Source organism: Rhipicephalus microplus, chromosome X, assembly GCF_043290135.1.
Source record: "Rhipicephalus microplus isolate Deutch F79 chromosome X, USDA_Rmic, whole genome shotgun sequence".
NCBI lineage: Eukaryota > Metazoa > Arthropoda > Arachnida > Ixodida > Ixodidae > Rhipicephalus > Rhipicephalus microplus.
The window spans coordinates 268,586,430-268,658,518 of NC_134710.1; the positions used below are offsets into that span (position 1 = coordinate 268,586,430).

At 42.3% G+C, this 72,089-nt stretch overlaps 2 protein-coding genes and 2 pseudogenes across 2 annotated transcripts; 2 read left to right on the forward strand and 2 right to left on the reverse strand.

Moving 5' to 3' along the window:
- Positions 1 to 1,458: 1,458 nt before the first annotated feature.
- On the forward strand, positions 1,459 to 5,306 carry LOC142775250 (kinesin-like protein KLP2; annotated as a pseudogene).
- A 5,567-nt stretch (positions 5,307 to 10,873) lies between these two features.
- On the reverse strand, positions 10,874 to 15,167 carry LOC142776110 (uncharacterized). Its single transcript, XM_075879090.1, has one exon. The coding sequence runs from the start codon at positions 13,716 to 13,718 to the stop codon at positions 10,956 to 10,958; it is 2,763 nt and encodes a 920-aa protein (XP_075735205.1). The 5' UTR covers positions 13,719 to 15,167; the 3' UTR covers positions 10,874 to 10,955.
- On the reverse strand, positions 13,867 to 14,580 carry LOC142775251 (uncharacterized). Its single transcript, XM_075876599.1, has one exon. The coding sequence runs from the start codon at positions 14,578 to 14,580 to the stop codon at positions 13,867 to 13,869; it is 714 nt and encodes a 237-aa protein (XP_075732714.1).
- An 8,305-nt stretch (positions 15,168 to 23,472) lies between the features above and the next one.
- Positions 23,473 to 33,413, forward strand: LOC142775252 (kinesin-like protein KIF11; annotated as a pseudogene).
- The last annotated feature ends 38,676 nt before the right edge of the window (positions 33,414 to 72,089 follow it).

Genomic DNA, 72,089 nt, shown 5'->3' on the forward strand with positions numbered 1-72,089 from the left:
AGGACAAAAGCAGCGAAGACCACTCGAAAACGCGTGGGAACACGTCTCCAGTGTGATTCACGTGCACTAAAAGCTACGCAGAACGGACACCAGGATCGCGTTAGGGCGAAAGGTGGGAAAGTTAGCCGAAGAAATGCGTGATAAAAGGTCTGCAGGAAGCTTCACGCGCTCGACACAGCCGCCAAGGACGGCCGGAAAAGCCAGTTTTTTGGGGGGATTTTTTGATGAAAGTATTTTCGATTGTAGTGTCGTTGACGTCGTTACGTCGCAGCCGAGTTACAGGGTACTAGAAGAATTCTAGTACACTGTACCGTTGTATTTCCATCGGTTGCCATCAACATCGCCTTATCACGTGTTAAAGTTATGGCCAATGGCAGTTTGATACTGGTAAAGTGTGGTGCGTTCAAAAAAAGGCATCAGCTGTCATAATAACAGATTCCCTATCTCTGTGTGCGGCACTTTCTGTTGGTGCTGATAATCACGTAACAAAGGCGTTCCGTGTACTTGTACCTGCGCATTTGAGAAAATTACGATTAGTTTGGTTGCCTGGACATAAAGGTTTGTTTCTAAATGAAATAGCCTACTCCTTAGCTAAGTCGTCAATCAGCGAACCAACTCTACCGCTCTGTCCATCATCCGCTTATGTGACTGCTGCTCGATTCCGATGACGCACGCTTATGGAAGTCTTTAAAGGTTCAGCATTAACAAACTCTACAGAATATCGCCATTTAATATATCCCTGGCGAAGAGACTTTTGCCGCACTCGAAAACAAGAAGTAGCTATCACAAAGCTGCGTCGCCGGGTACCAAGTCTAAATTTCTTTAAACACAGGTCTACTCAGGCAACTTCGCCACTGTGCGCATTCTGTGATGAACTGAAAACAATAGATCATTTCTTTTTGACCTGCAGGCGGTTTAACTCATTACGAAAAACCCTTTTGAATTACCTTTACGTGGTATTGCTATGGACTTATCTGTGCCTGTGATTTTGTCTTTCGGAGCTTCCATTTCTGGTTTCACTAATGCGACAGTATGCGCGGCCGTCCGGGACTATACTGAAGAAACTAATAGGTTGACTGAGTAACCAGTTTCATTATCCTAGCATGTCCACATTGTTATATTAGTAATAAATCAGATTATTGCTCTATTCTATAAATAAATTTGTTTATGTCAATTTTTTATGCATTACATTAAGCACCACACTTTCCTAGGCTATCGGTAATCATTCCATTATACCTCAATTATTCCAAATCTGATCAGTAACTTTTAGAATCACTCGATTCTTGGCCAATCCCCATAGTGGGTATGGGCCACTAACAATAGGTGAACAACAACAACAAAAAAAGAAGGCTCACGGCAGTGGCCTCTGTGGCTGCTTGTAGTTCAGTTTTGTGGCTGTGCGTGCTGCAAGGAGCTCATTTTCGCAGTTTCGCCTCCTGGGCTTTTTTTCACACTGCCATGGCTACCAAGAAGCTGGGTAACCAGAACATCCAAGTTTTCGTCTGGTGCCGGTAAGCTTATGACCGTTTCTGTTGTTCGTAGCACGTCAAAATCCGTTATCATGATGTAGGGAACAGCAAATCTAAGATTTATTATAACGTTACGTTAGTTGTCTTCAGCGACTCTTCAGCCCTTATTATTGAAGTCGCTTGGGGAAGGTGCAAGGGCACGTGGTGTTTTTTATGGTGTTATGTTAATGATGACCCGTGCGTTTCTTCTAGGCCTCCAACTGCAACGGAGAAAGGGAGCGGCTCCGCCAGAGCTATCGAAAACATAGAGGAAAGGAAGGAGATCCTTGTAAATGACCGAGTAAGGCCGGAACGGACCCCTCGCAAATCGTTCGCGTTCGATAAAATATTTGGGCCTGATGCAAAGCAGGTAAGCATGAGCGCTCTTCCAGACCCGTAATGCTAGTTCTCGGCACTAGTGCCCTTCACGTAACAATTTTTTGTTTATTTGTGTTATGCAGATCGACGTGTACCGGGCAGTCATGGCGCCCACCATAACCGAGGTCATCATGGGCTACAATTGCACAGTCTTTGCGTGAGTTTTCTTGCTGTGGTTGTCTTTTTCCACGTCTTCTTTGACCCATTTTCTTTGTAGGATTTGCAAAGGAACTGCCTTCTGCACCGGCAGCCGCTAGAGCAGGCTGCGCAGTATGCTTCCGGCACTTCGTCACCATCGGCTGGCTAGAGTATCGTGACCAAACTGCCGGTATATTTGCTTTAGTGGGGTAGTGCCGGCAGCCGGCACAGTAGACCACGGCGAAGTTTACCGGCAGCTGGGATTGTAGACCGCATGAAAACTTGCCGGCCACTTTTGTGAACATGTGTTCTCAGAAGTGGTTTCTGAGACCACTTCTGATTCATACAGCTAAAACTCTAAAGCCGATATTTTACAGCTGAAGAATGACTTTTTTCAATACAGCATGAAGCGACTCATCATTTAAAGTTCGCACAGAAAGAATGTAAACAACCTCGCAAAAACAGCTTAACATACTTTGAACCATGAACACATGGGCAGTGTTCAGTGCTGCCCAACTGTGTTCACTGCTACCCCCGCAGTCTTCCCTTCTTTGTAGTCCATGTAATGTTTAATGTCAATTTCGTCTACCATTAAAGTGACGGCAGTCTCATGCGACTTCAGTTTCTTATATCCCTGGCCAATGTATTTATGAAATTTCTGATCACCTGATTTATTCTGAGGTGATAGCTTGAAGGACGAGCATACATTTCTGATAATACTCGGATGTGGCAAAATCGAAGACCCTGATCTCCTAAAAAACTTATGAGCATGGGGAGATATATTGTGCAATATGCAGGCAAATGCCATTATTTGTGTCGAGTATTGTATTCTCTCTCAACCAACAACACTTGCCGCCTCAAAAATTTGAGTGTCCTTTCTATTCTCAGGGACATTTTCCTCAATCTTTTTTAAGAGATTTGCTATAAAATAAGCAGCTCCATCAGGGGAAGCTTTGTCGCCAGAAATCGGCTGCAACTTATTCAGTTTGTCAAGTAAATGGTTAATATTACTGATGTTATCTGGCACAACACAGTCACCTATGCGTTTTACGAAGTTACTGTGTACACACACAGTAATACGAAGCTCTCCGAACACAGTTGTAGTGACGTGAGGGCCACCGCGCACCCTGTGGTCATAAAAACCTGCGGAGCACCATTCCAAACAATGTGCTGCTCTCCTCTCTGTTTCTACTTTGTCTCTTTCACTCTTGCCCCTTCCGGTGCACCTGCTCTATTTTCGACTATCTGGTTGCAGAATAAAGCATACGCTGTTACTGAAAAAATGTGTTCGTCTCGTACAAGCTGGCTCTACATAGTAACAGAGGACTGAAAAACAGGCAAGCACTCATTTACAATGTGCAGGAACGTGGCGCAGTTTGGGGGACAAATAACGATCCACTCATCTAAAATGCATTTCCCTTTTAGGCGCTCCATCAATTCAGGAAAAGACACAAATTTGGCGGCTTTTGTTTCTCACGCTGGAAGGCGGCGGAGTCATCAATAGCATGAGCAAGACTGTCTGCCTCGAGGCGCGCTTTCTTGGCATCTGAAGATTTCTTTGTTGGGAGGGCATCTTGCTTCGACAGATACGAAGGGCAGCCAAGAAATGTAGATGGCACTGATCCAAGGCGCAGACGGGACACCTTTAGGGGAAGTTCAAGCATTTTTCCTGCCCGGAGATTTGTATACGATGATGTACACTCGATACATGACGAGTGTAAGTTTAAGACATATACCTGCATTACAGTAGCAAGGGTGCAGAGCGCAGGATTACCCTTGCGATATAATCAAAAAACATAGCGCTTGTCATGGCTCCCTTATAAACCGCCAATTCATGGTAACAGTAGTGAGAATAAACTTCGTACCTTGTTGTTAGCAGTAGGCACAAAATCCCGTCTAGAAGTCGAGCTTATCCATTTCTTGAAGATCATTTCATCGTTCGGGAACGAAAACGCTTGCACCTTGTTTTCTGTCTTGTAGTTGCTCGCACAAATAGGCACACAATCCTTATTTAGCATGTCGAGACCTGCATTCCGCAGAAGTAGCAGTAGAAAAACAGGACAGAAGCGACTGGTTCGACGAACTGGCCACAAGCAGCAAGAGAGGAAAAGTGCCGTTGGGAACTTGGAAGAAGAAGGGACGGGAGGGTCGGTTTGAGGAGCCGACTCGTAGAACGGCGATCACTAGCGTCACCTGGGAGGGCGTAGGCTTTGAAAATATTTAGCAGGTGTTGGCTTAACTAACTTTGAGGTTTGTCTGTTTTTTATTTCACACAACGACACAAATGGTCTGCTAGCTTAGACAAGCCTTTCCGTCTCCTTTGCTTTGACCTTTAGCATCGGCGTTATCTGGGGGGGGGGGGGGGGCGCGTGTAAATATCCCCCCCACACTTAAGTTCCGCTGTAACAGCTGCATTGTCTCTTTACATCTTGCCATGCCGCTTTTTTTATTTTTGTAAGCAAAGTTAGGACGGATTGAACAATGATGCTTCATATATTTATCTTCCCAGTTTCTTTGCAGCACACGTACGCATTTCAGATGACTATGTGTTTATAAGTGACACTTTCTTGAATAAGCCTGCTGTACAACCATGCAATGTGAAGCCTCTTAAACATCCTCAATATTCTTGCTTGTGCTTTTGGCTTTCTTGCTGGTCTATGCTTCGACAGAATTATTGCAATCATGCCGGGCACCCTGGCTTTAAGAAAAATGCCATCATCAGCGTAGTTCACAAATTTTCTCATAGGTTTGTCCCATTCGATTATAAACATGGCCTGAGTAGGGCAATAACTTCTGCCTGACTCAAGCCCCCCCCCCCTCCCCCCCCGTTCCCGCTTTCCCCTTCTTTACTGCCCACACGCATGCAGAGCTGTTCGGTTTCCAGCAAAGCTCAAACACACTGCCTTATTGCTTTGTTCCCACTTGTCCCTAGGTGTTTTTTTTTCTCTTTTAAGTGTGAATTATCTCGTCAAAATTGCCTTTTTTATCTGTACCACAACTAGTCTGCAGTGCCTCTGTAGCTTGCTTGTCACCGCTCTAATTTAAAATTTCAGATACGGTCAAACAGGTACAGGCAAGACCTTCACCATGGAAGGCGACAAATCGAGTGTGAACTTGGGCTGGGCTGACGACCCCTTGGGTGGCATCATTCCACGCACGCTACAGCAGCTGTTTGAAAAGCTGCAGTCGCAAGATCTTGAGTTCACCATCAAGGTGTCCTTCCTTGAGTTGTAGAATGAGGAGCTTGAGTTGTATAATGAGGCGTCGCAATGGAAATATTGAAAGTGAAATTTTCTGGTGCTTCAAGCAAGTGTGTTAAACTGTCAAATTAGAATATTATTGGCAGACGTGCCTCTGGTGCTGCTTGGTTGCAAACTCTCAGACCAACTATGGACTGGCCAGCGTGCACTTGACGCTGTGCAAGAGCGAGAGCTCTCAGTGAACAGTAAGAAGCCTAATTTAAGCAAATGGGCCTTCCCATCCACACAAAAAAAAAATATTTTATTGTTATGAATGGTAGTGGCTGAAAAAGCCTGCTAGAAACTTGAAATATCGTACAAAGGCTGTGATAAGTTGTAAGTATATTGTACTAAGTTGGTACGGTTTCATAAGTGTTGTAAGTGTCTACTTCTTGTGCTCTAGTTAGGATTACTTTGATTATTATGCTATAAACTTATTATTATCAGGCTAAGTATTGCTGCAAAGCAGTGACCGTTTGCATAGCGTCCGTGCATCTACTCTAACGACACTCTCCTATTTTAAACGTGCACTGGAACCAGCCGGCTCCATGCTGCTAAGCTAACTTTAAACAGCCCCCCCCCCCCCCCCTGCTCGTGTAGAGTTTGGGTATTTTTGGACTTTGGCTAGTAAGCACCCATTTTTCTGGATTGTGACTGTCCTATGTAAAGAGAGTTGACTCCATTCATTCAAAAAATTTCACTCCATGCCAACCTCTCCTATGTGCTTATTGCAGGAAGTTCTTTCCGGTGCAGTTAGGTTTATTAATCTTTTGTAAGCACCAGGCTTTGCGGTGCGTATACTCTAATTTCAGTAAGCCTGAGTTAGAGGGACACTAAAGACAAATCTCAAATCGGATTTGATTGTTCAAAGAGTGGTCTAGAGACCTCATAGTGCCAGTTTTGTGCAAAGAAAGTACCTATTTTGAAATAAAATCTTGTTTGAGCGGTTCGCATGGTGTTATCGCACTTCAAATCACTCGCCTGAAAGTGGTCTTTCTGACGTGGCTGTTGCCGTGCCCAACAGTGCTCGCCTTTACTGCATGGATGCCAACACTATTAGCAGCAGAACGAAAGTAGCGGACGCCAAGGCAGCAGCAAAGGCCATTGAACCATTTCCTGCTAGCTTGGTTGAATTGAATCCCGCTAGATGGCACCATCTATCCAGCCTAACCAAGCAAAAACGGAACTATCGAACCACTCACGCCTGTTCTTATAGTAACGCCAAGCGGTTCTTTCTATAAATCAAGCAGGAACGAACAAGCAGCACTTTATTAAGTCTCTTGATGCTCAGAAATTTTTTTATTGCAGCAGTTTGATTACTAGTGAACAATTGTAGTCGGATGCTCTCACATCATCCAGATGATTTTCGAAATTTCCCACTTGCGGGGCACGTCGTGTGATATATTTCGCTTGAATTCTCGTTAAGTAGGGCACTGCTGTTGATAATATTGCCGTTTTAGATGTTGTCATACATTGAGTTTTCTCTCTGACATAAATTATTTTCCTTTAGTGGTCCCTCTAAGGCAAATGGAGATGTCGTTTCTTTTGCACTTGATCACCACTGGAATAGCCTGGCTTCCTATTGCCTTCTTATTCTCAACTCATTTTTTTAACCCGTGTGCACATAGCATTTTATTGTTTTTGTTTTGCTTTTTTTCTACTAATGTTTGGCTGTATCTTGGAACGGGAATAAGGGAAATGAATAATCGCTGATATCTCTATTGCACTGCTTATCTGGAAAATCCATTTAGGAAGAACGAATAGGAAAGAAGAATAAAAGAGTGAGCTGACGGAAGTCATCCAGGCTGGGCGTATCGCTAGTCCAAGGTTTATGGGCTCCTAGCGAACCATTTGACCCTGTTAACGAGAAATTTCTGGTCTCCAAGGCTTGATCCTGCAAGCTGGGCCTCCCACCTCTGGACGTTAGGCCCTATTATAGGCAGCACCAACGGGTGGTGCCCATACTCAACCTCCCTGTCCTTCCTTCCTCTTCCTCCTCTTATACCATACGGTGGTGGTTACTGGTTGCTGAGTGTAAGTTAGCTTATGGATACATGCAAATACATCATGTCCTGGTGAAGGAATTTTCTTCTCCTTAAACATCAAGCTGGCAGACTGCATCTAATAAAAACAAATTTAGGTTTTTTTTGGGCTTTGTGGTTCATGATATTTTCAGCTGAGCTTTGAACAAGTTTTGCTGCATTATGTAAGCAGATGAGTCGCTGCAGTGGCATAGTCGTTATTGCACTTGGCTGCTCGCCTGAAAGATGGCCAGTTTGATTCCAATCACGGTGCTCTAGTTTCAATAGTGGCAAAGTAATAATTACTATTAATTGTTGGGGCATTATCTGAAGGACTCTAGAGAAATTTTGGACTACCTGGGTTTCCCTAAAATTGCATCTGAATTTAATCACATGGACTCCCAGCATTTTGCCTCCATTGAATGGGGGCGCAAGTGCTAGAGGCCAGTGCCCTGTGCCCATTACAGTAGACATCAAAGATCCACATGTGGTTGAAATCACTCCCCTACAACGTGTCATAGCTTGAGTGAATTTAGTGGATTGAATCCCACAAACCCGCCAACAATCTGAAATAATCGTGTGAGACCATCTGTATTTACATCTAAATATATTCTTGCAACCGGGATGTCATTAGAATAATTTAGGGTGGTGTGATATTCTACTTCCAGCACGGGAACGTCTTGTCTGGGAGCTCACTTTTTCTGCTGTATTTTTTTACGGCTCGGTGATATTCCCGGGGCTCGAGGAGATCATGGTGCCCAACCGCGAAGAGGCGTTCTTCATCCTCCAAAAAGGTGCAGCAAAACGTCAAATTGCAGCTACACTTCTCAATGCAACGTCTTCGCGAAGCCACACAGTAGTCTCGGTCACAGTTCACATCCACGAGACAACGGACGATGGCGAGGAGCTAGTAAAAACTGAAAACTCAACCTCGTGAGTAATGGTGTCACTGACTCTAACACCCGAAAAGCATTCTCGCATGTGCTGTTAACTTAATTCCTTTGTTTCCTATGCAATGTTGCCTCTAAATATTCTCAATTTGTCCCCTAAGATCTCTGCATTTAACTCTCCACTTTAATTGGCTGAAGTTGTCTGTGCAGCTATTGCATTTTTCTTGTCCATTTGATCACCTCAGTATAACAGAAACATAGTTTCTTCTTGCCTGTTTTTCGTATCGGTTTATTTCTGCTCAAGCCTGCATTGATTCGTATTTCATCCCATTTCACACCAAGGTTGATCTTGCGGGGAGTGAGTACATTGGCCTATCAGGTTCCATTGAGAGGAGAGCGCGTGAAACAGGTAATTTTCTTGTTCTTCGGAGACTATTAGAGTACGTACCTCTGGTAATCGAAACGGCACATTTCGTTGTATTCTGTATGCTTAAAAAACATTTGATCCGTTTTCGTCAGTTTTGATAGTATTATTATGCTATGGGTTAAAATTTGAGTGTATTTCTCAACCTCATTTTGATGAGGGCTCAAAAGAATTTTGTCTACTCTATGATATGTTCCTCCAACTGCGTTGTGGTTCTGGCACGTAACATACTTGAATTTATTTTCAGAGTTTATATAAGTTTAAAGTTTAAAATTTTAGTTGTAATTAGTAGACAAAAGGTGCTGATAGCACTGCTTATTTTTTAGGAACGCAATCAGAATTTTTCTGTGTATAAATGCTTAAATAATTATACTAAATTATTTCTCGCAGTACCGGTGTCTCAGTTTTCTATGCGTTTACTCTGCACTGTCCCGGTTTACTTGTTGCACCTTAAGCCCTTGCATGCACTTTGTCACTTGTCAAGTATGCATGTTTTGATGTTCAAGGTATGGTGTCTCATTGCCATTTGCATGACTCTCGCAGGCATTATCGACCAGTCTCTCCTGACTCTGGGTCGTGTCATACCTGCTCTAGTTGACAAAGCACCGCATGTTCCCTACAGGTATTTGTGGTCCATCATATTTCAATTTACACAGCCTTTGTTTGTGCATGATACCGCCCACAACGTTGTGGGATTTTCCAACTTGGGGTTTTTGTAAAATTTTGACGTGATTGTATAAGCGTTATACACCAAGTATTTTAAAAACCAGTTTTATTATCACAATTCCTGCTGTTTGAAAACTGAGTAAAATCTGAAACAGCAGGTGCCGATATAGAAAACAGTGTTGGCTATAAAATCTGCACTGAGCTTCATTAGGTGCAGACATATGTCATATGGTATCTGCAATCGCCAAAACTTCAACTTGGTTGAGATGTAAACTATGCGTCATTACTTTTTAGCTATTGAACCAGTCCTAGTAGAGGAAATGAATGTGAAAGTTTTAATGTTCAAATTCAGAGAGAGCTCTGCACTATGTACGCTGCCATTTTTTAAAAAAATATTTTTAGATTTTGATCGTAAGCTGATTGCCTTGTGTTTGACAAGGGCTGTTTAAAATGACACCTCAAGTATGTTAGGCAAAAAAGTGCAGTTAATCGCAGTTTAATTATTCATATTGCACAAAATATGCCCATCATGCAAATAGTGATCAATAGTAAAACTGATCAAATAGTGAAAGCCACACGTTTGTGCTTGTAGATTGATCGTGGCAATAGCTGGTGTGTAATCATCAGAAGATTTAGTTATTCTTTAGCATGCAGTATCACGTATTAGTGTCTGAAAAGTAGGAAAACAAGAAGCAAACATTCTGAATGTACTACAATGTAGAGCGTCAGTTCCTTATTCGCATTAAAATTTTTTCTCTAGACGGTCATTAAGAAAACCAGAGAAAACTTTCTTTTCATGTCAATAATTTCTGAAATCTTGCATTTCTTTTTATAAAATGAAAGTTTATGCTAAAAAATTGTATAGCTCACGTCTTTTATTGCATCGCAAACAAGCTTCAGAAATAGAAGATTGAGCAACTGGCAGTAGTGGTATCATTTCATCTTCCTGGCAAAAATATATAGGAACCTTGTGTGTACAAACTAAGTTGTCATGATTACTGATCAAGCAACCGCACTGATAAAGTAATATAAAAACACTCGTTAATGTTGTTGTGCCCAGTTTTTTATGCATAACAGGCTTGTGGCAATGAGTAGCGATGGCATTTATTTTAGTCTGATAAGCGCCGTGCAAACGCTAGAAGAAAAGGTCAGTGCCTGTGTTTACCAGAGTGGAGTACGATTTATTTTGATGAATCATCAATTATATGCATAGTGTGTCTTCCGCAAGTCGTGTAGTTTCCATGTATTCTTGGGATTGTGAAATGCTATTGTAAATGCAGTGTCGTAATTTTTTACTTACACATACATTATTGCAAACCTTGGCTGGTTGACCCAGTGCAATGCACCAATTCCAACAGCTTTGCTTATCAATCAAAATCAAAATCTTTATTTCAGTTTGCACATACAAACATACAAACTAGGGATGGCGAGAAAAAAGCAGCGAATTTTACGCCGCTTGACGAGCCTGGCCATCCCCACATGTCAGCAGTAGGGCACTAAGCAGAAACAACCACTGTTCCAGGTCTTGTAAGTAAAACAACCAGGTCTTGTAGGTAGCGAAAAAAAAAAAAAAAAAAAAAAGTGACAAAAAAAAAAAAAAGACCTATGTATCATAATTGACAACAGTAATTTCACTATAAAGCAATAACATAGAATTGGTACAACATATGAAGACATAAGTACATTTGATATTACAATGATACATATTGCCGAATAATGCTCTTGCGAATGGCAGAAAGAGACATAGTATTCAGGCAGTCATAAAATGATGTGTTCAAGAAATTTGGCACAATATAACTCAACATAGAAAAACCATAATTTGTTCTACACTTTGGTAATACATAACTACTTTGGGCTCTAGTATCATATGATGAGTGGCGAAACGTAAGTGGAGCAATTTTAGATAAAAAGGGGTCATTTTTCCTTATTATTCTTTTATAAAAACATGCAAATCTGTAGTCGAATAATTTGTTGACTGGTACAATATTATATTGTAGGAAGATATGTTTAGTGGGCGAATCGTAGGAGCCATTCACAATTGCGCGGAGCATTTTCTTTTGTAGGGCTTGTAGTTTTATTATATTTGACACCGTTGTATTGCCCCAGACTAGTAGGCAATAGCTTATATGGGAATAGAAAAATGCATAGTACAAAGTAAGTTTTGTTTTGGTTGGAAAAATATATCTGTTACGAGAAGTGATTCCAATTATTCTAGAGAGTGTTGTGGAAAGATTATTAACATGTGCGTCCCATGACATTGTATTACTGAATGTTATTCCTAATGATTTAAAGGTGTCCACGCACTCGATCACAGTATCACCTAGGTATAAGCAGGGAGGTAGAAACACTTGTTTTCTTTTAGGTAGGAAAAGTACTGCTTTCGTTTTCTGTTTGTTTATTTTCAAAGAGTTAACTGAAGACCACATAGCAAGTGATGAGAGCGCATCGTTTGCAATTTTTTCTAAGTGTCCTATGTCATTAGAGGAAAAAAATAGGCTGGTGTCATCTGCATATATAATGTATTTCGCATGAGTGCTGATATTAGGAATATCATTTATATATACATTAAATAGCAGCGGCCCCAAAATGCTACCCTGAGGGACGCCATTTGAAATACTTAGAGTCTGTGAAGCGCAATTGTTAATGACTACGTATTGAGACCGTGAGCCCAGGTATGACTTCAATAGGTTAAGGGCGTGTCCACGTACACCGTAGTGCTCTAATTTTGCAAAAAGAATATCATGATTTAAGCAGTCGAAGGCTTTGCTGAAATCAACAAAAATACCAAGAGTTAAGAGCTGTGTCTCAAAATTTTTTAATATATATTCTTTTTGAACAAGTAGCGCATGTTCCGTAGATCTGTTTTGCGTAAAGCCATATTGACAGTCAGTTATTACGGAATGTTTAAGAAGAAAGCCGTTGAGTCGAACGCGGATTAGTTGTTCTAACCCCTTAGAGAAATACGGAAGAATAGACACTGGCCTGTAGTTTCCCAAAACGTTGGCGTCTCCTTTCTTATAAATCACGGTCACCCTGGCTAGTTGCATATCAGCAGGAAAATGAGCTGTTGTAAGCGCGGTGTTATAAATGTGTGTTAGACAAGGCGTAATTATATCAAGAACATACTTCACTGGCCGACTTTGAATATTGTGCGTATCAAGACTAGAGGTATCTTTTAACTTTCTGCATATAGAAAAAACTTCCGTTTCATCTGTTGGTGCAAAAAATAAGGATGGTCCTAGTTTGTCGCCTAGAAAACTAGAGATTCCAGCATTGAAATCACTGTGACCTACCTCAGAGAAAAATTTATTAAAAGTGTTAGCGAGATGCGAGCCGGACGTTTCGTTGCCTTCAATTACTAAACTTGTTATATTTCTGCCGATCGTGTTTCTATTTAAAAGCATGTTTAAGCATCTCCATTTTTCTTTTGGCTTTTTAGAAAGATTTTTGTCGAATAAGTTATTGTAATAAGCAGTTCTTGCTACTCTAATTTCTCTATTCAAGCGGTTGCGCAGTGATTTGTACTGTGCTAGTACGTCGGTGTCTCTCGTTTTAATGAACACCGCAAACATCTTGTGTTTCTTTTTAACTTGTCGTGTAAGCTGACTGGTCATCCAGGGTTTACGGGCATTCTTAGGTGCATTTATAGTAACAATGGGAAAACACGCGTTGTATAACAAAAGAAACATTTCTAGGAATTTGCTGTAAGCACCGTCAGCTGTATTTTCTTTGTATACTGGAGCCCAATCCACTAAAGCAATGCGGCTCCTGAATTGTTCGAGCCTCTCTTGAGACAAAAGTTGCCGCTGAGTTTTTGTATTTGCTTTTGAATCGATTTGCTTTTGCAGAAACAAGAAAATAGGCAAGTGGTCACTTATATCGACTGCTATGCGGCCGGAAAGGAACGCACTATTGCTATTAGTAATTATAAGGTCCAGCAGTGAAGAGCAAGTAGCAGTGATTCGTGTAGGACTACTAATTACACTGTGAAAACCGGCAGCCTGGATGATTGATGACAACTGTTGCTGCGCGGGGCTGGGAGTGCTCATATCTATGTTGAAGTCTCCAGCTATACAAGAAGAGAATTTTTCTGAATTGAAAAAGAATATCTCGCGTTCAAAGTAATAAAAAAATGTGGATAAATTTCCCTGAGGGCGGCGATAAAGGACTGAGAATGTTTGACAGGCCGACTTCACAGTTAGCATTTCTATGTCCTCGTTACAAAAGCAGTGTTCAGATAGCAGTTCACAGACATAGGTGTTTTTCACTAGTAGCGCAACACCTCCCCCACGCTTCGCTGTACGGTTAACATAAAAAGAATTATAGCCGGGCATGCGCAAAACATCCGTTTCATGACGGTACCACGTTTCAGTTAAACAGATGACGTCAAACGAGTTTGTTAAGCCTGCCAAAAAATGGGTCAGTTGATCAGCTTTGTTCACAGCAGATTGCATGTTGAAATGTATTATTTTCAACTTGTTTTTGTCTGTGGCAGCATGTGTATAAAGCTGTGAAGGCGTGAAAAGAGGTGTGGTACCCGGGCAATTTTCCAGAGGCGAGAAAAGAGCAAACAGGTCATGTATGAGTAGTTATGGCATCGAACTAAGTCATTCTCGACAAATCAGCTTGGCAGTTGATCCGAATGACATCGGAGGTCTCCGTTTTGCGTGCTAGTATGCTGCCGTTCTTTGTCCACACGTATTTCCAAGACATTTCCCTTTTCTTCCCGATAGCTGCGCCAAGAAGGCGTTTGTTGTGTGGTGTCAAATGTTCATTGACGTAGATCCGCTGTTTGGGCCCCGTGAAGTCAATATCAGAAGTTGACAGGTTTGCTTTCTTTGCTGCCTCAAGAAAATGGTTTCGTTTGGTTCGGGTCGTGAATCTGATAATAAGATTAGCATCGTTACTATTTTTGGTCTTGACGCTATGGGCAATGTCAATGTCTGCTAGGTCGAGAGGAATCTTGATAGTTTGCGCAATCCTCAAGGCCATCTCCGCGGCTCTGTCTTTAACCGTGAGTGGCAAGCCCTTTATTTCTACATTATTGAGCCTGCTGTATTGCTCTAGTTCTAGGATTTTGCTTTCAGCTTTATCTAGCCTTTCGGTTAGGTCCTTGTTTTCTTGCCTTAAAATGGCACAATCCTCTCTTGTCCTCTTGACCTCAGCAGTCAGAGTTTTCAGTTCCGCTAGAGCACTTTTGAAATCATCAGCTGTGCTAGAACAAAATGTTATGCTCTGATTCATCGTTCGGATTTCAGCGCGCATTTCGCGCTTGAAGTCTTCAATAGCCTTTACAACATCAATCGCGGGAGGCATGGTGAAACTAAATTGCAATACAAACACTCAGTCGGCAGTGGCAAAAAAAAAAAAAAAAAAAAAAAAAAAGGTGGTGTACACCTATGTACTGGTGCACTCACCTATGCAGCACAAATCAATAGCATGGAACAGTTAGTCGCTTGCTCAGCGTGCCACCGCCGACTGGACGGCCGATCCGATGAAGGGGTCTTTTTGTAGCTTCGGTAGCAGGTGACGTCACGATGCTGCTGGTGCTGACCTCTCTCGTAGGCGTAGATGACACAGTGTGCTTGCGCACGCGTCCACGGCCACAGCTTCCTGGTGTGATGTCAGCAGCCCTATGCAGCACAAATCAATAGCATGGAACAGTTAGTCGCTTGCTCAGCGTGCCACCGCCGACTGGACGGCCGATCCGATGAAGGGGTCTTTTTGTAGCTTCGGTAGCAGGTGACGTCACGATGCTGCTGGTGCTGACCTCTCTCGTAGGCGTAGATGACACAGTGTGCTTGCGCACGCGTCCACGGCCACAGCTTCCTGGTGTGATGTCAGCAGCCCTATGCAGCACAAATCAATAGCATGGAACAGTTAGTCGCTTGCTCAGCGTGCCACCGCCGACTGGCGGTGGCACGCTTGCTCTTATACACTATTTGTCGCTCTTATACACTATTTACCAAGTGGTATTCACTGTCAATGCGTCATGTTGGCAAAACATATCTTCTGGTGCGGGTTGTTGTAGGCAACAGCCCTGACAGCTTCTGGCATCTCAAAAACTTGGTAGGATTAGCATTGTAAGTGGCACAGCATAGCAATGGTGCCTGTGTTATGGCAGAAAACTGGAAACTATAAGCATTGTTGTTTGGTTTCCTGTGAAATATCTGAAAGCGTTCATACCCACACACATGTTCCCACATACGTTGTTACAAACACAGTGAACTTGTGGATTAGCACAAGCGGACTGTGCATATAAAAGAATCCCAATTCAGCAGAAATAGAACTGGTATTTTCCAGATGAGAGCTTCTCATATCATGCAGGTTGTTTTCGGTATGTGATCCTACTTACGTTTAAATTTGGCACACATTTTCATGCAGTGTTAACAGCCAAATTCCAGCAATCGAAGCCAAGCTCCATGCCATGGAGAGAGACAAAGACAAGGATCTAGGTCAGTGCTTGCTTGCTACACCTCCTGCCCCATCATGGCCTGCATCAGTGGAGCAGCCTGAGAACCTGCACTAACCAAGACCATACCGTCACCTCCAGAAGGCATCAAAATGACGTAATACGACTGTGCTACATGTATAGTTCAGTTGAACATAACATTATTCTTGTCACCTCACCCGAGACTGCCATCTTCAACCCAATTTTCAGCACTCGTTTGTACAAATTCTGTGCTACATTTTGCAGTGTGATCAGTCATGAACCTTTCCTGAATGTGTTCTTGTACTGGACTCGCTTTACATTGTCATTTCAGAACCCTTGAATAGATTACACTGAAGACAAGTGTAAATTGAAAAGATGAAATATATTTCTTATTGCCAAAAGTGGGCTGGAGAGCCCTGATGTTTTGTTCACTGTCAAAAAAAATGTTGGCTTGGGGCAGATTCAACGGCTCCAATTAGTTTACAGCTCAATTTTGGTATGGCGATCTAAAAGCTTATATAAGGGTTTACAAACTATTTAGTAACACTGACTTGCTATGGAACATAAAACTTAATATTCTTATGTGGCGACACATTCCCACAGTAGTATCACTTTTTATCTATGGTGCACGAGTAAGTTTTGCCACAAGAGAGATTCCTTTCACATGCAAAATAGTAATATGTTTATTGTTGTAGTGCTACAGTACGCATACTCAAATAAAGCCTTTTAACAGGAATACCGAGCAAAATAGAGGGTGGAAGTGCTGCGCCAAACCGCTTTTGCTTCACCATACTGCTCCAAATTGCATTATTTCACCGAAACTGCTAGCGCACTTTCTTTGGTGCCTTTATGTACCATCATCCGCGACAAGGCAAGCCCAAGCGAGTGTCTATCATCATCATCATCATCATCATCATCATCATCATCATCATCATCATCATCATCATCATCATCATCATCATCATCACCTGATTCGCCCTCCGTAACGCTGGTGATGGCGCGAAACAGCAATCTCGCCTGAAGGACGAAGCAATGAATGCTATGACAATTATTTGGAACGTTATGCAAAGTAGGGCTTTCAGCTAACTTTTTTGCATCCGATTCGTCTTATGTGTTTTCCGGCGCACCCATTTTTTTCTGTACTTTAGTGTTTGTCTTAAGAGTGTATCAGTACCTGCCATTTCATAATATTTTTATTTTATGTTTTTATATTCACAGAGTATTACTATTATTCCTGCTGGTGCAAATCTCACTTGGAGGCAAGTGCAGAAAATAGTGGCCGTCCCATCGAAGCTCTATAAAACCTCTGGAGTGGCAGTCCCACCTCCGTCAATGGGAGCATGTGAAGCCACCAGCAGCCGTATTGCTATAATCGCGGACCTTTTTTTTTTCGTGACAAAGCAGCCAATGCTACAGAGCCAAATCGTGCATATCCTACCACTAATGAATGTAGTCCTAAATTGGTGTCTTTGTTTTCGACGCAACATATGAAAATTTTGCCTTCTTTTTTTCCATATTGCTCCTTGACACAGGACATAGCTCACACCGGTAAGATATTTATATTTGTTTTAATTTATTTGTTGTGACAGCATGTTTCTGAACGCGTAAAGAATTTGCACCTTTTACACCTGGAATGCCAAGGGTGTCTTTATTGATATGAAATGCTGGCCGCGCACAGCCATCACTTTTCACGGCGGTACGGGACGCTTTACATACCGGAATACTTCGCGGAGAGGTACATGTGCAGAAGGTTTGCCCCAGGAGCTTTCCCTTCATTGCCAAGACAAATTGTCCGCGAGTACAGAGTGAAAACGAACAAGACCGCCATAGACTGCAATGGAATATGCGCGGCGTCGCGTTGGTTTGCAGTCCCAACATAAAAATTGACATTTAAGCCACTTTGAGGTCAAATGTACAAACACTTGCCTTTTCTCGATTATAAAACAAATTATTTCATGCACGAATTGTCAGCTGGAGGCTTTCAGAATAAACAGTTGTCATAGGGACGCTTCGCATATCGTGGTTGCTGGTGCAACGTATTCCCACTTGTGTTTATGGGAACGAGGTTTTTTTGTGATATAACGGTGTCAGTTCTCAAGGAGAAAACAAAAGCTAATTGGAAATAGACTATTCACTCTAGATAAGCACAGATCCATCACACAACATTTCACTAACAGAAGGATGAAAGTTTGGGCAATTGATGATCATGTCATTTCTGTTAGGCACAGCGCACAATTTTAAACAAAAAAAACAACAAAGAGAACAAAACGAGGCAGCTCTTATCTTGTGTTTTCCCTCTCCTATTTGACCTCATCTTCGCTAAATATGCTAGAGGGCCTTGACAAAATGACATTTCATCAGCTCCATGCCAGTCGTTAACTGGGTTGAGGGGTTCAGCTCCACCGCGCACTTTTCTTCAAGAATTTCTCACTTGCACACATCTGTGTGTGTATATATATATATATATATATATATATATATATATATATATATATATATATCCTCCTGAGTTCCAGCTATGGGGATTTGTCCAAAATATTGGACATGAAATACCCCATCACTACAAAGATCTCAGCATGTTTTCTTCCTCAAAAACCACTTGTCCAATATTTTGGACATCTACTGGCGCCCTCCATGAAGTTTTGTCGAAATTGCGCCAGGAGATCGCGAAACAAAGAAGAAAACATGGTGGCGTTCAACAGGGCAATCTTCTAGAAGTTAAACGGCGAAAGTTAAGGTTCACCTCTCTGTTGGTTTTTTTATTATTTGTTAATTTTTGAATAATAGCTTGCAGTTATTCCGGAATTTGTCACAATTTTCTTCAGTAACCTTGCTTTGTGTTGCTTCAGGCCCACTACTTAACGCTTTAATTAAGTTTCAGCATCCAATTAGTTGGACATCACGCCATACCAAAAGCACAAACATCACGGAAATAATAAGCTTCACTTTTTATCTTCGTCATCTACACACCCAGTTGTGAAAGTTTCAGGAAATTCCGTGGACCAAAATCCAACCCGGAAGTCAGGAGGATATATATATGAATTCTAACAAAGAAAAATGCTAAGGAAAGTATAGGGGAGGTGATTAGACCGAATTTTAAGGTAAATGTGAAGAACTTGCCACTATCCTACCAGCCACTTTATTGGGTATATATGTGAATTTAAACCGATTGTCAGTCAGCGACATCTGTAGCCATGGCAGCGAGTGTGGCATACTCTTTTATAAGCCTATGTGGTGTCACATAGCACATGAACTTATTACGAGCTGGCAGCTGACCAGTAGTCCCTCGTATACAATCTAAGGCACCAAGTCTGCCAGTACGAGACCCTCGTTAATGAATACGGGAAAAAAGTGGATACTTAAGGGCTCGTTTTCCGGTGTTTTGACACAATAATAATGAAATCTAACAGACAATAATGGCAAGAAAAGTATTTGGGAGATAATTAAACCAATTTGTAAGGTAAATGGGAAAACGAAAAGTGGGTGAAAAGATGACTTGCCGTGGGCAGGAACCGGAAGGTCGGAGGTTTTTTCCTGTCCACGACAAGTTATCTTTTCACGCACTTTTCTTTCTTCATAATTGGCTTACAATTCGGTCTAATAACCTCCCCTATACTTTCCTTGGCATTATTGTCTGTTAGATTTTATTATCATTGTGTCAAAACACAGGAAAACGAGCCCTTAGGTATCCACTTCTTTCCCTTATATATTTATTGTCAGAGGTAATGGGTAGGAGCCATCAACTGTAGCGTGAAATCGCTTGGAAGTAGAGAAAAAGAGAACATTGCTTCGTGATCTGGGGGCGAGCAAGACGTCGATTCGTAACTTTCTGTTATTTCGTTCGTGGCACTGGTGGAGGTGCTTGGTGGAGGTGCTCCAGATTTTCAGTTGACACACCGAGCTACTTGGAGACAGCTACAGCTCCCACGGCAAGAAGCAGTCGCCGCCTGCGAGGAATATATACCGGACACGGTCCTCTCTCTCAAGACAAGACGGTGACCTCGACTACCTACCAGGTGAGCGAGCGAGTCCTGAGTCAAACCAACGACGCCTATTCTTTTCTGCCGCTTGTTTTTTCATGCACCGCAAACACCACGCCCATTTCATGGAGACATTTTTGAGGATGTTCATGACTGGCCTGACCACTTCGATCGAGTTGCCAACATCAACGAATGGGATGAAGCTCGCAAGCTGCGGAAAGTTTGCGTTGGAAGACTCTGCCAAACGTGGTACGAGAATCACGAGGGTTCCTTTGCGACGTGGCAAGAGTTCAGCCGACAGTTTCGCGATGCGTACCGCAGCGCCGAAAAAAAGAGAGCGGAGCAAGCCATCTCGTCTCGGAACCAACGACCTAACGAGAGAGTTTTAACGATTGTCGAGGACATGCTTCGACTCTTAAAGCGTGCCGACCCTGCAATGTCCGAGGAAAAGAAGGTGCGGCATTTAATGCGTGGTGTAAAAGAGCAGCTCTTCGCCGGTTTCGCGCGCAATCCACCTACGACTGCGGGTTGAGTTCATAAATGAGGCAACCACAATGGAGCCTACTCTCCAGCATCGGTCGTCACAGTATGAACGCCATGACGTCACCATTTCTGCATGTTCTATCGGAGCTCAAAGCGAGAGGCATGCTCTCGCAGAGTTCATAAGAAGCGTCGTGTGGGACGACCTGCGCCAACTCCAAGAAGCGGGATCCCAACCACCCGTAAATCCTCTCGCAGACTTAACCCGAAATGAGATCCGACAGGTGGTCACTTCACTCGCGCCAACAAGGCCTGAGACCCCTGTGCTGACTCATGAGGCCGCCCTGCGATCTCCAGCACCACATGCTTCTGATCCCGCTATGCGGACAATTGATCAGGCTAGCCATCGATTACAGGGCACCTCTTCAACTCCGCCACCCACCTCAAGGTTTCCGAGTGCACCCACTTATTAACGACGCGTCGTCCACCACGTATTTTGCGAGTGTGTGTGTGATGAACAAACGGAAGCAACCGCACGTTGCAGAAGCCGGAGCTTGTTCTCTTGCTGTGTGCGCAGCCGTGCAATTAGAATTAGAGATCGCGTCTCAGTATTAGGGACGACGGGGAAACTGAGTCGCCGCAGGCGGTGCGTTGCCCCCCACCCTTTATGTTTTCACAGCTGATCATGCCGCGTCGATGACGCCCCACGACGGGGACGCTAGGCTTATCCTAGCTGTGTCAGCAATCGTGTACATATGAACAATAAACGTGTCAAGGCTGGATAATTGGAGTACGTCGGATATACACACTCGCGAGCAAGTTCATCGCACACGCACTCGCGAAATGCACGGCGGACGACACGATCTCTTAATTGCACAGCAGCGCACACAGCAAAAGAACGCGCCCCGACTTATGCAACGCGCGTTTTACGTTCATTCCGTTAATTAAAACGTAGCTCACGCACTCGCGAAATGCCCCGCGGACGACACCAAACTAACATAAAAAGCCACTACTACAAAACAATTTTTTCGCCAAATTTGGCAGCAATCTGGCAGCAGTTATTCCCAAAGTCTGGCAACTAAAGTATAAGACACATAACGCATAGAGTTTCTCAATATACACTAGAGGGAACTCTGGCGCTAGTGTCTAAGGGAGCTGCAACACACGGCGCTACAGCGAGAATGGATTGATGGGTAGTCACAGAGGAAGGAAATGTAAGGAAAGGCCCTGACGTCACTCGTTGTGAACCCGCGACGAAGCCGGAAGTTGGCTATATTGACTGGGCAAATTCTCCTCTGTTGTTTACATATGAATGCGAAGGAGAAGGCACGACTCCCTCTCTGTCTCAAAAAGCACGTGGCCTGCGCGCCGCGTGCGCCGGTGCTATTCGAAACCAACGGAACGGATTTCAACACTCTGTCTTGCCGCGATACGCTTGATGAAATCTCAGCGTATGGCTGTTGTACTCTTGCACTGTCGGCGTTTACGATAAACACGGCAAGTTGCACGCTAAGCTTTTTCTTTATTTGATGTGTTCTATGTGAAAATAAAAATGATATTTCGGACATTGCCGCGCGACGAACCAGGCACCGAAATTTGTACAGCTTCTTTCAGATCACTTTTTCCCCCTTTTCCGCTTCTCTTTAGTCTTTTTGAAATTTTCGGTAAGGCTGTGGGCGAGACACAATGATAAAAAATTGTCTTCCATGCAATAAACCCGGAAGTCCGTAATTGTGCCCGTAAAGGCGGCGTCGGTGGAGCTTGTGTGCGTGGCAGCCGGTTGAGTTAGCGATGGCCTCTTTGTTTTCGCCCCTCTTTTGCCCGACGCGCACTGGTTTCTACGGATTTTTGAAAGGCCATGATCTCATTAGGACAAAAGCAGCGAAGACCACTCGAAAACGCGTGGGAACACGTCTCCAGTGTGATTCACGTGCACTAAAAGCTACGCAGAACGGACACCAGGATCGCGTTAGGGCGAAAGGTGGGAAAGTTAGCCGAAGAAATGCGTGATAAAAGGTCTGCAGGAAGCTTCACGCGCTCGACACAGCCGCCAAGGACGGCCGGAAAAGCCAGTTTTTTGGGGGGATTTTTTGATGAAAGTATTTTCGATGGTAGTGTCGTTGACGTCGTTACGTCGCAGCCGAGTTACAGGGTACTAGAAGAATTCTAGTACACTGTACCGTTGTATTTCCATCGGTTGCCATCAACATCGCCTTATCACGTGTTAAAGTTATGGCCAATGGCAGTTTGATACTGGTAAAGTGTGGTGCGTTCAAAAAAAGGCATCAGCTGTCATAATAACAGATTCCCTATCTCTGTGTGCGGCACTTTCTGTTGGTGCTGATAATCACGTAACAAAGGCGTTCCGTGTACTTGTACCTGCGCATTTGAGAAAATTACGATTAGTTTGGTTGCCTGGACATAAAGGTTTGTTTCTAAATGAAATAGCCTACTCCTTAGCTAAGTCGTCAATCAGCGAACCAACTCTACCGCTCTGTCCATCATCCGCTTATGTGACTGCTGCTCGATTCCGATGACGCACGCTTATGGAAGTCTTTAAAGGTTCAGCATTAACAAACTCTACAGAATATCGCCATTTAATATATCCCTTGCGAAGAGACTTTTGCCACTCGAAAACAAGGAGTAGCTATCACAAGGCTGCGTTGCCGGGTACGAAATCTAAATTTCTGTAAACAGAGGTCTGCTCAGACACCTTCGCCACTGTGCGAACTGAAAACAATAGATCATTCCTTTTTGACCTGCAGGCGGTTTAACACATTAAGAAAAACCCTTTTAGAAATACCTTTACGTGGTATTGCTATGGACTTATCTGTGCCTGTCATTTTGTCTTTTGGAGCTTCCAATTCTGATTTCTCTAATGCGACAGTATGCGCTTCCGTCTGGGACTATATTTAGGAAACTAATAGATTGACTGAGTAACCAGTTTTAATATCCTAACATGTCCACATAGTTATATACGTATTAAATCAGATCATTGCTCTATTCTATAAATAAATTCGTTTATGTCACTTTTTTATGCATTACATTAAGCACCACACTTTCCTAGACTATCGGTAATCATTCTAATATACCTCAATTATTCAAATCTGAACAGTAATTTTTAAAATCACTCGATTCTTGGCCGATCCCCCATAGTGGGTATGCGCCACTAACAATAGGTGAACAACAACAACACCAAAAAAAGGCTCACGGCAGCGGCCTCTGTGGCTTCTTGTAGTTCAGTTCTGTGCCTGTGCGAGCTGCATGGAGCTCATTTTCGCAGTTTCGCCTCCTGGGCTTTTTTTTCACACTGCCATGGCTACCAAGAAGCTGGGAAACCAGCACATCCAAGTTTTCGTCTGGTGCCGGTAAGCTTACGACCATTTCGCTTGTTCGTAGCACGTCAAAACCTGTTATCGTGATGTAGGGAACAGCAAAACTAACATTTATTTTAACGTTACGTTAGTTGTCAACAGCGACTCTTGTGCCCTTATTATTGAAGTCGCTTGGGGAAGGTGCAAGGGCACGTGGTGTTTTTTATGGTGTTTTGTTAATTATGACCCGTGCGTTTCTTCTAGGCCTCCAACTGCAACGGAGAGAGGGAACGGCTCCGCCAGAGCTATCGAAGTCATAGAGGAAAGGAAGGAGATCCTTGTAAATGACCGAGTAATGCCGGAACGGACCCTTCGCAAATCTTTCGCGTTCGATAAAATATTTGGGCCTGATTCAAAGCAGGAAAGCATGGGCGCTCTTCCAGACCCGTACTGCTAGTTCTCGGCACTAGTGCCCTTCACGTAAGATTTTTTTTTGTTTATTTGTGTTGTGCAGATCGACGTGTACCGGGCAGTCATGGCGCCCACCATAGCCGAGGTCATTATGGGCTAAAATTGCACAGTTTTTGCGTGAGTGTTCTTGCTGTGGCTGTCTTTTTCCACGTCTTCCTTGACCCATTTTCTTTGTTGGATTTGCAAAGGAACTGCCTACTGCACCGGCAGCCGCTAGAGCAGGCTGCGCAGTATACTTCCGGCACTTCGTCACTTTCGGCTGGCTAGAGTATCGTGACCAAACTGCCGGTATATTTGCTTTAGTGGGGTAGTGCCGGCAGCCGGCACAGTAGACCACGGGGAAGTTTACCGGCACCTGGGATTGTAGACCGCATGAGACCTTGCCGGCCACTTTTGTGAACATGTGTTCTCAAAAGTGGTTACTGAGACCAATTCTGATTCATACAGCTAAAACTCTAAAGCCGATATTTTACAGCTGAAGAATGACTTTTTTCAATATACATGAAGCGACTCAGCATTTAATGTTCGCACAGAAATAATGTGAACAACCTCGCAAAAACAGCTTAACATTCTTTGAACCATGAACACATGGGCAGTGTTCAGTGCTGCCCAACTGTGTTCACTGCTGCCCCCGCAGTCTTCCCTTCTTTGTAGTCCATGTAATGTTGAATGTCAATTTCGTCTACCATTAAAGTGACGGCAGTCTCATGCGACTTCAGTTTCTTATATCCCTGGCCAATGTATTTATGAAATTTCTGATCACCTGATTTATTCTGAGGTGATAGCTTGAAGGACGAGCATACCTTTCTGATAATAATCGGATGTGGCAGAATCGAAGAACCTGATCTCCTCAACAACTTATGAGCGTGGGGAGATATATTGTGCAATATGCAGGCAAGTACCATTGTTTGTGAAGAGTATTGTAATCTCTCTCAACCAACAACACTTGCTGCCTCAAACATTTGAGTGACCTTTCTATTCTCGGAGACATTTTGCTCAATCTTTTTAAAGAGATTTGCTATAAAATCAGCAGCTCCATCAGGGGAAGCTTTGTTGCCAGAAATCGGCTGCAACTTATTCAGTTTGTCAAGTAAATAATTAATATAACTGATGTTATCTGGCACAACACAGTCACCTATGCGTTTTACGAAGTTACTGTGTACACACACAGTGATACGAAGCTCTTCGAACACAGTTGTAGTGACGTGAGGGCCACCGCGCACACCGTCGTCATAAAAACCTGCGGAGCAGCATTCCAAACAATGTGCTGCTCTCCTCTCTGTTTCTACTTTGTCTCTTTCACTCTTGCCCCTTCCGGTGCACCTGCTCTATTTTCGACTATCTAGTTGCAGAATAAAGCATACGCTGTTACTGAAAAAATGTGTTCGTCTCGTACAACCTGGCTCTACATAGTAACAGAGGACTGAAAAACAGGCAAGCACTCATTTACAACGTGCAGGAACGTGGCGCAGTTTGGGGGATAAATAACGATCCACTCATCTAAAATGCATTTTCCTTTTAGGCGTTCCATCATTTCAGGAAAAGACACAAATTTGCGCGGCTTTTGTTTCTCACGCTGGAAGGCTGCGGAGTCTTCAGTAGCATGAGCAAGACTGGGTGCCTCAAGGCGCGCTTTCTTGGCATCTGAAGATTTCCTTGTTAGGAGGGCATCTTGCTTCGACAGATACGAAGGGCAGCCAGGAAATGTAGATGGCACTGATCCAAGGCGCAGACGGGACACCTTTAGGGGAAGTTCAAGCATTTTTCCTGCCCGGTGATTTGTATACAATGATGTACACTCGATACATGACGAGTGGAAGTTTAAGACATATACCTACATTACAGTAGCAAGGATGCGGAGCACAGGATTACCCTTGCGATATAATCAAATAACACAGCGCTTGTCATGGCTCGCTCCCTTATAAACCGCCAATTTATAGTAACAGTAGTGAGAATTAACTTCGTACCTTGTTGTTAACAGTAGGCACAAAATTCCGTCTAGAAGTCGAGCTTATCCATTTCTTGGCGATCATTTCATCGTTCGGGAACGAAAACAATTGCACCTTGTTTTCTGTCTTCTAGTTGCTCGAACACATAGGCACACAATTCTTCTAGTTGCTTGAACACATAGGCACACAATCCTTATTTAGCATGTCGAGACCTGCATGCCGCAGAAGTAGCAGTAGAAAAACAGGACAGGAGCTACTGGTTCAACGAACTGGCCACAAGCAGCAAGAGAGGAAAAGTGCCGTTGGGAACTTGGAAGAAGAAGGGACGGGAGGGTCGGTTTGAGGAGCCGACTCGTAGAACGGCGATCACTAGCGTCACCTGGGAGGGCGTAGGCTTTGAAAATATTTAGCAGGCGTTGGCTTAACTAACTTTGAGGTTTGTCTGTTTTTTATTTCACACAACGACAGAAATGGTCTGCTAGCTTAGACAAGCCTTTCCGTCTCCTTTGCTTTGACCTTTAGCATCGGCGTTATCTGGGGGGGGGGGGGGGCGCGTGTAAATATCCCCCCCACACTTAAGTTCCGCTGTAACAGCTGCATTGTCTCTTTACATCTTGCCATGCCGCTTTTTTTATTTTTGTAAGCAAAGTTAGGACGGATTGAACAATGGTGCTGCATATATTTATCTTCCCAGTTTCTTTGCAGCACACGTACGCATTTCAGATGACTATGTGTTTATAAGTGACACTTTCTTGAATAAGCCTGTTGTACAACCATGCAACGTGAAGCCTTTTAAACATCCTCAATATTATTGTTTGTGCTTTTCGCTTTCTTGCTGGTTTTTGCTTGGACAAAATTATTGCAATCATGCCGGGCACCCTGGCCTACAGAAAAATGCCATCATGAGGGTAGTCCACAAATTTTCTCATAGGTTTGTCCCATTCGATTATAAACATGGCCTCAGTAGGGCAATAACTTCTGCCTGACCCAAGCCCCTCCCCCTTCCCGGTTTCCCCTTCTTTACTGCCCACACGCATGCAGAGCAGTTTTTTTTTTCAGCAAAGCTCAAACACTCTGCCTTATTGCTTTGTTCCCACTTGTCCCTAGGTGTTTGTTTTTCTTCTTTAAGCGTGAATTATCTCGTCAAAATTACCTGTTTTATCTGTACCACCACTAGTCTGCAGTGCTTCTGTAGCTTGCTTGTCACCGCTCTATTTAAAAATTTCAGATACGGTCAAACAAGTACAGGCAAGACCTTCACCATGGAAGGCGACAAATCGAATGTGAACTTGGGCTGGGCTGACGACCCCTTGGCTGGCATCATTCGACGCACGCTACAGCAGCTGTTTGAAGAGCTGCAGTCGCAAGATCTTGAGTTCACCATCAAGGTGTCCTTACTTGAGTTGTACAATGAGGAGATTGAGTTGTAAAATGAGGCGTCGCAATGGAAATATTGAAAATGAAATTTTCTGGTTCTTCAAGCAAGTGCGTTAAACTGTCAAATTAGAATATTAATGGCAGAAGTGCCTTTGGTGCTGCTTGGTTGCAAACTCTCAGACCAACTATGGACTGGCCAGCGTGCACTTGACGCTGTGCAAGAGCGAGAGCTCTCAGTGAACAGTAAGAAGCCTAATTTAAGCAAATGGGCCTTCCCATCCACACAAAAAAAATATTTTATTCTTATCAATGGCAGTGGCTGAAAAAGCCTGCTAGAAACTTGAAGTATCGTACTAAGGCTGTAATAGGTTGTAAGTATATTGTAATAAGATGGTACGGTTTCATAAGTGTTGTGTCTACTTCTTGTGCTCTAGTTAGGATTACTTTGATTATTATGCTATAAACCTATTATTATCAGGCTAAGCATTGCTGCAAAGCAGTGACCATTTGCATAGCGACCGTGCATCTACTCTAACGGCACTCTCCAATTTTAAACGTGCACTGGAACCAGCCGGCCCCATGCTGCTAAGCAAACTTTAAACGCCCCCCCCCCCCCCCTCTCGTGCAGAGTGTGGGTATTTTCGGACTTTGGCTAGTAAGCACCCATTTTTCTGGATTGTAACTGTCTTATGTAAAGAGAGTTGACTCCATTCATTCAAAAAATTTCACTCCTTGCCAACCTCTCCTATGTGCTTATTGCAGGAAGTTCTTTCCGGTGCAGTTAGATTTATTATTCTTTTGTAAGCACCAGGCTTTGCGGTGCTTATACACTAATTTCAGTTAGCCTGAGGTAGAGGGACACTAAAGACAAATATAAATTGGCTTTCATTGTTCAAAGAGTGGTCTAGAAACATCATAGTGGCAGTTTTGTGCAAAGAAAGTACGTATTTTGAAATAAAATCTTGTTTGAGCGGTTCGCATGGTGTTATCGCACTTCAAATCACCCGCCTGAAAGTGGTCTTTCTGACGTGGCTGTTGCCGTGCCCAACAGTGCTCGCTTTTACTGCATGGATGCCAACACTATTAGCAGCAGAACGAAAGTAGCAGCGCCAAGGCAGCAGCAAAGGCCATTGAACTATATCCTCCTAGCTTGGTTGAATTGAATTCCGCTAGATGGCACCATTTATCCAGCCTAACCAAGCAAACACGGAACTATCGAACCACTCACGCCAGTTGTTATAGTATCGCCAAGCGGTTCTTTCTATAAATCAAGCAGGAACGAACAAGCAGCACTTTATTAGGTCTCTTGATGCACAGAAATTTTTTGTATTGCAGCAGTTTGATTACTAGTGAACAATTGTAGTCGGACGCTCTTGCATCATCCATATGATTTTCGAAATTTCCCACTTGCGGGGCACGTCATGTGATATATTTCGCTTGAATTCTCGTTAAGTAGGGCACTGCTGCTGATAATATTGCCGTTTTACATGTTATTATACATTGAGTTTTCTCTCTGACATAAATTATTTGCTTTTAGTGGTGCCTCTAAGACGAATGGAGATGTCGTTTCTTTTGCACTTGATCACCACTGGAATTGCCTGGCGTCCTATTGCCTTCTTATTCTAAGCTCATTTTTTTCACCCGTGTGCACATAGCATTTCATTGTTTTTGTTTTGCTTTTTTTTCTACTAATGTTTGGCTGTACCGTGGAACGGGAATATCGGAAATAAATAATCGCTGATCTCTCTATTGCACTGCTTATCTGGCAACTCCATTTAGGAAGAACGGATAGGAAAGAAGAATAAAAGAGTGAGCCGACGGAAGACATCCAAGGTGGGCGTATCGCTAGTCTAAGATTTAATATTTATGGGGTCCTAGCGAACCACTTGACCCTGTTCACGAGAAATTTCTGGTCTCCAAGGCTTGATCCTGCAAGCTGGGCCTCCCACCTCTGGACGTTAGGCCTTATGATAGGCAACACCTACGGGTGGTGCGCATACTCCTATACCTCCCTGTCCTTCCTTCCTCTTCTTCCTCCCATACCATACGGTGGTGGTTACTGGTTGCTGAGTGGAAGTTAGCTTATGGATACATGCAAATACATCATGGCCCGGTGAAGGAATGCTCTTGTCCTTAAACATCAAGCTGGCAGACTGCATCTAATAAAAACAAATTTAGGTTTTTTTTTCGGCTTTGTGGTTCATGATATTTTCAGCTGAGCTTTGAACAAGTTTTGCTGCTTTATGTAAGCAGATGAATCCCTGCAGTGGCATAGTCGTTATTGCACTTGGCTGCTCGCCTGAAAGATGGCCAGTTCGATCGCAGTCACGGTGCTCTCGTTTCATTAGTGGCAAAGTAATAATTATTATTAATTGTTGGGGCATTACGTGAAGGACTCTAGAGAAATTTCGGACTACCTGGGTTTCCCTAAATGTGCATCTGAATCTGATCACATGGACTTCCAGCATTTTGCCTCCATTGAATGGGGGCGCAAGTGCTAGAGGGCAGTGCCCTGTGCCCATTACAGTGGACATCAAAGATCCACGTGTGTTTGAAATCACTCCACTACAACGTGTCATAGCTTGAGTCACTTTAGTGGATTGAATCTCACAAACCAGCCAACAATCTAAAACTAATCGTGTGAGACCATCTGTATTTACATCTAAATGTTTTCTTGCAACAGGGATGTCATTAGAATAATTTAAGGTGGTGTGATATTCTGCTTCCAGCACGGGAACGTCTTTTCTGGGAGTTCACTGTTTCTGCTGTATTTTTTTAGGGCTCGGTGATATTCCCGGGGCTCGAGGAGATCACGGTGCACAACCGCGAAGAAGCGTTCTTCATCCTCCAAAAGGGTGCCGCAAAACGTCAAATTGCAGCTACACTTCTCAATGCAACGTCTTCGCGAAGCCACACAGTAGTCTCGGTCACAGTTCACACTCCCGAGACAACGGACGATGGCGAGGAGCTAGTAGAAACTGAAAACTCAACCTCGTGAGTAATGGTGTCACCGACTTTAACACCCGAAAAGCATTCTCGCATGTGCTGTTAACTTAGTTCCTTTGTTTCCTATGCAATGTTGACTCTAAAAATTCTCAATTTGTCCCCTAAGATCTCTGCATTTACCTCTCCACTTTAATTGGGTGAAATTGTCTGTGCAGCTATTGCATTTTTCTTGTTCATTTTATCACCTCAGTATAACAGAAACACAGTTTCTTCTTGCCTGTTTTTCGTATCGGTTTATTTCTCCTCAAGCCTGCATTGATTTGTTTTTCGTCCCATTTCACACCAAAGTAGATCTTGCGGGCAGTGAGAACATTGGCCGATCAGGTTCCATTGAGAGGAGAGCGCGTGAAACAGGTAAGTTTCTTGTTCTTCGGAGACATGTGGAGTACGTACCTCTGGTAATCGAAACGGCACATTTCGTTGTATTCTGTATGCTTAAAAAGCATTTGATCCATTTTTGTCAGTTTTGATGGTATTATTATGCTATGGGTTAAAATTTGAGTGTATTTCTCAACCTCATTTTGATGAGGGCTCAAAAGAATTCTGTCTACTCTATGATATGTGCCTCCAACTGCGTTGTGGTTCTGGCACGTAACATACTTGAATTTATTTTCAGAGTTTATATAAGTGTAAAGTTTATAATTTTAATTGTAATTAGTAGAAAAAAGGTGCTGATAGCACTGCTTATTTTTTAGGAACGCAATCAGAATTTTCCTGTGTATAAATGCATAAATAATTATACTAAAGTATTTCTCGCAGTACCGGTGTCTCAGTTTTCTATGCGTTTACTCTGCACTATCCCGGTTTACTTGTTGTACCTTAAGCCCTTGCATGCACTTTGTCACTTGTCAAGTATGCATGTTTTGATGTTCAAGGTATGGTGTCTCATTGCCATTTGCATGACTCTCGCAGGCATTATCGACCAGTCTCTAATGACTCTGGGTCGTGTCATACCTGCTCTAGTTGACAAGGCACCGCATGTTCCCTACAGGTATTTGTGGTCCAACATATTTTAATTTACACAGCCTTTGTTTGTGCATGATACCGCCCACAACGTTGTGGGATTTTCCAACTTGAGGTTTTTGTAAAAATGTGACGTGATTGTATAAGCGTTATACACCAAGTATATTAAAAACCAGTTATATTATCACAATTCCTGCTGTTTGCAAAACTGAGTAAATCTGAAACAGCAGGTGGTCGATATAGAAAACAGTGTTGGCTATAAAATCTGCACTGAGCTTCATTAGGTGCAGACATATGTCATATGGTATGTCAGATGTAAACTGTCAGATGTCAGATGTAAACTATGCGTCATTACGTTTTAGCTATTGGACCAGTCCTAGTACAGGAAATGAATGTGGAAGTTTTAATGTTGAAATTAAGAGAGAGCTCTGCACTATGTACGTTGCCATTTTTAAAAAAAATATTTTTAGATTTTGATCGTAAGCTGATTGCCTTGTGTTTCACAAGGGCTGTTTGAAATGACACCTCAAGTATGTTAGGCAAATAAGTGCAGTTAATCGCAGTTCAATTATTCATATTGCATAAAATATGCCCATCATATATAGTGATCAATAGTAAAACTGATCAAATAATTAAAGCCACACGTTTGTGCTTGTAGATTGATCGTGGCAATAGCTGTTGTGTAATCATCAGATGATTCAGTTATTCTTTAGCATGCAGTATCACGTATTAGTGTCTGAAAAGTAGCAAAACAAGAAGCAAACATTCTGCAAGTACTACAATGTAGAGCATCAGTTCCTTGTTGGCATTAAAATTTTTCTCTGGACGGTCATTAAGAAAACCAGAGAAAACTTTCTTTTCATGTCAATAATTTCTGAAATCTTGCATTTCTTTTTATAAAATGAAAGTTTATGCTAAAACATTGTATAGCTCAGGTCTTTTATTGCATCGCAAACAAGCTTCAGGTATGGGAGATTGAGAAATTGGCAGTAGTGGTATCATTTCATCTTCCTGGCAAAAATATATAAAAACCTTGTGTGTACAAACTAAGTTGTCATAATCAATGTTCAAGCAACCGCACTGGCAAAGTAATATAAAAAACGCTCGTTAATGTTGTTGTGCCCAGTTTTTATGCATAAACAAGTTGTGGCAATGAGTAGCGAGGGCATTTATTTTAGTCTGATAAGCGCTGTGCAAACGCTAGAAGAAAAGGTCAGTGCCTGTGTTTACCAGAGTGGAGTACGCTTTATTGTGATGAATCATCAATTATATGCATAGTGTGACTTGCTCAAGTCGTGTAGTTTCCATGTATTCTTGGGATTATGAAATGCTTTTGTAAATGCAGTGTCGTAATTTTTTACTTAAATATACATTATTGCAAACCTTGGCTGGTTGACCCAGTGCAATGCACCAATTCCGACAGCTTTGCTTATTGTAGCTCTTATACAGTCTTTACCAAGTGGTGTTCACTGTCAATTCGTCATGTTGGCAAAACATATCTTCTGGTGCGGGTTGTTGTAGGCAACAGCCCTGGCAGCTTCTGGCATCTCAAAAAATTGGTGGGATTAGCATTGTAAGTGGCACAGCATAGCAATGGTGCCTGTGTTATGGCAGGAAACTGGAAAGTATAAACTTTGTTGTTTGGTTTCCTGTGAAATATCTGAAAGCGTTCATACCCACACACATGTGCACACGAACATTGTTACAAACGCAGTGAACTTGTGGATTAGCACAAGCGGACTGTGCATATAAAAGAATCCCAATTCAGCAGAAATAGAACTGGTATTTTCAAGATGAGAGCTTCTCATACCACGAAGGTTGTTTTCGGTATGTGATCCTACTTACATTTGAATTTGGCACACATTTTCATGCAGTGTTAACAGCCAAATTCAAGCAATCGAAGCCAAGCCCCATGCCATGGAGAGAGACAAAGAGAGGGACCTAGGTCAGTGCTTGCTTGCTACACCTCCTGCCCCATCATGGCCTGCATCAGTGGAGCAGCCTGAGAACCAGCACCAACACAGACCATACCGTCACCTCCAGAAGGTACCAAAATGACGTTATCCCACTGTGCTACATGTATAGTTCACTAGAACATAACATTATTCTTGTCACCTCACCCAAGACTTCCATCTTCAACCCATTTTTCAGCACTCGATTGTACAAATTCTGTGCAACCTTTTGCAGTGTGATCAGTCATGAACATTTCCTGAATGTGTTCTTGTACTGGACTCGCCTTACATTGTCATTTCAGGCCCCTAATTGGATTACGCTGAAGAAAAGTGTAAATTGAAAAGATGAAATATATTTCTTATTGCCAAAAGTGGACTGGAGAGCCCTAATGTTTTGGGCACTGTCAAAAAAATGTTGGCTTGGGGCAGATTCAACGGCTCCAATTAGTTTACAGCTCAATTTTGGTATGGCGATCTAAAAGCTTATATAAGGGTTTACAAACTATTTAGTAACACTGACTTGCTATGGAACATAAAACTTAATATTCTTATGTGGCGACACATTCCCACAGTAGTATCACTTTTTATCTATGGTGCACGAGTAAGTTTTGCCACAAGAGAGATTCCTTTCACATGCAAAATAGTAATGGGTTTACTGTTGTAGTGCTACAGTACGCATACTCAAATAAAGCCTTTTAAAAGGACTACCGAGCGAAGATAGAGGGTGGAAGTGCTGCGCCAAACCGCTTTTGCTTCACCATGCTGCTCCAAATTGCATTATTGCACCGAAACTGCTAGCGCACTCTCTTTGGTGCCTTCATGTACCATCATCCACGACAGGGCAAGCCCAAGCGAGTGTCTATCATCATCATCATGATCATCATCATCATCATCTTCATCATCACCACCTTATTCGCCCTCCGTGACGCTGGTGATGGCGCGAAACAGCAATCTCGCCTGAAGGACGAAGCAATGAATGCTATGGCAATTAATTGGCACGTTATGCGAAGTAGGGCTCTCAGCTAACTTTTTTGCATCCGATTCGTCTTATGTGTTTACCGGCGCACCCATTTTTTCTGTACTTTAGTGTTTGTCTTAAGACTGTATGAGTACCTGCCATTTCAAATTTTTTTTATTTTATGTTTTTATATTTACAGATTATTACCATTATTCCTGCTGGTGCAAATCTCACTTGGAGGCAAGTGCAGAAAAAGAGTGGACGTCCCATGGAAGCTCTATAGAACTTCTGGAGTGGCAGTCCCACGTCCGTCAATGGGAGCATGTGAAGCACCAGCAGCTGTATTGCTATAATCGCGGACCTTTTTTTTTCGTGACAAAGCAGCCAATGCTACAGAGCCAAATCGTGCACATCCTACCACTAATGAATGTAGTCCTAAAATGGTGTTTTTGTTTTCGACGCAACATATAAAAATTTTGCCTTCTTTTTTTCTATATTGCTTTTTGACACAGGACATAGCTCACACCAGTAAGATATTTATATTTGTTTTAATTTATTTGTTGTGACAGCATGTTTCTGAACGCGTAAAGAATTTGCACCTCTTACACCTGGAATGACAAGCGGCGTCTTTATTGATATGAAATGCTGGTCGCGCACAGCCATCACTTTTCTCGGCGGTACGGGACGCTTTAAATACCGGAATACTTCGCGGAGAGGTACATGCGCAGAAGGTCTGCCTTAGGAGCTTTCCCTTCATTGCCAAGACAAATTGTCCGCGAGTACAGAGTGAAAACGAACAAGACCGCCATAGACTGCAATGGAATATGCGCGGCGTCGCGTTGGTTTGCAGTCCCAACATAAAAATTGACATTTAAGCCACTTTGAGGTCAAATGTACAAACACTTGCCTTTTCTCGATTATAAAACAAATTATTTTATGCACGAATTGTCAGCTGGAGGCTTTCAGAATAAACAGTTGTCATAGGGATGCTTCGCATATCGTGGTTGCTGGTGCAACGTAGTCCCACTTGTGTTCATGGGAACGAGGTTTTTTTGTGATATAACGGTGTCAGTTCTCAAGGAGAAAACAAAAGCTAATTTGAAATAGACTATTCACTCTAGATAAGCACAGATCCATCACACCAACATTTCACTAACAGAAGGCTGAAAGTTTGGGCAATTGATGATCATGTCATTTCTGTTAAGCAAAGCGCATATTTTTAAACAAAAAATACAAAGAGAACAAAACGAGGCAGCTCTCATCTTGTGTTTTCCCTCTCCTATTCGACCTCATCCTCGCTAAATATGCACGAGGGACTTGACAAAATGACATTTCATTAGCTCCATGCGAGTCGTTAACTGGGTTGAGGGGTTCAGCTCCACCGCGCACTTTTCTTCAAGAATTTCTCACTTGCACACATCTGTATATATATATATATATATATATATATATATATATATATATATATATATATATATATATATATATATATATATATATATATATATATATATATATATATATATATATATATATATGAAATCTAACAGACAAAATGATAAGGAAAGTAAAGTATAGGGGAGGTGATTAGACCAAATTGTAAGGTAAATGTGAACAAGTTGCCATTCGCAGAAACCGAACCTGCGACCTTCGAATAACGCGTTTGATGCTCAACCACTGAGCTACCTCGGTGGCTATCCTACAAGCCACTTTATTGGGTATATATGTGAATTTAAACCGATTATCAGTCAGCGCCATCTGTAGCACTGGCAGCGAGAGTGTCACATAGCACGTGAACTTATTACGAGCTGGCAGCTGACCAGTAGTCCCTCGTATACAATCTAAGGCACCAAGTCTGCCAGTACGAGACCCTCGTTAATGAATAGGGGAAAGAAGTGGATACTAAAGGGCTCGTTTTCCGGTGTTTTGACACAATAATAATGAAATCTAACAGACAATAATGGCAAGAAAAGTAAATGGGAGGTAAAAAACTAAATTGTAATGTAAATGGGAAAACGAAAAGTGGGTGAAAAGATGACTTGCCGTGGGCAGGAACCGGAAGGTCGGAGGTTTTTTCCTGTCCACGACAAGTTATCTTTTCACGCACTTTTCTTTCTTCATAATTGGCTTAAAATTCGGTCTAATAACCTCCCCTATACTTTCCTTGGCATTATTGCCTGTTATTATCATTGAGTCAGTGTGTCATTTTATTATAATTGTGTCAAAACACAGGAAAACGAGTCCATAAGTATCCACTTCTTTCTCTTATATATGTATTGTCATAGGTAATGGGTAGGAGCCATCAACTGTAGCGTGAAATCGCTCGGAAGTAGAGAAAGAGAGAACATTGCTTCGGGATCTGGGGGCGATCAAGACGTTGATTCGTGGCTTTCTGTTATTTCGTTCATGGCACTGGTGGAGGTGCTGAGTAAATGCGCCTCGGCTCCAGATTTTCAGTTGACACACCGAGCTACTTGGAGACAGCTACAGCTCCCACGGCAAGAAGCAGTCGCCGCCTGCGAGGACTATATCCCGAACATGGTCCTCTCTGTCAACACAAGACGGCGACCTCGACTACCTACCAGATGAGCTAGCGAGTCCTGAGTCAAACCAACGACGCCTATTCTTTTCTCCCGCTTGTTTTTTCATGCACCGCAAACACCACGCTCATTTCATGGAGACATTTTTGAGGATGTTCTTGACTGGCCTGACCACTTCGATCGAGTTGCCAACATCAACGACTGGAATGACGCTCGCAAGCTGCGGAAAGTTTGCGTTGGAAGACTCTGCCAAACGTGGTATGAGAATCACGAGGGTTCCTTTTCGACGTGGCAAGAGTTCAGCCGACAGTTTCGCGATGTGTACTGCAGCGCCGAAAAAAAAAGCGGAGCAAGCCATCTCGTCTCGGAAACAACGACCTACCGAGAGAGTTTTGATGATTGTCGAGGACATGCTTCGACTCTTAAAGCGTGCCGACCCTGCATTGTCCGAGGAAAAGAAGGTGCGGCATTTAATGCGTGGTTTGAAAGAGCAGCTCTTCGCCGGTTTCGCGTGCAATCCACCTACGACTGTGGCTGAGTTCATTAATGAGGCAACCACAATGGAGCCTACTCTCCAGCATCGGTCGTCACAGTATGAACGCCATGACGTCACCATTGCTGCATGCTGTATCGGGGATCACAGCGAGAGGCATGCCCTCGCAGAGTTCATAAGAAGCGTCGTGTGGGACGACCTGCGCCAACTCCATGCAGCGGGACCCCAACCACCCGTAAATCTTCTCGCAGACTTAACCCGAAATGAGATCTGACAGGTGGTCACTTCACTCGCGCCAACAAGGCCTGAGGCCCCTGTGCTGACTTATGCGGCCGCCCTGCGATCTCCAGCACCACATGCTTCTAATCCCGCTATGCGGACAGTTGATCAGGCTAGCCTTCGATTACCGGGCACCTCTTCGGCTCCGCCACCCGCCTCAAGGTTTCCGAGTGCACCCACTTATCAACAACGCGTCGTCCGCCATGCATTTTGCGAGTGTGTGTGCGACGAACTAACGGAAGTAACCGCACGTTGCAGAAGCCGGAGCCTGTTCTCTTGCTGTGTGCGCAGACGTGCGATTAGAATTAGAGATCACGTCCCAGTATTAGGAACGGCGGGGAAACTTAGTCGCAGCGGGTGGTGCGTTGCCCCCCCCCCTCACTTTTTTATTTTCACAGCTGATCATGCCGCGTCGATGACGCCCCACGACGGGGACGCTAGCTTATCCTAGCTGTGTCAGCAATCGTGTACATATGAAGAATAAACGTGTCAAGGGTGGATAATTGGGGTACGTCGGATATACACACTCGCGAGCAAGTTCATCGCACACGCACTCGCGAAATGCACGGCGAACGACACAATCTCTTAATTGAACAGCAGCGCACACAGCAAAAGAACGCGCCCCGAGTAATGATACACGCGTTTTACGTTCATTTTTTTAATTAAAACGTAGGTCACGCACTCGCATAATGCCCCGCGGACGACACCAAAGTAACATAAAAAGCAACTACTACAAAACAATTTTTTCGCCAAATTTGGCAGCAGTCCGGCAGCATTATATTCCCAAAGTCTGGCAACTAAAGTATAAGACACCTAACGCATAGAGTTTCTCAATATACACAAGAGGGAACTCTGGCGCTAGTGTCTATGGTAGCTGCAACACACGGCGCTTCAGCGAGCATGCAATGAAGGGTAGTCACAGAGGAAGGAAAGGTAAAGAGAGGCCCTGACGTCACTCGTTGTGAACCTGCGACGAAGCCAGAAGATGGCTATATTGACTGGGCAAATTCTCCTCTCTTGTTTACATATGAATGCGAAGCAGAAGGCGCGACTCCCTCGCTGTCTCAAAAAGCACGTGGCCTGCGCGCCGCGTGCGCCGGTGCTATCCGAAACCAACGGAACGTATTTCAACACGCTGTCTTGCCGCGATACGTTTGACGAAATCTCTGCGTATGGCTGTAGTACTCTTGCACTGCCGGTGTTTACGATAAACACGGCAAGTTGCACGCTAAGCTTTTTCTTTATTTGATGTGTTCTTTGTGAAAATAGAAATGATATTTCGGACATTGCCGCGCGACCAACCAGGCACCGAAATTTGTACAGCTTCTTTCAGATCACTTTTTCCCCCTTTTCCGCTTCTCTTTAGTCTTTATGAAATTTTCGGTAAGGCTGTGGGCGAGACACAATGATGAAAAATTGTCTTCCGTAATTGTGCCCGTAATGTCGGCGTCGGTGGAGCTTGTGTGCGTGGCAGCCCGTTGAGTTAGCGCTGGCCTATTTCTTTTCGCCCCTCTTTTGCCCGACGAGCACTGGTTTCTACGGATATCCGAACAGCCATGATCTCTTTAGGACGAAAGCAGCGAAGACCACTCGAAAACGCGTGGGAACACGTCTCCAGTGTGATTCACGTGCACTAAAAGCTACGCAGAACGGACACCAGGGTCGCGTTAGGGCGAAAGGTGGGAAAGTTAGCCGAAGAAATGCGTGATAAAAGGTCTGCGGGAAGCTTCACGCGCTCGACACAGCCGCCAAGGACGGCCGGAAAAGCCAGTTTTTTTGGGGATTTTTTGATCAAAGTATTTTGGATGGTAGCGTCGTTGACGTCGTTACGTCGCAGCCGAGTTACAGTTTACTAGAAGAATTCTAGTACACTGTACCGTTGTATCTCCATCGGTTGCCTTCAACAACGCCTAATCACGTGGTAAAATTATGGCCAATTGCAGTTTGACGCCGTTAAAGTGTGGTGCGTTCAAAAAATGCTTCAGCTGTCATAATAACAGATTCTCAATCTCACTGTGCGGCACTTTCTGTTGGTGCTGATAATCACGTAACAAGGGCGTTCCGTGCACTAGTGCCTGTGCATTTGAAAAAAGTACGATTTGTTTGGGTGCCTGGACATAAAGGTTTGTTTCTCAATGAAATAACCGACTACTTAGCTAAGTCGTCAATCAGCGAACCAATTCTATCGCTCTGTCCATCATCTGCTTATGTGACTGCTGCTCGATTCCGCAGACGTACGCTTATGAAAGTCTTTAAAGGTTCAGCACTAACAAACTCTACAGAATATCGCCATTTAATATATCCCTGGCGAAGAGACTTTTGCCGCACTCGAAAACAAGAAGTAGCTATCACAAGGCTGCGTTGCCGGGTACCAAATCTAAATTTCCGTAAACACAGTTCAGCGCAGGCACCTTCGCCACTGTGCGCATTCTGTGATGAACTGGAAACAATAGATCATTTCTTTTGGACCTGCAGGTGGTTTAACACATTACGAAAAACCCTTTTAGAAATACCTTCACATGGTATTGCTACGGACTTTTCTGTGCCTGTCATTTTTTCTTTCGGAGCTTCCGTTTCTGGTTTCTCTACTGCGACGGTAGGCGCGGCCGCCCGGAATTATATTGATGAAACTAATAGGTTGACTAATTAACCAGCTTCATTATCCTAACATGTCCACGTAGTTATATACGTATAAAATCAGATTATTGCTATATTCTAATAATTCGTGCATGTCAATTTTTGTATGCATTGCATTAAGCATTACACTTTCCTAGGATATCGGTAATCTTTCTGTTATACCTCAATTATTCCAAATCTGAACAGTAATTTTTAAAACCACTTGATTCTTGGCGAATCCCCCATAGTGGGTATGCGCCACTAACAATATTTGAACAACAACAACAACAACAAAAAGGTTCACGGCGGCCATCTCTGTGGATGCTTGGGTGCGTGCTGCCTCTGTGTGCGTGCTGCAAGGTGCTCATTTTCGCAGTTTCACCTCCTCAGCTTTTTTTCCACACTGCCATTGCTACCAAGAAGCTGGGGAACCAATACATCCAAGTTTTCGTCCGCTGCCGGTAGGCTTACGACCGTTTCTGTTGTTTGTAGCACGTCAAAATCCGTTATCGTGATGTAGGGAACTGTAAAACTAAGATTTTTTTCAACGTTACGTTCGTTGTCAACAGCGACTCTTCAGCCCTCATTATTGAAGTCGCTAGGGGAAAGTGCGAGGGCACGTGAAGTACTTTTTCTGGTGTTTTGTTAATTATGCCCCGTGCGTTTCGTCTAGGCCTCCAACTGCATCAGAGAAACAGAATGGCTCCACCAGAACTATCGAAGTCATCCAGGAAAGGAAGGAGATCCTTGTAAATGACCGAGTAATGCCGGAACGGACCCCTCGCAAATCGTTCACGTTCGATAAAGTATTTGGGCCTGATGCAAAGCAGGTAAGCATGGGCGCTCTTCCAGACCCGTACTGCTAGTTTTCGGCACTAGTGCCCTTCACATAACATTTTTTTGTTTATTTGTATTATGCAGATTGACGTGTACCGGGAAGTCATGGAGCCTACCACAGCTGAGGTCATGATGGGCTACAGTTGCACAGTCTTTGCGTGAGTGTTCTCAATATGGTTTCCCAAAATAATAAAATCTAAACTACACTCTAATCTTATTATAAGAAAGTCATAATCTACAAGAAAATAAGTTTGTTATATCCGAAAATTCGTTATAAAACCTATTGCCAACCCTATTGCAAGACTATTCACTTTGTTATAACCGATAGTTTGTTATATCTGTGTTCGTTATATTGAGGTTTGAGTATAATGAGTAATAAAAATATACATTTGAATTAGTACTTACATAACTCCAATCAAACTTTTGCGGAACCCAGTTTGAGATTTTGAAACATTGGGTAATGGTGGCAGTAGGGAGGGGAAAGAGGGGAATTCGTAGGTTGTGATCAAACCCCACCTATCTCGAAAACTAGAATGGAATGACATTTTGACACCTGCCACTCGCAGGTGTCATGCTTGCTATTCTAGGCTTGCTTTATCATTAGTGCCCCAACACAATGCACATCTATGTTGCAGTGAAGTAGGCAACACATGTACATTAGTAATGTTCTTAATTAATGATCAAGAATGTGCTCTAAATAGTTGCAGTCTTCCTGCTGCACAACTCCAAGTGATGCGATACCGAACTCAATTTTGTCGTTCCTAACCTGTTTTGAAACACAAATCTTTCCAGCTCCAAATCTGTTCTTAAACACGGTTTCTTCTGGTACAAATCTGCTTTTGAATAGCTTTTTTCCTGCTTCGAAAATTGCTCCAAATGCAAAACTGGCTAAACCACCAGTGATCATTATATTGTGGCCCATCTACACTGCTGCTACGACTGTTCACACAATGGTGCCGTCTTTTTTTGTGCTCCAGTTGGTTGGTGTTGCAAAAGCCCCTACAGCCTACATTGACCTGCTACAGCAAAAGTTTCAGCGTACTTCCGCCATTGACCAGGCGAACAAGGAGCGGCAGTTTGCCTTTGTGTCCAGCTCAAGTGCTCATTTTGGTCAAATTGAAGCCAGCTTCACAGAACGGCTTGCTTCTCAGCGGGATGTCCTCGGTGGAGTGTGTGGCTCGCTTGATAAGTGCCTTGCAGCCTAACTATGACAGACCAGTGTTAAGGACTGTCGTGATAGGACAATTTCTTGTGCCATGCACATCGTGAATTACTGCTGCTATGGTTATTCTTTTGAAATAAATTTTTCTCATTAAATATTGAATGATGCACAGGTAAAATCATTCAGCTTCTTCAATTTGATATTGTTACAGACCCGCAACCCATGTATATTTCCTTATGTTTACAAAACCTCGCATGTTAAGAGAGCAGCCCCGATGGCTGTTTACTGAAAATTAGGCTTGTGAGAATAGTGAAATTCAGGTTCAAGGCAAGTGTGAAACAAATAGTGCTTTGGTTGAATGATCTCAAGTCGATTTGGAATAGTATACATCACAAATACATATACAAAAAGTGGTAATATTTGTTATGGTGCCGGTGACCGATACATTATGCATATATATATACCTCCACACACACACACACACACACACAAACACACACACACACATATATATATATATATATATATATATATATATATATATATATATATATATATATATATATATATATATATATATATATATATATATATATATATATATATATATATATATATATATATATATATATATATATATATATATATATATATATATATATATATATATATATATATATATATGTATATATATATATACATATATACATATATATATATATATATATATATATATATATATATATATATATATATATATATATATATATATATATATATATATATATATATATATATATATATATATATATATATATATATATATATATATATATAAGGGAATGAAGTGTATACCTAAGGGCTCGTTTTTACGTGTTTTAACACATTATTAAAGAGATCAAACAGACAGTAATACCAAGGTATGTACAGGGGAAGTTATCAGAAATAATGGAATGTAAATAAGAAGAAAGAATAGTCAATATATATATATATATATATATATATATATATATATATATATATATATATATATATATATATATATATATATATATATATATACAATTAAAACAAGGCGTGGTCACATGCCCTTCTTCCTGGTTCAATGGAAATGGGAATAACTTTGATTAGTTAAAATGTTAATTTTTAAGATTACTTTAGTTAGGGTTTATAAGCCAGTAGAGGAAGCTTTTAGAGTTGAAAATGATGAATCGATGTGGGGGTAATATGTTCCTTTAATCTTGGAGTAGGGCGTGGAGTCAGGGGTAATTTTTACTGTATTGTTGTTGGCACTGTCACGGATTAGCACTCCTATAATGCAGTGAAAACTATTTTCACAGGGAACTACATGCGGACTACTATACATTTATTTGTTCTTCACTAATTTCAAACGCTTTGATACTTCCAGTTATTCAAGTTTGAATCCAATCCTGTAATATCTATTTGAATATATAGAGTGCTCGAGTGTTAGAACAAGGCTAGTTAAAATTCCTGAAAATCTCTCCTGATGGTCTTCAACCGTCTTCAGATTGCTAAAAAACAGAAGGAATCGCCTACCTACTTTGCGTGTGTCCATTCAATTTGTTGCCTCAGGCACTTACTGGCATTTAGTGCAATATAGTGTAGTTTTTATTTTGTTTAGGCTTTTGGGCTGCATGTGAACGTAAATCGCCATTATTGGGATAGTGATAAATCGCTATATATATGTGGTCATGGCAAGCTTTTATACTGTGTGCTATTCACCTGTTTTTCTTCTTTAGATGGTGTCGTGTCCATGGGGTATCTACAAGCTAATAAATCTGTATGCTGTGCAGTTGCCTGTGGCAAGCAGTATGCATTAGACTAGCATCTGTTGAAATTGTTTCAACTTGACTAGTACTGCTATTTCTCAAAAGTAACTTAATCTATTTTGGGTCATGCCATACTGTTTACTTAAAGGCATTTATTTATGTGGCACTTTCCATTGGATAGATTCGTCGTGAAACAACAGTGTGCTTGGTGCATGTAGAACCGCAAATATGATGACAGATTAGTGAAGCAGGAGTTTCATCATGACATTATCAAATTGAAATGGAGGTGTATGGTTAGTGTTCAAACAAGACACTAGGGGCATGTAGCATCTTATATGGTCAAACACCTTTGTAAGAGACGGTTGGACTTGAGAGACACCAGTGGGTCTACAAGGAAGTGGGTGTTAATAGGAAAATTAGAGGTGTGGTACCTTGCTTGTAAAAGGCACCTCCTATAAAGGATAAGAATTGCTCCTTAGTGCGTGCATCTTATAAAGGACTTCAACTTGACTGTATCTTGTGGTGCATGCAGCTTACGGCCCACTCTGTGGTGCACCCTTCTACAGTTGAACCCCTTTGCAAGACACATGCACTGAAGAGCAGTTCTTGTCTTTTATGTGAGATGTCTCTTATGAGCTGGCTATAATGTTTGCATTTTTTATCAACCTCTGTTTTAATGTAGGCACTCTGGGGTTTTTGTTACCCCCCTCCCCCCCCAAGAAAAAACAGTCGGAGGGGAAAGATGGAAGCTCGCGACAAAACAATTCCTAAAGAGATGCTGAAAAAGATTTAGAAAAACTCACGAAGAAATTGAAACTCTACACCGAAGACATAACTATTTCATTACACAAAGCTTATTTGACGTATTGTTGGAGAGTTGGCTGTATTTTTAGTGGATTGTCAGCACACAGTGGCTACACACGAGCAGGAGCTGTGACATCACAATCACCGAGGAGCATGGAGGGTTCCTGTCTTCCTCTTCCCTTTCTCCACCTCTCCTTTGATGCCCCTCTTCCTCTTCTAGAAAAGCGCCGATGCTTTACTTCAGCTGGGAACAGTGTTCGCTGTTTGGCGATTCTGGGAAACATAGTGGGAGGTGAGGGGGAGATGGATGCGGGAGACGACTGTCATGGTTGACATGCCCATTTCCGGCGAGTGTAACGTCACCTCCTATAGTTCACGGCACGGCTGCTAGATGCAGAAGTTCGCAAAAAGCGCCCTAAAATAGTTTTTTCCCTCAATTTTATGCCTGAAGTGAAGGTTGTATTTGCTGAATTCATCACCCAATCTTTCAATTTAGCTGGAAACATTGGGGCAAGAATTTGGTTCAGTGGTAATTCTTCAAACAGGGGTCGTATGCTCGTAACTTCTGCGATGGTTTAGTGGTTATGGCACTCGACTGCTGACTTGCAGTTTGCGTCATTGAATTCCGGCCATCGTGGCCGCATTATCGATGGAGGTGAAAATGCTCAAGGCTTGTGTACGTTAAAAAGCCTCAGGTGGTCAAAGTTTTCTGAGCCCTCCACTACGGCATCTCTCATAATCGTATGGTCGTTTTCGGATGTTAAACCCCATCAGTTATTATTATTATTATTGTGTCCTTCTAGCCTTGAAAAAAACAACAAACGATGGCTTGAGTACATAACCTTTTTTTATAGATTTTTACATTTTGTGTCAACGTCTTTCATAAAGGGGTTCAACTATTTTTCAATGCATGCAGCATACTTTGGGAGCTCGTTCCTCTGCATTATTTTCAAGATCAGGCCACAAAAATGATCACCCAAACACAGGGGTGATCCCTAGTGTTGTGCACTACCTGTAGTACTGATGATGCGTCATGACTGTGCATTGTTTTGTGACCTTTGGAAAAGGGCGTGTGGGTCGAAAAACGTGTTTTCTTCAAAATTATCAATTTTTTGTTTTCACCTGTTTTGATGAGATTAGTACCTCTACTGTTATGAAAAAAAAGTCGAGACTCAACTGGAAATGCTTTAAAATTGCATCTAGAGCACAAGGTGCTTGTTGAAAGGTCCCAAGTGTGCAGTCTTCGAGCACCTTGCCGCCGATAATGCGCCGCAACTCGCCATTGTTGATCGCATGAGTTGATGAGTCGAGCCTCACTCTTCAAATAACAACAGTTTCTTTCGCTGATGCAGCGCAAGGAATATAAGAGAGAAGCACGCCTCTGCTGGTTTTTCGAGCGCCGCGACTGGCTTATCACGTGGTACGGATCGGGGGACAGCCATTGGCCGCTGCGCGCCTGTATGTGCTGTGACGCCTATTTGCGGGGTCCGTGTCTTGTCGAGCAGCGCAGCTGAACAATGCTTTTCTCATGTATTTGTCTCCGTAATGAATGAAAAAAGCCATTCCTCGCGCATGAAAGCCGTTCTGCGGCGCGCTCTATAGGAATAGGCTATGAGCAGGTGGTCCAATTGTTGGCTTGCAAAAGCACATGCATCAATAGTCATTCACACCCATCAGCCGGAAAGTTCGTGATGTGGCAATGGATGATGTCAGCGCCAATCTTGTGATGTCGAAGGAGCTCACAGTGAGGGAACTTAGTGGGTACGGCGTTGCCATTATGTACGACGGTGTGTGGCACAAACATGGCTGCAAAATGGCAAGACATTAGACTTAGTTTTGATTTCGCAGTCCTGTCAAACTTCTGTCTTGCTTGCAGTTGACACAAGGCTCTGCCAGATAGAGCAGAAGTTCAGCAAGCGTTTCATGGCCCTGCCTGTGAGCAAAAGTTCTCTGAGGAGTCGGCTCGAAAAAGCTGCGAGTGACAAACTCATGGTGCTGGCGTATTTTAGTGGCAGTTGCTACTACAAGAAGGACTGTTCTTTTTGGTGTGCGAATTTCATCGGATTTAACAATATATTTGTTAAATAAACACTAAATTTTAACTTTAAAACATTTTTTTTCTCAAAACACAAAGTTTGCCATTTTTTTCAATGTGCCCCTTCTTTTTCGGGTACTTCTAGTGCTGGGATCTGCATGAAACCTTGCCCAAGTGTTTTTAAAGTATCACAAAAGCAATTATCTAACTTAAATTTCAATATGTTATTGTATGATAAAAATTGTATGTAAATCTTTAGTAGGGTAGCTGTAATGGGGAATTTTTATGTCTAATATTTTTTATGCCTATTACATACTTTGTATGTGCTTCCTAATTAGTTATTTGTAGTCTACACATTATTTGAAACTTTATGAACACTGAATGGTAAAAAATTACATATGTTTAGGGATAAAAAGAGAAAAGGGGGGCAAAAGATTAATGTTTTGACTTTGTCTTGTTGCCGAGCTAAATGTATGCAATTTACAAGAAAAATAATTATATATTTGAAAGCAGCATAAAAAGCTCCATATACAGCTCAAGTTTCATTCCTCTGAGGTGAATATTAAAAAAAGTGGTTTTCGAGTAGCATCTGCCCTTAAAGCACTTTTTTAAAAATCTGGATAGGAATTATTCTCCAAAGAAGGGTACAAATTATAATTACTATTTGCCCCAGGTTAAAGCTTCCTGCTCCATATTCCAAATGTGTATTCTGCTTTCTAAATTGCCTCAATACCTGTTGGGCTGCTCAAACTGCCATACAGCATGTAAATTTCCAAGATGTAAAGCCGCTTCCCTTCATTGTCTTTCCTTTGAACAGCTTCACTGGACAGCCTTGTTCAGCAACACCAGGCTGCTGTTGCTGCATACACGTTGAAAGCCAAGAAGTTTGCAGACGAGAGTGCAGCAGCCAGCACTGCCATCCTCTCTTCTCTACTGTCCACAGTGCAAGCTGCCCAGGAGCACCAGGCAGCCCAAATGGCAGCCAACTTGGTACGTAGCACGAAATCATTTCGTTGTACCTGATTGCATTACACCACTGCTACTTGCCTTGTCATAGGAGCGGGTGCTTCATTTTGATGGCCTGCTGTCGTTATCACTGGAGCAACAAGCCATAGAGTCTACTTGTGTAGAGCTTAAAGGCACACTAAGGAGGAATAACGAGTCGGTTTAGATTGTCGAACTGCACTCTGAGAACTTGAATGCCACATGCTTCACTATCATAAGTTAATTAGTAGCAGAGAAAATCAAGGAAGTTCCATTTTTAAACTTCGTTGTAACGTGATGTAATTTTTTTGTATGGTCAGTTGTGTGCAAGACAATTCTGCTGGATATCAACAATATCAACTATTTTTACGATATCGTAACTTAGCTTAGAGCAAGTGTGGTTAGACATACCGGTTGAGTCCTCTCCACGTACTTGGTAAGTCATGTTTGATTCCCACATACCATTTTGTAGTTATGATCATTGGTGCAATGTGCATATTTGGGAACATCTTGATTAATAAATTAAAATTTTACATTATTAGCAATTTAATTTTTTGAAGTTTCGAGACACCTTAGCCCTACAATCCAAAAGTACAATTACAGTAGACTCCCGTTAAGAGGAGCATGAAGGAACCACTGTCACTTTTTCGTCCTATCCGGAGTTCGGCCTATTAGAAGTACCCCCAAGAAAGAAATGCTAACATGCCAAGTGCGCCAAAATATGTTGCTTGAAAACACAGAATGGAGTGTATTTAAAATTCGGACAAATGGAATAAGAAAATGCATCTATTTCGCTCATCTTGATAAAAACTATACCTTCAAGTAGAATACTTATACAAATTCAATGAGCTCTCAATTTCGCAAGTTCATAATAAATGTGCTCATGAATACATTTCTATCACACTTAAACAATAAAACTGTAGCACGACCCTATTTTGACTATTAAAAAAAAGGAAAATGAGATAAGCAAAGTTTTCCTTAACGTATGAAAAATATATTCTTCTGTCTGTACACCTTCCATGAACCTGTTTTACTGGCTTTGATATCACTTGTATATGCCTTCGTTGCAAGCTTAAAATGTATGTGCATTATATGCTCAGACAATTGTTTTCACTTTCCCCTCCATTCGGTTTTTTATTGCCCTCCCGTCCCTCACTTTTTCCTCTCTAGCCAAGCTCTTGCATTCTTTCTTTCTCTATTGTACTCCGGACGCAATGGTTTAACGGTCCCTTTAGTTAGGCCTGTTAGGTGATCTGCCTTACTATGAGAAAGTCTTGAACACTTTTTATTGCTTTCTTTGTTGATAAAGTCTGCCGTTTTCCCACCTATAGGCTATAAATGAGGAAGATACAAGCTTTATGCGTTGGCCTTTCTTTTCTGCTTGTCTCTCTTCCTCTCTCTGCATCGCAACTTGCTTTCCGTTTTTGGGCCAGGAAGGTTTTTTGTCTATTTGTTTTGCTTTCACTCATTTGCCTGAATGTCCCACCAAGACTACATTCTTCATTGCGCACAATCCCAGTCGTTGTGAGTTAATGTGAGCGTTCGTCTTAACAGAAAAGGCCTGATACGCAGTTCGTCGTATGCAATTTTTTGCCATGAGTTTATAGGAAACTAAACAAAAATTCCCTTGCTGTTAGTCTGTATAACTGTATACAGACTAACAACATGGGAATACATTTTACTGTATAACTTTGGAACTACAGCTGCTAAAGTTTTTTCCAAAGGTAGTGGCCAACCTTAAAAGAATAATGCAGGTCTGTTCATTGCAACATCTCTCGCAGCACTATTTTTTATGGGACAGTAAATGATCCATTGCCATCAATCCATACTCTGTTGTCCGTGCAACCCTACTAATTCTTGCCGAGGTGGTATTTACAGTTGAGCTTGCTACAGTTATCTTCTTTTGGAACATCACTTCTCTAGACCAACAACCAGGAACAGCTGCAAAGGCTTTGCCAGTTTCTTGTTGCGGAGCGCATGTAAGCAGCGCAAAAGAAGCTGCAAGAGCTGGAGAAGCACCACTTGTCCTTGGGGGAGCAGCTCATATCTCTGGTGAACACAGTTTGTGAATTTCTCCTAACTATTGAGAGAGCATTAGTCAAATACTGAAAGTACCCATTCACAAAGCATTTACCCATAGTTGAGATGTGAACCAGCGGATGGAAAAACAATTTGCTGTAGAGGTGCCGACAGCAGCTAAGAATTCAGACAGAAGGCTTCTGTTGATGTCTCAATAGGTAGACCTAGACTTGTTAAAGGTGCACGGTCTTCCTTAACACGTTTTCAATGTTTGTCATTGGTGTGACTGTGGGTACTTGGCAAATAAGACAAGAGAAGGAAATTGTACGGCTATTTTTTGCCTATGAAGAACATTGCAGGGAATGAAGGTTTCACATTTAAAAAGCCAAAATCTTTAGTCTAGAGCTTCAAAAATGTGCAGGCAAACAAAAAAATTTGCATCGGGGCATAGAAAACAATTCTAGAAGTTCACGGGTTTGCTGCTGTAAGTAAAACACTTCTTATCAGGCAATCGGAGAAACTGTGCTTACTTGCTGAACACACAGGCCCTGGTTCTTACTGTATGAACTTCTACTGCTGTTGACTGTCAAATAAAACTTATATAACACAAGCTGAGGGTTCTGGTTTGTTGGGTTTTGCAATAATGTAACCGAATTAAGGATCTTGCTTTGAAAGACTTCTAGTCTTGAAGGGACCCTGACACAGTTTTTTAAAGTTTTAGCAGCGTTTAGGCTAGAGCATAATCAAACCATTTGCACCCCAAATTTAGTGGTACGCTGTGTACCAATGTCGCTACGGACAATTATATCATACTCTCCTTCTGACCTCTGCCTTGCCACCTCAGCTCATGTGGCACGCTGGTATTGCTGGAGATCGCAGAGCTCTCATGAGTGCACTTGACGATTTGAGCTTTCACCAGTTTTGACCTCCGAGATCACATGCCAACTGGTTGCGCAGTCTCCTAGGCCATCACATAGTGCACCCGGTAGGACGCACGTCGTCTGGCAACAGAAACAAAGATCGCAAGTGGTTCATATCTGCTCCGACACATGCCGCCACCCTACCAGTCAATCTTACTTCCGCGCGTTCTACAGCCCATGACAGCCAATCAGATCAAATCCGTGAATGGGCATGTCGCTCTGAATGGGCGGTTGAAAACGCGTTTGGCCGAGTCTCTACAATCTGTACCAATCTGCAGAGATTCGCAACTTTAAAGTGTTGTAATAAATTACAAAGTTTACACAGACAGTAAATTACAAAGTTTACACAGACAGCTCAAATCGGTCTCTAGATAACTCTTGCAACTTGGTCTACCGGCCCAATGTGTTTGGAGAAAATCGCCAAAACATTATTACGGTCCCTTTAAGTGGTATGAGTGTTGAATATACTGTGGTCATAATACTAAGTATCGGATAAATTAGTCTATTTCATGGCCACATAAGTTCGCTTGAAAACAGCACGAGCATTGAAAGGAGCAGAGATAGAGCGCAATGTGCTCCGTATCCATCTTTGCAATGTCACGATAGGAAATAACCAATCTTCAGTCACTACTAGTAGACTGAACAGACATTACTTTCCAAAACTTGTCTGGGTAGTAACTACCGTATGTAATGTGGTCTTCTAGGATGGGTTGAGGTTTTAAGACCACTGACTGCCTGGAGGTTTTCATTTGATTGTCCAGGTATAACGACGTTTTTGGTTTCAGTTCACCTGAAGTTCACTAATAATTGAAGTTGAAAGCATTTCATACTCGGTAAATGTGGCGGTCATAAATTTTGAAAGCACTAGCCTGAGCCACACTTTCTCGCAGTGCTGCTTTGTCTCGGATGAAGTCTCTGCACACTGCAAGCAGCAGGTGCACCTTGTGTCATCCACACGGGAGGAAAATAAAAAGTTGCGTCGGGAGTTGGGAACCAGCAATGACGAGGTCCAGGGGCTCTCCGCTGCAATAGATGCGAAAAGCACTGAAGCCAAAAAGGTCAGTATCATACCTCCTCGTCGCAATTTTTTTCTGTTTTAAGCTCTTGGTGTGTTATTATTTGAGCTTGCTACAAGCGGCAATTTATTATTTACCTCTTTAAGTTTGATAGCAGGCCGCAGTTCAATGTGGTGGAGCTAGACACACATTGATGTGGCTGCAACAGCTGAGCGCATATAGGCAGGAGTACGTGGGGCCAGCCTGCTGTTGTGGCAACCGGTGGGTGAGAAACAGCTAAAAAACTTCAGGCTTTTGGAAAGCTGGCCACTGCTGCTTGCTTCATGTGCTCGTAGTGTGCAGGTTGGCCACTGTAGTCAATGAGGTTGCAGGAAACGCCGTATCTTGGCTATTAACCTAGTGGAAAAACAACCTGCGTGATCAGCTTAACTTGTTCTGTCAAAACAGAAGCAGTGTGTGCCATTCTTCAGTGATATGTACAGATGTCTGTTTGGCTTTTGCCTCTGCATGCAATTGATCAGGCATTATCATATGTGGAATATATTGTGCTTTCTGGGCCTGACAAACAAATGCACAAACATACACACATAACGACAGCTGGTTTGACAGTTCACATTGGCTCCATATCTGTTTTTGTTTCCAATAATTTAGGACATGGCAGTTTTTAAGCAGCTGTTCGAGAAGTTCTCGCAGTCCTTCTTTGCATTGGAGGCTGATTAACAAGACACCATGGCCAAGGTAATAATTTTTCTTGTCTCATTGTATCATCATCATCATTATCATCATGATCACCACCATCATCAGCCTGCCTACATCCACTGCAGGACAAAGGCCTCTCCCATGTTCCGCCAGTTAACCCGGTCCTGTGCTTGCTGCTGTCAATTTATACCCGCAAACTTCTTAATCTCATCTGCCCACCTAACCTTCTGTCTCCCCCTAACCCGCTTGCCTTCTCTGGGTATCCAGTTAGTTACCCTTAACGACGACCAGTGGTTATCCTGTCTACGCGCTACATGCCCGTTCATGTTCATTTCTTCTTCTTGATTTCAGCTATGATATCCTTAACCCCCGTTTGTTCCCTAATCCACTCTGCTCTCTTCTTGTCTCTTAGGGTTACACCTACCATTTTTCTTTCCATTTCTCGCTGCGTCGTCCTCAATTAAAGCTGAACCCTCTTTGTAAGTCTCCAGGTTTCTGCTCCATAGCTAAGTACTGGCAAGATACAGCTGTTATATACCTTCCTCTTAAGGAATAGTGGCAATCTACCTGTCATAATTTGAAAGTGCTTGCCAAATGTGCTCCAGCCCATTCTTATTCTTCTAGTTACTTCAATCTCGTGGTTCGGCTCCACGGTTATTACTTGCCCTAAGTAGACATAGTCTTCTACAACTTGAAGTGCACTATTACCTATTTCGAAGCGCTGCTCTCTTCCGAGGTTGTTGTACATTACTTTCGTTTTCTGCAGATTATTTTAAGACCCATCTTTCTGCTCTCCTTGTCTAATTCCGTAATCATGAGTTGCGATTTGTCCCCTGAGTTACTCAGCAATGCAATGTCATCGGCGAAGCGCAGTTTACTAAGGTACTCTCCATTAACTCTTATTTCTAACTGTTCCCATTCTAGGCTTCTGAAAACCTTCTGTAAGCACGCGGTAAATAGCATTGGGGAGATCGTATGCCTGTCCTAAACTGCTCCTTATAATTTGTGTGCTTATTATACCCTGCCGTGCACATCTTTTCATTCACTTTGTGAAACTTGCATATATTGCTATGTTCCTGTCCACCCTGATTTTCAAATGACTGGACTCTCTGCCACAGTTGCAGAAAGGGGCAAAGTTGTGACATCTGCCACCAAAAGGTAAGCTCGCAAGTTGTAGTCCTCATTTTGAATTGTTCTTAGGTGCATGCCATGAGCTTCACATATTTTGTTAGAGACTCGTTTTTGTTCTTCAAAAGCCTGTGAGACTGCTTGGCCATAACATCTGTAGCCATGACGGAGCGTGTCGAAAACAACAATACAAAACTCTGTCAAGTGTTGAAAATACTGGGGTCTTGTAGTACTTTTCTGGATGTTGTACAGCATTTCTTTGTCGCAAATAATGCAACCCCGGCCAGCACAAATGTTTCAGCTACTAAGAAGCTTCTCTTTCTGGAAAACTTGTCCGGATTTCTTTGTGGCTTCGTGCTACAAAACGGGTGGTTGTCTTTTTGTCTTTCTTTAACAATTTCTTTGTCATTTTTAACCAGTAATGCTACCAGCCCCCTCTACTCAATAGCTTGTAGTATACGTAGCTCATTGCAATGCCTGTGACCTTTACTTGTCTTATATATAGAAGCTGGAGTGTATGCAGTAAAGAGCATCTTGGTATATTGCAAATGCTTGCAGTATGGTTATGCCGGAGCTTGCTTATGGGTTTAGAGGGTTCGGAGCTGCTTGGGGTTTTCACATTGCAGATACTATTTGTGACTGGTCAATTCAATGATAGAGTTGTGAATTCCCATTCCTTTATTTTCAGCAATGCAGAATTGCTGGCAAAGTCCTCTGACGACCTTGTTTCTAGTGTGGCTGCTCTGCACCTAAACAGTGCCAGGACAATACAAGATCGCTGGGCGGGGGTAAGTGGTTTAACAGCTGTTGCACCTGACAAGTAATTACTGCAAGTACCCCAATCTGTCTGCATAACACGTGCATATTTCTTTGATATCTGGTAACGTGGTAGCGTAAATAAGTATATATGTATAGGCTAAAAGCCCTATATAGTAACTTATTGTTTCACACTTACCAAATCACCATAATTGCCACTAGAATAAGCTTGGTAAGCCAGAAAATGCACAAAAAAATGTGGATGGTGACACCGCCTTGAAGTTCCTGCGCCAAACATTGTGTTGCCAGATTTTGACGACATCTGCTTGGCCCCATGTAGTTCGCGATCTCGAAAAACGAAATACATTCTCCTCTGAGGAACCGATAGAACTGACATCAAGTTTCAGAAAATTTCATTGAGCCTGTGATGCCAAAGTATGAAAAATTTATTTGCAATTCTGTTACTTCACATGTGACAATATCTGCAGGAAGTTTAGAAATGAGTTTTAGCTTTATTTTTCCATTCGATGGGAAAGTTAACATTGGATTTCATAGAGCACACTTAATCAATCTGAACAAATTCATTGTTTCACTTTACTGTTCTTTTAAAAGTTTGTCAATTTATTACAAGATAAACGAGGATCAAAAGATATCGCGAGCATGAAGTAATGATGTAAATGGACCTCGGCAATTTCATTACCGTGTTGCTTCTTTTGTTGAGGATTGATGCTAGAAGGTTGCCCTATAGCAATGTGATTTAAAGGAAAGAAGATATGAAGCGTGCAAACTTGGAGAAGTTCATACAGTATTCAGTCAGAAAAAAAAATTGCCCGCAGCTTCCCTCGGGGGAACACTGAGGAGGATGCGGAACATATAATTGGTTAACGGGGTGTTAAAGTGCGACTTACTTGGGTCGATGGCTAAATTGGTTAACGTGGTTGTGAAATAGGGTGTTAAATTGCGACTTACTTGGGTCGATGGCTAAATTGGTTAACGTGGTTGTAGGAGGGGGTGTTAAATGAGTGAACACGTACACACGTATGCGAAAGGGCGACGCTGGTCGAAGGGACGTCGATCATTGTGTTTGTGGATTCGTTGGAATTCATTTCACCGCGACCTTGGACGTCGACGCGCCGTACAAACCAACCGACGAGCGGCAACTGAGCGAGCGAGTGAGCGCCGACCTTGAGTATATATACAGCGCGACGGCGCATGCACTGTCAGCTGTCGAATGTTCGAGAAGGGGGAGAAGCGCAACGGCGCATGCGCGCGCGTCAGCTGCCGATGTTCTCGAAGCGCGACGGCGCATGCGCGCGCGTCAGCTGCCGATGTTCTCGAAGCGTGACGGCGCATGCGCGCTACATTATACAGCTAGCGAATGTTCGTGAAGAGGAGAAGCGCTACATGCCCCTAGTGTCTTGTTTGAACACTAACCATACACCTCCATTTCAATTTGATAATGTCATGATGAAACTCCTGCTTCACTAATCTGTCATCATATTTGCGGTTCTACATGCACCAAGCACACTGTTGTTTCACGACGAATCTATCCAATGGAAAGTGCCACATAAATAAATGCCTTTAAGTAAACAGTATGGCATGACCCAAAATAGATTAAGTTACTTTTGAGAAATAGCAGTACTAGTCAAGTTGAAACAATTTCAACAGATGCTAGTCTAATGCATACTGCTTGCCACAGGCAACTGCACAGCATACAGATTTATTAGCTTGTAGATACCCCATGGACACGACACCATCTAAAGAAGAAAAACAGGTGAATAGCACACAGTATAAAAGCTTGCCATGACCACATATATATAGCGATTTATCACTATCCCAATAATGGCGATTTACGTTCACATGCAGCCCAAAAGCCTAAACAAAATAAAAACTACACTATATTGCACTAAATGCCAGTAAGTGCCTGAGGCAACAAATTGAATGGACACACGCAAAGTAGGTAGGCGATTCCTTCTGTTTTTTAGCAATCTGAAGACGGTTGAAGACCATCAGGAGAGATTTTCAGGAATTTTAACTAGCCTTGTTCTAACACTCGAGCACTCTATATATTCAAATAGATATTACAGGATTGGATTCAAACTTGAATAACTGGAAGTATCAAAGCGTTTGAAATTAGTGAAGAACAAATAAATGTATAGTAGTCCGCATGTAGTTCCCTGTGAAAATAGTTTTCACTGCATTATAGGAGTGCTAATCCGTGACAGTGCCAACAACAATACAGTAAAAATTACCCCTGACTCCACGCCCTACTCCAAGATTAAAGGAACATATTACCCCCACATCGATTCATCATTTTCAACTCTAAAAGCTTCCTCTACTGGCTTATAAACCCTAACTAAAGTAATCTTAAAAATTAACATTTTAACTAATCAAAGTTATTCCCATTTCCATTGAACCAGGAAGAAGGGCATGTGACCACGCCTTGTTTTAATTGTATATATATATATATATATATATATATATATATATATATATATATATATATATATATATATATATATATATATATATATATATATATATATATATATATATATATATATATATATATATTGACTATTCTTTCTTCTTATTTACATTCCATTATTTCTGATAACTTCCCCTGTACATACCTTGGTATTACTGTCTGTTTGATCTCTTTAATAATGTGTTAAAACACGTAAAAACGAGCCCTTAGGTATACACTTCATTCCCTTATATATATATATATATATATATATATATATATATATATATATATATATATATATATATATATTATATATATATATATATATATATATATATATATATATATATATATATATATATATGTAGCATCTTATATGGTCAAACACCTTTGTAAGAGACGGTTGGACTTGAGAGACACCAGTGGGTCTACAAGGAAGTGGGTGTTAATAGGAAAATTAGAGGTGTGGTACCTTGCTTGTAAAAGGCACCTCCTATAAAGGATAAGAATTGCTCCTTAGTGCGTGCATCTTATAAAGGACTTCAACTTGACTGTATCTTGTGGTGCATGCAGCTTACGGCCCACTCTGTGGTGCACCCTTCTACAGTTGAACCCCTTTGCAAGACACATGCACTGAAGAGCAGTTCTTGTCTTTTATGTGAGATGTCTCTTATGAGCTGGCTATAATGTTTGCATTTTTTATCAACCTCTGTTTTAATGTAGGCACTCTGGGGTTTTTGTTACCCCCCTCCCCCCCCAAGAAAAAACAGTCGGAGGGGAAAGATGGAAGCTCGCGACAAAACAATTCCTAAAGAGATGCTGAAAAAGATTTAGAAAAACTCACGAAGAAATTGAAACTCTACACCGAAGACATAACTATTTCATTACACAAAGCTTATTTGACGTATTGTTGGAGAGTTGGCTGTATTTTTAGTGGATTGTCAGCACACAGTGGCTACACACGAGCAGGAGCTGTGACATCACAATCACCGAGGAGCATGGAGGGTTCCTGTCTTCCTCTTCCCTTTCTCCACCTCTCCTTTGATGCCCCTCTTCCTCTTCTAGAAAAGCGCCGATGCTTTACTTCAGCTGGGAACAGTGTTCGCTGTTTGGCGATTCTGGGAAACATAGTGGGAGGTGAGGGGGAGATGGATGCGGGAGACGACTGTCATGGTTGACATGCCCATTTCCGGCGAGTGTAACGTCACCTCCTATAGTTCACGGCACGGCTGCTAGATGCAGAAGTTCGCAAAAAGCGCCCTAAAATAGTTTTTTCCCTCAATTTTATGCCTGAAGTGAAGGTTGTATTTGCTGAATTCATCACCCAATCTTTCAATTTAGCTGGAAACATTGGGGCAAGAATTTGGTTCAGTGGTAATTCTTCAAACAGGGGTCGTATGCTCGTAACTTCTGCGATGGTTTAGTGGTTATGGCACTCGACTGCTGACTTGCAGTTTGCGTCATTGAATTCCGGCCATCGTGGCCGCATTATCGATGGAGGTGAAAATGCTCAAGGCTTGTGTACGTTAAAAAGCCTCAGGTGGTCAAAGTTTTCTGAGCCCTCCACTACGGCATCTCTCATAATCGTATGGTCGTTTTCGGATGTTAAACCCCATCAGTTATTATTATTATTATTGTGTCCTTCTAGCCTTGAAAAAAACAACAAACGATGGCTTGAGTACATAACCTTTTTTTATAGATTTTTACATTTTGTGTCAACGTCTTTCATAAAGGGGTTCAACTATTTTTCAATGCATGCAGCATACTTTGGGAGCTCGTTCCTCTGCATTATTTTCAAGATCAGGCCACAAAAATGATCACCCAAACACAGGGGTGATCCCTAGTGTTGTGCACTACCTGTAGTACTGATGATGCGTCATGACTGTGCATTGTTTTGTGACCTTTGGAAAAGGGCGTGTGGGTCGAAAAACGTGTTTTCTTCAAAATTATCAATTTTTTGTTTTCACCTGTTTTGATGAGATTAGTACCTCTACTGTTATGAAAAAAAAGTCGAGACTCAACTGGAAATGCTTTAAAATTGCATCTAGAGCACAAGGTGCTTGTTGAAAGGTCCCAAGTGTGCAGTCTTCGAGCACCTTGCCGCCGATAATGCGCCGCAACTCGCCATTGTTGATCGCATGAGTTGATGAGTCGAGCCTCACTCTTCAAATAACAACAGTTTCTTTCGCTGATGCAGCGCAAGGAATATAAGAGAGAAGCACGCCTCTGCTGGTTTTTCGAGCGCCGCGACTGGCTTATCACGTGGTACGGATCGGGGGACAGCCATTGGCCGCTGCGCGCCTGTATGTGCTGTGACGCCTATTTGCGGGGTCCGTGTCTTGTCGAGCAGCGCAGCTGAACAATGCTTTTCTCATGTATTTGTCTCCGTAATGAATGAAAAAAGCCATTCCTCGCGCATGAAAGCCGTTCTGCGGCGCGCTCTATAGGAATAGGCTATGAGCAGGTGGTCCAATTGTTGGCTTGCAAAAGCACATGCATCAATAGTCATTCACACCCATCAGCCGGAAAGTTCGTGATGTGGCAATGGATGATGTCAGCGCCAATCTTGTGATGTCGAAGGAGCTCACAGTGAGGGAACTTAGTGGGTACGGCGTTGCCATTATGTACGACGGTGTGTGGCACAAACATGGCTGCAAAATGGCAAGACATTAGACTTAGTTTTGATTTCGCAGTCCTGTCAAACTTCTGTCTTGCTTGCAGTTGACACAAGGCTCTGCCAGATAGAGCAGAAGTTCAGCAAGCGTTTCATGGCCCTGCCTGTGAGCAAAAGTTCTCTGAGGAGTCGGCTCGAAAAAGCTGCGAGTGACAAACTCATGGTGCTGGCGTATTTTAGTGGCAGTTGCTACTACAAGAAGGACTGTTCTTTTTGGTGTGCGAATTTCATCGGATTTAACAATATATTTGTTAAATAAACACTAAATTTTAACTTTAAAACATTTTTTTTCTCAAAACACAAAGTTTGCCATTTTTTTCAATGTGCCCCTTCTTTTTCGGGTACTTCTAGTGCTGGGATCTGCATGAAACCTTGCCCAAGTGTTTTTAAAGTATCACAAAAGCAATTATCTAACTTAAATTTCAATATGTTATTGTATGATAAAAATTGTATGTAAATCTTTAGTAGGGTAGCTGTAATGGGGAATTTTTATGTCTAATATTTTTTATGCCTATTACATACTTTGTATGTGCTTCCTAATTAGTTATTTGTAGTCTACACATTATTTGAAACTTTATGAACACTGAATGGTAAAAAATTACATATGTTTAGGGATAAAAAGAGAAAAGGGGGGCAAAAGATTAATGTTTTGACTTTGTCTTGTTGCCGAGCTAAATGTATGCAATTTACAAGAAAAATAATTATATATTTGAAAGCAGCATAAAAAGCTCCATATACAGCTCAAGTTTCATTCCTCTGAGGTGAATATTAAAAAAAGTGGTTTTCGAGTAGCATCTGCCCTTAAAGCACTTTTTTAAAAATCTGGATAGGAATTATTCTCCAAAGAAGGGTACAAATTATAATTACTATTTGCCCCAGGTTAAAGCTTCCTGCTCCATATTCCAAATGTGTATTCTGCTTTCTAAATTGCCTCAATACCTGTTGGGCTGCTCAAACTGCCATACAGCATGTAAATTTCCAAGATGTAAAGCCGCTTCCCTTCATTGTCTTTCCTTTGAACAGCTTCACTGGACAGCCTTGTTCAGCAACACCAGGCTGCTGTTGCTGCATACACGTTGAAAGCCAAGAAGTTTGCAGACGAGAGTGCAGCAGCCAGCACTGCCATCCTCTCTTCTCTACTGTCCACAGTGCAAGCTGCCCAGGAGCACCAGGCAGCCCAAATGGCAGCCAACTTGGTACGTAGCACGAAATCATTTCGTTGTACCTGATTGCATTACACCACTGCTACTTGCCTTGTCATAGGAGCGGGTGCTTCATTTTGATGGCCTGCTGTCGTTATCACTGGAGCAACAAGCCATAGAGTCTACTTGTGTAGAGCTTAAAGGCACACTAAGGAGGAATAACGAGTCGGTTTAGATTGTCGAACTGCACTCTGAGAACTTGAATGCCACATGCTTCACTATCATAAGTTAATTAGTAGCAGAGAAAATCAAGGAAGTTCCATTTTTAAACTTCGTTGTAACGTGATGTAATTTTTTTGTATGGTCAGTTGTGTGCAAGACAATTCTGCTGGATATCAACAATATCAACTATTTTTACGATATCGTAACTTAGCTTAGAGCAAGTGTGGTTAGACATACCGGTTGAGTCCTCTCCACGTACTTGGTAAGTCATGTTTGATTCCCACATACCATTTTGTAGTTATGATCATTGGTGCAATGTGCATATTTGGGAACATCTTGATTAATAAATTAAAATTTTACATTATTAGCAATTTAATTTTTTGAAGTTTCGAGACACCTTAGCCCTACAATCCAAAAGTACAATTACAGTAGACTCCCGTTAAGAGGAGCATGAAGGAACCACTGTCACTTTTTCGTCCTATCCGGAGTTCGGCCTATTAGAAGTACCCCCAAGAAAGAAATGCTAACATGCCAAGTGCGCCAAAATATGTTGCTTGAAAACACAGAATGGAGTGTATTTAAAATTCGGACAAATGGAATAAGAAAATGCATCTATTTCGCTCATCTTGATAAAAACTATACCTTCAAGTAGAATACTTATACAAATTCAATGAGCTCTCAATTTCGCAAGTTCATAATAAATGTGCTCATGAATACATTTCTATCACACTTAAACAATAAAACTGTAGCACGACCCTATTTTGACTATTAAAAAAAAGGAAAATGAGATAAGCAAAGTTTTCCTTAACGTATGAAAAATATATTCTTCTGTCTGTACACCTTCCATGAACCTGTTTTACTGGCTTTGATATCACTTGTATATGCCTTCGTTGCAAGCTTAAAATGTATGTGCATTATATGCTCAGACAATTGTTTTCACTTTCCCCTCCATTCGGTTTTTTATTGCCCTCCCGTCCCTCACTTTTTCCTCTCTAGCCAAGCTCTTGCATTCTTTCTTTCTCTATTGTACTCCGGACGCAATGGTTTAACGGTCCCTTTAGTTAGGCCTGTTAGGTGATCTGCCTTACTATGAGAAAGTCTTGAACACTTTTTATTGCTTTCTTTGTTGATAAAGTCTGCCGTTTTCCCACCTATAGGCTATAAATGAGGAAGATACAAGCTTTATGCGTTGGCCTTTCTTTTCTGCTTGTCTCTCTTCCTCTCTCTGCATCGCAACTTGCTTTCCGTTTTTGGGCCAGGAAGGTTTTTTGTCTATTTGTTTTGCTTTCACTCATTTGCCTGAATGTCCCACCAAGACTACATTCTTCATTGCGCACAATCCCAGTCGTTGTGAGTTAATGTGAGCGTTCGTCTTAACAGAAAAGGCCTGATACGCAGTTCGTCGTATGCAATTTTTTGCCATGAGTTTATAGGAAACTAAACAAAAATTCCCTTGCTGTTAGTCTGTATAACTGTATACAGACTAACAACATGGGAATACATTTTACTGTATAACTTTGGAACTACAGCTGCTAAAGTTTTTTCCAAAGGTAGTGGCCAACCTTAAAAGAATAATGCAGGTCTGTTCATTGCAACATCTCTCGCAGCACTATTTTTTATGGGACAGTAAATGATCCATTGCCATCAATCCATACTCTGTTGTCCGTGCAACCCTACTAATTCTTGCCGAGGTGGTATTTACAGTTGAGCTTGCTACAGTTATCTTCTTTTGGAACATCACTTCTCTAGACCAACAACCAGGAACAGCTGCAAAGGCTTTGCCAGTTTCTTGTTGCGGAGCGCATGTAAGCAGCGCAAAAGAAGCTGCAAGAGCTGGAGAAGCACCACTTGTCCTTGGGGGAGCAGCTCATATCTCTGGTGAACACAGTTTGTGAATTTCTCCTAACTATTGAGAGAGCATTAGTCAAATACTGAAAGTACCCATTCACAAAGCATTTACCCATAGTTGAGATGTGAACCAGCGGATGGAAAAACAATTTGCTGTAGAGGTGCCGACAGCAGCTAAGAATTCAGACAGAAGGCTTCTGTTGATGTCTCAATAGGTAGACCTAGACTTGTTAAAGGTGCACGGTCTTCCTTAACACGTTTTCAATGTTTGTCATTGGTGTGACTGTGGGTACTTGGCAAATAAGACAAGAGAAGGAAATTGTACGGCTATTTTTTGCCTATGAAGAACATTGCAGGGAATGAAGGTTTCACATTTAAAAAGCCAAAATCTTTAGTCTAGAGCTTCAAAAATGTGCAGGCAAACAAAAAAATTTGCATCGGGGCATAGAAAACAATTCTAGAAGTTCACGGGTTTGCTGCTGTAAGTAAAACACTTCTTATCAGGCAATCGGAGAAACTGTGCTTACTTGCTGAACACACAGGCCCTGGTTCTTACTGTATGAACTTCTACTGCTGTTGACTGTCAAATAAAACTTATATAACACAAGCTGAGGGTTCTGGTTTGTTGGGTTTTGCAATAATGTAACCGAATTAAGGATCTTGCTTTGAAAGACTTCTAGTCTTGAAGGGACCCTGACACAGTTTTTTAAAGTTTTAGCAGCGTTTAGGCTAGAGCATAATCAAACCATTTGCACCCCAAATTTAGTGGTACGCTGTGTACCAATGTCGCTACGGACAATTATATCATACTCTCCTTCTGACCTCTGCCTTGCCACCTCAGCTCATGTGGCACGCTGGTATTGCTGGAGATCGCAGAGCTCTCATGAGTGCACTTGACGATTTGAGCTTTCACCAGTTTTGACCTCCGAGATCACATGCCAACTGGTTGCGCAGTCTCCTAGGCCATCACATAGTGCACCCGGTAGGACGCACGTCGTCTGGCAACAGAAACAAAGATCGCAAGTGGTTCATATCTGCTCCGACACATGCCGCCACCCTACCAGTCAATCTTACTTCCGCGCGTTCTACAGCCCATGACAGCCAATCAGATCAAATCCGTGAATGGGCATGTCGCTCTGAATGGGCGGTTGAAAACGCGTTTGGCCGAGTCTCTACAATCTGTACCAATCTGCAGAGATTCGCAACTTTAAAGTGTTGTAATAAATTACAAAGTTTACACAGACAGTAAATTACAAAGTTTACACAGACAGCTCAAATCGGTCTCTAGATAACTCTTGCAACTTGGTCTACCGGCCCAATGTGTTTGGAGAAAATCGCCAAAACATTATTACGGTCCCTTTAAGTGGTATGAGTGTTGAATATACTGTGGTCATAATACTAAGTATCGGATAAATTAGTCTATTTCATGGCCACATAAGTTCGCTTGAAAACAGCACGAGCATTGAAAGGAGCAGAGATAGAGCGCAATGTGCTCCGTATCCATCTTTGCAATGTCACGATAGGAAATAACCAATCTTCAGTCACTACTAGTAGACTGAACAGACATTACTTTCCAAAACTTGTCTGGGTAGTAACTACCGTATGTAATGTGGTCTTCTAGGATGGGTTGAGGTTTTAAGACCACTGACTGCCTGGAGGTTTTCATTTGATTGTCCAGGTATAACGACGTTTTTGGTTTCAGTTCACCTGAAGTTCACTAATAATTGAAGTTGAAAGCATTTCATACTCGGTAAATGTGGCGGTCATAAATTTTGAAAGCACTAGCCTGAGCCACACTTTCTCGCAGTGCTGCTTTGTCTCGGATGAAGTCTCTGCACACTGCAAGCAGCAGGTGCACCTTGTGTCATCCACACGGGAGGAAAATAAAAAGTTGCGTCGGGAGTTGGGAACCAGCAATGACGAGGTCCAGGGGCTCTCCGCTGCAATAGATGCGAAAAGCACTGAAGCCAAAAAGGTCAGTATCATACCTCCTCGTCGCAATTTTTTTCTGTTTTAAGCTCTTGGTGTGTTATTATTTGAGCTTGCTACAAGCGGCAATTTATTATTTACCTCTTTAAGTTTGATAGCAGGCCGCAGTTCAATGTGGTGGAGCTAGACACACATTGATGTGGCTGCAACAGCTGAGCGCATATAGGCAGGAGTACGTGGGGCCAGCCTGCTGTTGTGGCAACCGGTGGGTGAGAAACAGCTAAAAAACTTCAGGCTTTTGGAAAGCTGGCCACTGCTGCTTGCTTCATGTGCTCGTAGTGTGCAGGTTGGCCACTGTAGTCAATGAGGTTGCAGGAAACGCCGTATCTTGGCTATTAACCTAGTGGAAAAACAACCTGCGTGATCAGCTTAACTTGTTCTGTCAAAACAGAAGCAGTGTGTGCCATTCTTCAGTGATATGTACAGATGTCTGTTTGGCTTTTGCCTCTGCATGCAATTGATCAGGCATTATCATATGTGGAATATATTGTGCTTTCTGGGCCTGACAAACAAATGCACAAACATACACACATAACGACAGCTGGTTTGACAGTTCACATTGGCTCCATATCTGTTTTTGTTTCCAATAATTTAGGACATGGCAGTTTTTAAGCAGCTGTTCGAGAAGTTCTCGCAGTCCTTCTTTGCATTGGAGGCTGATTAACAAGACACCATGGCCAAGGTAATAATTTTTCTTGTCTCATTGTATCATCATCATCATTATCATCATGATCACCACCATCATCAGCCTGCCTACATCCACTGCAGGACAAAGGCCTCTCCCATGTTCCGCCAGTTAACCCGGTCCTGTGCTTGCTGCTGTCAATTTATACCCGCAAACTTCTTAATCTCATCTGCCCACCTAACCTTCTGTCTCCCCCTAACCCGCTTGCCTTCTCTGGGTATCCAGTTAGTTACCCTTAACGACGACCAGTGGTTATCCTGTCTACGCGCTACATGCCCGTTCATGTTCATTTCTTCTTCTTGATTTCAGCTATGATATCCTTAACCCCCGTTTGTTCCCTAATCCACTCTGCTCTCTTCTTGTCTCTTAGGGTTACACCTACCATTTTTCTTTCCATTTCTCGCTGCGTCGTCCTCAATTAAAGCTGAACCCTCTTTGTAAGTCTCCAGGTTTCTGCTCCATAGCTAAGTACTGGCAAGATACAGCTGTTATATACCTTCCTCTTAAGGAATAGTGGCAATCTACCTGTCATAATTTGAAAGTGCTTGCCAAATGTGCTCCAGCCCATTCTTATTCTTCTAGTTACTTCAATCTCGTGGTTCGGCTCCACGGTTATTACTTGCCCTAAGTAGACATAGTCTTCTACAACTTGAAGTGCACTATTACCTATTTCGAAGCGCTGCTCTCTTCCGAGGTTGTTGTACATTACTTTCGTTTTCTGCAGATTATTTTAAGACCCATCTTTCTGCTCTCCTTGTCTAATTCCGTAATCATGAGTTGCGATTTGTCCCCTGAGTTACTCAGCAATGCAATGTCATCGGCGAAGCGCAGTTTACTAAGGTACTCTCCATTAACTCTTATTTCTAACTGTTCCCATTCTAGGCTTCTGAAAACCTTCTGTAAGCACGCGGTAAATAGCATTGGGGAGATCGTATGCCTGTCCTAAACTGCTCCTTATAATTTGTGTGCTTATTATACCCTGCCGTGCACATCTTTTCATTCACTTTGTGAAACTTGCATATATTGCTATGTTCCTGTCCACCCTGATTTTCAAATGACTGGACTCTCTGCCACAGTTGCAGAAAGGGGCAAAGTTGTGACATCTGCCACCAAAAGGTAAGCTCGCAAGTTGTAGTCCTCATTTTGAATTGTTCTTAGGTGCATGCCATGAGCTTCACATATTTTGTTAGAGACTCGTTTTTGTTCTTCAAAAGCCTGTGAGACTGCTTGGCCATAACATCTGTAGCCATGACGGAGCGTGTCGAAAACAACAATACAAAACTCTGTCAAGTGTTGAAAATACTGGGGTCTTGTAGTACTTTTCTGGATGTTGTACAGCATTTCTTTGTCGCAAATAATGCAACCCCGGCCAGCACAAATGTTTCAGCTACTAAGAAGCTTCTCTTTCTGGAAAACTTGTCCGGATTTCTTTGTGGCTTCGTGCTACAAAACGGGTGGTTGTCTTTTTGTCTTTCTTTAACAATTTCTTTGTCATTTTTAACCAGTAATGCTACCAGCCCCCTCTACTCAATAGCTTGTAGTATACGTAGCTCATTGCAATGCCTGTGACCTTTACTTGTCTTATATATAGAAGCTGGAGTGTATGCAGTAAAGAGCATCTTGGTATATTGCAAATGCTTGCAGTATGGTTATGCCGGAGCTTGCTTATGGGTTTAGAGGGTTCGGAGCTGCTTGGGGTTTTCACATTGCAGATACTATTTGTGACTGGTCAATTCAATGATAGAGTTGTGAATTCCCATTCCTTTATTTTCAGCAATGCAGAATTGCTGGCAAAGTCCTCTGACGACCTTGTTTCTAGTGTGGCTGCTCTGCACCTAAACAGTGCCAGGACAATACAAGATCGCTGGGCGGGGGTAAGTGGTTTAACAGCTGTTGCACCTGACAAGTAATTACTGCAAGTACCCCAATCTGTCTGCATAACACGTGCATATTTCTTTGATATCTGGTAACGTGGTAGCGTAAATAAGTATATATGTATAGGCTAAAAGCCCTATATAGTAACTTATTGTTTCACACTTACCAAATCACCATAATTGCCACTAGAATAAGCTTGGTAAGCCAGAAAATGCACAAAAAAATGTGGATGGTGACACCGCCTTGAAGTTCCTGCGCCAAACATTGTGTTGCCAGATTTTGACGACATCTGCTTGGCCCCATGTAGTTCGCGATCTCGAAAAACGAAATACATTCTCCTCTGAGGAACCGATAGAACTGACATCAAGTTTCAGAAAATTTCATTGAGCCTGTGATGCCAAAGTATGAAAAATTTATTTGCAATTCTGTTACTTCACATGTGACAATATCTGCAGGAAGTTTAGAAATGAGTTTTAGCTTTATTTTTCCATTCGATGGGAAAGTTAACATTGGATTTCATAGAGCACACTTAATCAATCTGAACAAATTCATTGTTTCACTTTACTGTTCTTTTAAAAGTTTGTCAATTTATTACAAGATAAACGAGGATCAAAAGATATCGCGAGCATGAAGTAATGATGTAAATGGACCTCGGCAATTTCATTACCGTGTTGCTTCTTTTGTTGAGGATTGATGCTAGAAGGTTGCCCTATAGCAATGTGATTTAAAGGAAAGAAGATATGAAGCGTGCAAACTTGGAGAAGTTCATACAGTATTCAGTCAGAAAAAAAAATTGCCCGCAGCTTCCCTCGGGGGAACACTGAGGAGGATGCGGAACATATAATTGGTTAACGGGGTGTTAAAGTGCGACTTACTTGGGTCGATGGCTAAATTGGTTAACGTGGTTGTGAAATAGGGTGTTAAATTGCGACTTACTTGGGTCGATGGCTAAATTGGTTAACGTGGTTGTAGGAGGGGGTGTTAAATGAGTGAACACGTACACACGTATGCGAAAGGGCGACGCTGGTCGAAGGGACGTCGATCATTGTGTTTGTGGATTCGTTGGAATTCATTTCACCGCGACCTTGGACGTCGACGCGCCGTACAAACCAACCGACGAGCGGCAACTGAGCGAGCGAGTGAGCGCCGACCTTGAGTATATATACAGCGCGACGGCGCATGCACTGTCAGCTGTCGAATGTTCGAGAAGGGGGAGAAGCGCAACGGCGCATGCGCGCGCGTCAGCTGCCGATGTTCTCGAAGCGCGACGGCGCATGCGCGCGCGTCAGCTGCCGATGTTCTCGAAGCGTGACGGCGCATGCGCGCTACATTATACAGCTAGCGAATGTTCGTGAAGAGGAGAAGCGCACGCGGTGTGTAGAGGAGGAAGGGTGCACAGATGGTGGAGGAGTGAAGCGCGCGCGGTGTGTAGAGGAGGAAGGGATGCACAGATGGTGGAAGAAGGAGGAGGAAGCTTGCGGACGGCGCCGCACTACAAGCCTCGAGTATTAAATGCTCCGCATCTAAAAGCTTCACTGTACTGTTTTGAGATTGCCTCTTACATCACGGAATATGTGCCTATGAAAACAAGGTCTACTGGTTATTACTGTTATAGCGAGTTTGGCTCGCTGTACGCATGCAAAAAACAATGGACTGGTGTTTTTATACTTGATTGAGCAGTTGGTGCGCTAAGCAAGTTTTTCCAGAAGGTTACAGTTTGGTGTGCCAATTTCATGCAGGCACAAGAGGCCGCGCTTGACCTTTTACACATACACAAGGTGGTGGAAGAGAGCGTCTCTGATGCGGTGGCATCCACGAGTGAAGTGAGTCTTTGTTTGAGTTGCTTTGTGGGACCCAGCAATGTAGCGTAATGTTTGTGCATGGCAGCAAACTGATAATGACATCTGCATGACCTTTATCATTATTTTGTGCCTCAACCATAGATGTCCTTAGAAGCGTAGGCAAACTTTTAATTTCATATTGTATGAACCTGGTTACAACCATTTATTCATTTTTTTCAAGTGCCCATTGTTTTCAGTACAGTCATTCTGATTTAGTTATTCCCTGCCACTTTTGTACACATGCTAAATGTTCTGCCAGAAAACATAGTAGCTGACTGTAATGAAACTCCAATTATATTAGTATTTGTTTTTATAAGTAAAGTAATGAACTCAAGCAATTTAAAAGAAATTTACCTTTTGCTTCTTTTTTAATAGAACTTGTCAACTTTCCTTATGATGTAAGAAAATTGACCTCCCTCTTCCAAAAAAAGGAAACGAAAATGTCATAAAAGTCTGAGTGCCAAAATTTGAGTGTGAGAGGTTGAATAATGAGACAAGATTTTTATGTATGTGTGATGTGAATACAATGTACTACGAGTTGTGAATGAGCATTGATGTTTTGTAACCTCAAATCACTTTCACTACTTTTCCAAAATAGCACTATATATGCCATTACCTTCATCCGGCTGTACTTAGTGATGTAGTTAACAACAGTCCTCTTGTTCTACCTTCCTCTGGTTTCAGTGTTTTGCTGAGCAGAAAAGAGCTGCTGATGATCAAATGGCTGCCTGCACAACTGCCATGTCGGAAGCTGTTGGGCTAGAACTGACACCATACGAGGACAAGCTGACAAGGCCAAGACATTGGCTGGAAATTTCGACGCCCCCATGTCCAAGAGCGTTGGCGAGCTTTTGTCCACATGCCATCATGGCTTTGTACAGACCGCGCAAGCGCAGGACATTTCCTAAGCTCTTCGTGCAGGCATCTCCAATGACATGGCAAAATTCTCCTCAGTGGTCTCCGACTTCTTCCAGAATTACTTGGAGGAGTATGTGCCTACAGGTAAGGACGTCTTTTTGGAACAATCATTCACAATTATTGTCTTCAAATTCTGTACTGATGTAGCCAATAGTGACTATACTCATCCAGTTGATTCCTGATACTAGTGCATGTGTGTCCATGTAGTGCTATTTCTCTCGCCTTCTGTTATATTGCAGCCTCTGGGGATCCCACATGTCATGTGGCTAGGTACCTTGCTATGATGGATTGAAAGCACATAAGTGTTTTTACTGCCGTGTAGAATTTTGCATCTCATAACATCGCATATCATGCCCCTGCAAAATGTTTCCTTGCGAGACAGAAAGGCCATGCAGTGAAGCTCTCCTACTTATCTCAAGCATTTTTTAAAAATGAAGAAACCTAGGTGGATTGAAACAACACTGCCATATTGTAGGGCATGCTGAAAGAAGAAAATGGACATCGCTGCTATAATCTATATTTTTCCTTCATTTAGTGCTGAAAGTTTATTATAAACGATGGGGGTAGCTTGTTTAATTGCCCTGTCCAACATATCCAGAATTGGTCATGCACGATGTGTTTATGGGAAAGTTTCATCATGTATAATTGTTATGTTTACGTTGCTCTTTTTTTGCTTTCCTATTTTTTTTCAAATAAATGAACATATCTAATCTATGCTCCGCTCCTTATCGATAAATTTATATTTTGAATGAAGTATATGGGTTCCTTCAGTTCTCAAGAACCTACCCTAATAGCTTTTTCATTTTTGTGTTAATTATGAGAGCTGTGTATGCAATGCTTAATTTCGCTCTGTTGAAACGTTTCAATTGGTGTGTCTCCAGTCTTTCTGCTGAGGGTTCTGCTATGTGCAAGTTTTCTTTTCCTTATTTTTTCTTTTAATTTTTTAGGCTGTACTCCCCAGAGACGAGAATACAAGTTCCCGACGCAGCTGGCACAAACGTCGCCACATGAGCGGATTCTAAAGAGACTGTGGACAGCAGTGAATTTTAACGCTGCAGCACAACTAGAGCTTCCCTCATCTTACGAGGTAAGTGTATGTGACGTAGGAGCGTCATTGGACTTCATATACTTTGCCATATGGCAAGTCGTCTTTTTCTGATTGTAGCTTCTGTGCTTTGACGGAGCATTGCCAATATTGAAGACAACATAGCTCTAAAGACAGATTTGTCTGCACACATGCACACAATCATTCACATTATGTATATCAATTTTATTATAAAAAGACAGGGCATGCAAGCACTAACGCAATGAGAAAGTTAGGACACTGCAAGTGCCAGTATATCAGTGTACAGTAATACCTCGTTAACTCGAAGTCGTTACGCTCGGGGCAAATTTCGAGATAAGCAAAGTTGCACTATTCGGCGGGGAATATGAGCGCCTTTCAAAACATTATTAGTATTTACCGGCTTTTCAGCTGCAGTTTTTAATATTTCTTCTTGTGCAGGTTTATAAGAAAAAAAAATAACATACAACAGATCTTAACCGGCTGGGTTTTGCCGCACTGATATTTTATTTAGTATAGAAAAACTGCCTAATGCTCGTCTGCTTTGCAGTCGTACTCAGGCCTAGGAAGGCGTCCTCCAGCTGCTTGACACATCGCGTCAGTCGATCTTTCCCGCTGCTGCAATCGACCTTATTTCAAAGCCATACCATCAACATCGCTTCGTCTGGGAACTTCGACCATCGAACCCGCTTCCGCTGGTTGAAAAAGCTCTGCTAAAATCTATCCAGTACCTTCTGCTTGTTTCTCAGCACCGTCGAAAGCATAGGCAAAGGGATTCTGAATTCCTGCGCGACGCTCGATTTTGTTCGGCCTCTTTACTCCACCTTCTTAATTAGGGCAACCTTTTCTTCTAGCGTTAGCAACTTGCATTGCTATGATGTCATTTTTGCTGTACTCGTGCTAAGTTGCCGCTCTTCACAGCAAAAAATTCATACCACTCGGTATGCGCAGATGAACGGAATTCACACCACGGGAAAAAACACGAGCACTGCACTCACGGACTTCATGTGTCACAGCATCGCGCAAATCTTGTAAAAAGGTTTGGCGGCGGAGTTTTGGTTCTCCAACCAGTAAATATTTAGAGTTATCTGCAATCCGACGCAAAAATACTTCTAGGTAAAGGAAAAAATATACAAG

Excerpts from the sequence above, each read along its gene's own strand:
- LOC142775251 (XM_075876599.1), bottom strand. The coding sequence starts at position 14,580 with ATGCCTCCCGCGATTGATGTTGTAAAGGCTATTGAAGACTTCAAGCGC.
- LOC142776110 (XM_075879090.1), bottom strand. The coding sequence starts at position 13,718 with ATGCAATCTGCTGTGAACAAAGCTGATCAACTGACCCATTTTTTGGCA.